Here is a 72,089-nt window from a genome sequence, read left to right on the forward strand (position 1 = left end):
CCTGAACTCTCAGCACTGGAGAAATTGTGCAGTTTATTACTGATCGTGGTATACAGATCATCCATAAAAGGTATATAGTGGCAATATTTTTATGTAAAAAGAAGTTCTTTAAGCGGATGAACTATTTTCATATTACTGGGTTTAGTAACACTTTAATATTGCTTTAACTTTTAACTTTTATTGTGTCAATTATGTCTAAAATAAATGATCTCGGCCCTCAAAAAATCCACCCACCTAATGCACATTAGGCAAGAGGAAATAAGCTGAGGGCGAGTGTGGAACCGCATCGGAGGAGGGGGTGGGGTGGAGCCAGATGGGCAGATGCTAGTAGTGGACAGGGTGGGCACAAGGGTGTACAGCAGTGGTCTCAAAGTACCGGCCCGCGGGCCATATGCGGCCCGCGGACCAGTTATAAATGGCCCTCAGGCAGGGTGGAAGAGGGGGAGGAAAAAAAAAAAAAAAAAATGTTTTTTTTTTTTTTTGAGCTGGGGTGCCATCTGGTGGTGAGCCGTTGGTATTACAAGTTATTACCACCAGATGTGAGCTGGCGCCATCTGGTGGTGGCCGTTGGTATTACAAGTTAAGCATTACAAGTTAAACAGCAATTCTAATGTCATTTTACACTATTTTCACTGCCATATTCTTCCCTCTAATTAGTGGCCACTGGAATGCAATGCATGGTGATCTACAAACTGGAACTATCAAATAGAAGGGGAGATTGGGACAAAATCCTACAACAAAAGGAAGCTAAATGGATATTTCTTTTGGATTGTATGATGCCTAAGGGGTTAAACAGCGACTCATCTTTGCAATGTTTTTTGTAATTCATGCATAACTGATAGAGACACGTCTTTTACTACACTTTGAACACCGATCCTGAAGGTGAGGTGCTGTCTGTGACCATTGCGATCTAATGCTCTATGTACTATATAAGTCTGACTGTGAAATAAAAATCGGAAGACTTGGGGACAGACCATGCGATATGGACAAGCATGGAACATAGAAAAGCCGGAAAGCCGGATGTAAAATGTGATTATTCGATCGGTATTATATGGACGCTTGAGTGTATGTATTATGCGCACACATGTAGTGAGTATGTTGAATGTCATTTTTGTGCGACCACGATCCACTTTTTCAATAAATACTATATGTGAAGAGTATATCGCATGCATATGCATTGTGTAGAATTGATAGTGATACGCCCTATGCTTTTGTAGGGAATATTGATCTACTATGGGATATGATATGCATAGCTATAGAAACTGACCGGGTGTTCCAGTCGCACTGGGTATGTATATACCCCTCACCTCTCTATCTGTGCTCCATCCATATCCCTTTTCTGGTTCCATAGAGATTCCAAGCAGTGTATTGCCTGGTGGTTAAATGCACTTGCCAGAGAATATGGAAAAGAATTTCCTCTGCGATTTGGATATATTTGTGAAATAGGAATCGGATGGTATGTGGATGGATCTTTTTGGATACGATATGTTTCAAATTTTTAAAAAATATTATTTGGACATGTACTATATGGATGCATGGATGCAGTGTGTATGAATGCGTTTTTCCTATTGGGAATAGATTGTATGTGACAGCGCACACCAACATAGGTTTTTTGGCTATGGGTTTCTTTTTAATTGTATATTTAAAATTGATATGTAGAGCACCAGGTAAACCTAATGGTTAAATGAGATAATGGGTTGATTACACCTGATTGACATCTAGGTTAATTATGGATAGCTCTGAATTCCCTTTTTATAGGAGGTAAAGATCAATAGCCCCCCAGTTCTGACGAAGTTCCTAGTTCTAAAGGAACGAAACATGTAAACTCTTGGGGTACAGGGACCCCCCGATGCACATTTTGAACCTCAGTGCCTTTTTTTTTTCTTTTTTTTTTTTTTTCTTTTGGAGCTCGGTAACATAGTTACCTTGAGCCACTAAGCAGCTTAAGGAAAACTATCACATGGAGACATGAACAGTGCAATCTGAACATTACTTGCACGCTCAAATTGGAGAGACTGACCCCATGGAGACCTAATACATTCTTTATTCTCAACTTTGGAGATTGGTATTTGCCTAAACATCATTGAAGACACTGTATAATTGCAGTTTTATACTGGACATTACTATATCATTCACCTATCATTACTGCACTGATGAGGAGTGCTTCAGGCTCTGTGTGCTACACATGGATGGATGGCCCGGCTGCAAATCTCTCTGGCAGCACGTGAGTACAGATTTGATGTGGTAGCTACAACTCTGAGCTACACATAACAGCCCAACAGTGAGTACAACTTCAACCGTTTATTTTCTGTGGAATGCTGATCAATTATCTGCTCACCAACAGTGTATATATCAACACATCCAATATTCGTGTAAGCCTAATTGCCATTAGCAGTTCAACAAGATTTCAATATCTGATGGACATATCTACTTGATATATTAGAATGGACACTACCCATAAGTAATGGGAACCCGTCAATCAACTGTGGCTACATTGTTGCATAGTCCTCTCAAGTGCAGCATAGGTGAACTCTGATACTTAATGATCACTACTACAGTGTCTCAAATATATATTTTTGTTGAATGCCTCCTTATCAGTTACTATCTGATGGAAATTGAATAACTGTTTACGCCAGATGCGGCGACCCATCTGAAGAGCAGAGACATATATATATATATACCACTTTTTTTCTCCAGCCTAGTAGAATTGTCTGTGGTCCCTGGGACTATATCTCTCTCATCTGATTTATCACTTGCCATTTATCTCCAATTGAGCAGTATTACTATACCACTATATAGTGGATCCCTCTCATGTCCCCATTTTTGAGCTTTTTCTTTTTTGCAACTTTTCCCACTTAGACGGTGGTACTTTCACCTGTAGTTACAGGGAACCACCGCATGGTGTGGAAATCTTTAGGATTATTGATAGCAGTGGGGGTTTTATATGTGCTTGGGGTGGGGGGTCTCTTTGTGTTGTGTGGAGGGTGAATGGGTGAGTTATGGACTTAGATCTCCTTATTGGATGATCAAGCTCCAGTTTTCAATTTGTCACTGATTTTTGCCGTCTCGCTTTTGTGAGTGTATTCTCAGGTCACTTCTAGGGTACTATACCATTATTGGTTACCTGTGTGTTTTTAATGCCTTTTATGCTCTATTTTCTGATATTTAATAAAACGTAGTAATAACTCTTAAGGGTGTGCAGCAGTCATTTTTCTTTTTTGTTTTTTTTTCTCTCTTGCTAATTAGAACCCCCAAACATTATATATATTTTTTATCCTAACACCCTAGAGAATAAAATAGCGATCGTTGCAATACTTTCTGTTACGCCGTATTTGCGCAGCGGTCTTACAAGCGCACTTTTTTGGGAAAAAATTACACTTTTTTTAATTAAAAAATAAGACAACAGTAAAGTTATCCCCATTTTTTTTAATATTATGAAAGATAATGTTACGCCGAATAAATTCATACCCAACATGTCACGCTTCAAAATTGTGTCCGCTTGTGGAATGCCGACAAACTTTTTTACCCTTTAAAATCTTCATAGGCGACGTTGAAAAAAATCTACATGTTGCATGTTTTAAGTTACAGAGGAGCTAGAATTATTGCTCTCACTCTACCAATCGCGGCGATACCTCACATGTGTGGTTTGAACACCGTTTACATATGCGGGCGCTGCTCACGTATGTGTTCGCTTCTGCGCGCAAGCTCGTCGGGACGGGGTGCGTTTTCTGGCTCCTAACTTTTTTAGCTGGCTCCTAGATTCCAAGCAAATTTGTCAAACCCTGACTTACACCAGTGCTGGTGGTAATAATGCGCTCGCTGACACCAGTGCTGGGGGTTAATAATGTGTTCGCTGACACCAGTACTGTTGTTTTTGAAGTTTGAAAGTTTGCATGCGGCCCCCCATGGCATATGAAAACTTGTCTTGTGGCCCTCAGGTAATTTGAGTTTGAGACCCCTGGTGTACAGTGTCCCACCTGGGACATTCCACTTGGCTAGGGAAGACGTACGTCACAGCTGGATCCACTCTCTGCCCTGGGCTGGAGTGAGGAGCAGGGACAGTGGAGCAGGTGAGGCTGGGGGTGGTGTGCGCAGTGTTGGAGAGACAGAGGTGATCAAATGATGTTGCCCATCACAGCAGATACCCAACCTGATTACAGTGCAGCTCCTTGGGGAGCAGGACACAGTACTGGGCACTGCCAGCCTATGTCATCAATACTCTACTGGGCACTGCCAGCCAATTATATTGACATTATGCTGGGCACTGCCAAACTTTTATATATATTATACTGGGCGCTACCAACCTATCATCTATACTATACTGGGCACTGCCAACCTTTCAGATACATTATACTAGGCACTGCCAACCTGTTATATGTTATACTGTTTTTGTTACTGCCAGCCATATATATATATATATATATATATATATATATATATATATATATATATATATATATATATATATATATATATATATATATATATATATATATATATATATATATATATATATATTATACTATAAAGAGTACTAGCCTGTTTTATATACTATACTGGGTACTGCCAGCTTATTATATGGCAGCCTGTCGTATAGACGATACAGGACACTGCCTATGACATATAAACTATACTGGGAACCAGCCTGTTATATAATTAGTGTGATACCAGCCTGTCATATGCAATACAGGTATTTCCAGTCTGTCATCTATATTATATGTGGCAATGCCAGCTTTTATATGTACTGTATGGTGCAATGCCAGCCTTTATATGAACTATATGTGGCAATGCCAGCCTTTATATGCACTATATGTGGCAATGCCAGCCTTTATATGTAATATATGTGGCAATGCCAGCCTTTATATGTAATATATGTGGCAATGCCAGCCTTTGTTACATAATATACTAGTAAATTCCAGCCTGTCATAGAAAATATACTGGGCACCGCCAGCCTTTTTTTTATATATATGGTATAATGGTCACTGCCAGCCTGTCTTATTTACAATACAAGTACTGCCAGGAAATATTTACTTAACACGCCAGTAATTATGTGTACAGTGCCTATAGTAGCCAATCATATTTTATTTATCACAGTCAGATCAATTAAATAAAGTTAAAGTTGTTTTTGTTAATATTTGTTTTTGTAACCTAATTTTGCATAAAACATTTAACAGTGTAATTTCATGAGATAATTTACAAGGAGTGCATCGCTCTATTTGTTAAGGAGATAACCTAGCAAGACTCTATAATAAAAAGTAATGAAAATTCTAACAATACAAATGTGACTGTAAAATTATAAACTTATTCTACAATTTTAGCTTCAGTGAGAAACTTGGCATTCACTTTCATTCAAAAAGTAGGGGTCCATAGTAACTAATGCAGAGTGCAGGGGTCAAGAGTAAGCAATGCAAAGTGCAGGGGTCAGAAGTAGTTAATGCAAAGTGAAGGGGTTAGGAGTAAGTAACACAAAGTACAGGGGTCAGAAGTAGGTAACGCAAAGTGCAGGGGTCAGGTTTAAATGCAGTGGTCAGGAGTAATACAGAGTACAGGGGTCATGAGTCTTTAAAGTGGAGGTTCCATCAAAAAAAAAAATTTTGCTTAAAAATGTAGATTACACCTAAAAAAGAAAAAAAAACACTTTTTACCCACCTTGAAAGGCCTGTTGCTATGCGGTCCGGCGAAATCTGCCTTCCTATCCACCGAGGATCCTGACGTCAGCTCCCTCGGCTCTCGTCGCTAATGCTCCTGGGAAATGTAGTCAGATGATGCCGTGCGCCTCCCCTGTGAAACTCAATTGGTTGACGGCGCGGCGCTGCAGGACGGGCGGCGCTTTACTATTCGTCGATCCAGAAATCCAGGAAGTAATTGCTTGTCGGATTCATTATGCCCACAAGCAAAATGACATCCATCGGAACAAGAAAATATAAAGTGTCGTTTGCTGAGGATCTGCGGAACGGGAGGTCATTTAGACATAGTAAGTGACACTATTTATACAGCCACACCGAGTAATGAACGATCGTACTTTTAAAAAATGCAAAATGTAGTGGAAACCCCCGCTTTAATGCAGAGTGCAGGGGTCAGGAGTAATACAGAGTGCAGGGGTCAGGAATAATACAGAGTGCGGGGGTCATGAGTCTTTAATACAGAGTGCAGGGGTCAGGAATAATACAGAGTGCAGGGTCAGGAATAATACAGAGTGCAGGGGTTATGAGTCTTTAATACAGAGTGCAGGGGTCAGGAATAATAAATAGTGCAGGGGTCATGAGTCTTTAATGCAGAGTGCAGGGGTCAGGAGTAATACAGAGTGCAGGGGTCATGAGTCTTTAATGCAGAGTGCAGGGGTCAGTACTGAGTAATGCAGAGTGCAGGGGTCTGCACAGTAAGTCAAGAGTAAGTAACATAGACTACCGGAGTAATTCAGGCCATACATGGAGCAAATTTCTTTCCTGCAACCACGGGTCTGTTTTTTTCTGACATGTTGGTGTTAATTCTTTCACTTGGATGTTATAAGTTGCACTGAGTAAATACATCTGGATGAAACAAAAATTGTGCCTGTCTTCATTTCATGCTGCAAAGGGGGTGATTCTTTTCTATACCCACCTTAAATCCCATATGTCAAACACAAGGCCCGCGGGCTGAATCCGGACTGCCGCCCGGAACGTGGTGGAACTCCATTCCGCCACCTCCGGCTCTCACCCTCTGCTTCCGCTCCACACTGTCACTTGTAAACATAGAAGCCCCCGGTGTTTACAAGGGACAGCTTTGTTCAGCGGTTCACAGATCTAACAGATCCCGGCATATGCTCATCGAGTGGCACCATGGGGACAGATCTCCAGAGAGAGAGACAACGCTCTCCCTGCAAAGCACGTCGCATACACAGGGAGGTACTAAAGCCGGGCCAGGTAGGAGAGTGTTGTGGAAATTTTATATATGTGGACATTTTATTCTAGCATGTGTTTTTCATAGATTGTCATCTGTCTCCCTGTGTCTGATGTTTAATCGAGGATCGCTCTAGCAGAGCGCACTTGGGTTGAATCGAGACCAGCGGTAAAAACAGTCAGTATGAAAACCTTCTTATGGGATTGAAACGTGTTCGCTGTGTGTGTGGGCGTTTGTTGGTTTGTAGATATCAAGCGCAATGCGCTGGACTGCTTGCTTTCCAATGACTATACACATTAGAGAAGTCCACATAACGAGAGAAACCTCTTGCGGACTTCGTTATCCCCTTATGGATACATATCTGTTTGAGAGGACATTGATATCTGCCTTGTCGGTGTACTTGTACCGTATATTGACAACAGCAGTGGCAGTGTCCCCGCAGATTGTCTCAAGCCTGTAAGAACAAGTAGAATGATCTTAATTTAGATATTGTTTTACTTTGAACAATATCCGGGTGGGCTTCATGCTGACTAAGATGGGGTGTGTGCACTTCCTCCCCCTGCCTTTCTTTGAGTGCCCTCCCCTTTTACTGTTTGTCATTTCCTGTCATGTGATTTTGTATTAAGGGAAGTGATTGGCTGTCGGGGCCATCATTTCCTGCTTTGTGATTCTTTTGTTTCCAATGAATAAAAGAACCTGAGTTGCTGTGCTCTGCCCAGAAGCTTGAGATTCCAGTTTGAAGCAGCATCGTTCCTGATTCTACCTGGTGCCATGAAGTACTTCACATTCCTTGTACCAAAGAGCTTGATACAAACGTGCTTTTAAAGTGGAGGTTCACCCTAAAAAACAAGTTTCTACCATGCCATTCAGCATACTAGCGTCAGCTAAAGTATGCCTTTATTATTTTTTTTGCGCCGTACTCACAGTTTAATCCCTTAGTTAAATTTCAGACACCCGCGGGGAATGGGCGTTCCTATTCAGAGGGGAACATGATTGACGGCCGGCTATGGCGCATCACGCTTCCCGAAAATAGCCGGAGTAGGACTCGGCTCTTCACGGCGCTATACGGCGCCTGCGCACAGACTAGGAGCTGACTGCGCAGGCGCCGTGAAGAGCCAAGTCCTATTTCGGCTATTTTCGGGAAGCGTGACGTGCCATAGCCGGCCGTCAATCATGTTCCCCTCTGCCTAGGAACGCCTACGAGTCTGAAACTTAACTAAGGGATTAAACTGTGAGTACGGCGCAAAAAATAAAAATAAAGGCATACTGTAGCTCGCGCTAGTATGCTGGATGGCATGGTAGAAATTTTTTTTTTTTTTTTTAGGGTGAACCCCCGCTTTAAGCACAAAGAATTTCTTTGGTGCTTTGTGTGCATTGTGACACTGGAAGTGCACGTTTTGGCGCGGTGTGGATTTGCGTACAAAGCCCAAGGGAATTCTTCCACCACAGGAGAGATACAAGGAAGCTTCGGAGGGGGTTGTACACAGAACACCCCTGAATTCTGCACTCTGTATATAGCCCTCAACTAAAATGTGCTCTCTGTACACAGCCCTAAACTCTTAATGTAGTACACTCCTAAACCCTGCATCCTGTACACGGTGCACCCCTTTGTAATGCGCTCCTGAACCCTGCACTTCGTTGCGCACTCCAGATACAACCAGTCATCATACTGCCGATGTGACCCACAATTAAATTGAGTTTAACACCCCTGGTATAAATAGATATGGTCCCTCAAATAATCCTGCAAGACAGAGAAATCCTTAGGCTGGTCATACACGGTTTGAGATCCAAACCGTTAATGGGCAATCTAAATGTACCAAGTTGATCAGTCGATCAACTTGGGTAAAATCAGCCTGCTGGATTCTCTTGTGATTATCACTAGCCACAAACTATAATCAGTGGCCCGGATTCAGATAGGAGTTACAACGGCGTATCTCCGGATACGCATAGATTTCCCTAAGATCCGACCGGCGTAAGTCTCTTACACCGTCGTATCTTAGGCTGCATATTTACGCTGGCCGCTAGGTGGCGCTTCCCTAGATTTACGCGAGGAATATGCAAATTAGGTAGATACGCCGATTCAGAAACGTACGTCCGCCCGGCGCATTTTTTTACGTTGTTTACGTAAGGCTTTTTCCGGCGTAAAGTTACCCCTCATAAAGCAGGGGTAAGTCATGTTAGGTATGGACGTCGGAAACGACCGAACAGTGTCGTATTCTACGTCGTTTGCGTAAGTCGTTCGCGAATAGGGCTGTACATAAGTTACGTTCACGTCAAAAGCATTGACAGTTTGCGGCGTAATTTGGAGCATGCGCACTTGGAAACGTTCACGGACGGCGCATGCGCCGTTCCAAAACAGCGTCAATTACGTGGGTTCATGAGAGTTTTACATAAAACACGCCCACTACTAGCCAGAGGTCCCCAGGTCCCCGGATGGCAACCCCCCTTTTTTTTTATAAAAAACATTTTTTTTTTATATTTTATTTCTTTTTTTTTCTTTTTATTTCTTTTATAAATGTTTTTTTATTTTTTATTAAAGGGCTCAGAGGTCCCCAGGGCCCCATGTGGCAAACACCCTTTATTTTTTTTATAAATGTTTATTTTTTTATTTTTGTTTATATATTTTTTTTATTTTTTTTTTATTGAAGGGCCCAGAGGTCCTCAGGGCCCTGGATGGCAACCCCCCCCCCTTTTTTTTTATTATAAATGTTTCTTTTTTATATATTTTTATTTTTTATTAAAGGGCCCAGAGGTCCCGGATGGTAAAAAATTTTTATTAAAGGGCCCAGAGGTCCCCAGGGCCCCAGATGGCAACCCCCTTTTTAAAATATATTTTTTATATATATTTTTTATTTCTTTTTATTAAAGGGCCCAGAGGTCCCCAGGGCCCCGGATGGCTACACCCCTTTTTTTATATATATATTTTTCTTTATTTCTTTCTTTATTTCTTTTTTTGTAAAGGGCCCCCCGCTTCTAAATTCGCGGCAGCCCCCCCCTGCTTCTCAATTTCAGGCGACAGCACCCCCCCATCCCGGTTCTCTGCTCCAGGAGGCCCATGCCTGAAGCTGTGTAAGTGGCCCCGTAATTCCTGATGGCGGCCCTGCCGCCCGTTAAGCCCATGTGCTGCCCACAAATCAGGCTGAAAATCATCAGTGGCACGCAGCCAGTGACAGTACTGCTTCCCTTCCCAGTGTTTTAAAATGTACAGCACCCCTGGCTTCCCTTTAGATGTGCACTTCTCCCTTCCTGCCACTGGGTGCTGCTTGTATATAAAAGTGAATTAGAATGTGATTTTATAACATCCCCAGTTTGCTCTTCCCAAGGCTGACTTCTTCATGTCCTGCTCCTCAAGGTATGTCACTGTTTGCTAATCTATATTGTAAATAGAAGTTTTCTGTAGAGTGTGCCCAAAGTCTTTATAATATTTGATGATTCACTGCAGGTCTGGTCAGTGTTTTAAAAAGTTCCTCTATTTTACACATGGCATGGCATGGGGTCACAGCACCGTCTGTCCATTCTGCTTTAGCACCATGGGACCACATGCCATGCCATGTGTAAATTAACTCTTTAAATCACAGACCAGACCTGCAGTCCAGGCTGAGTAAGGCCTCAGAGCACATTACTGTCTGTATTTAACTGCTTGATGGGCTTATTTTGGGCCTGGCTGGTTCACATGTATGTGTTTTGGCGGCCCACATTTGCGCAAGGCACAGCAGCCCATTCATTTGAATGGGCCGCCATGCCTGCGTTTCCTGCAAAGAAAAGCGCATGCCTCATGTAATAGGCTGCGCACACGGCACGCCTATGCCCATCAAGCACTGAAATACAGCACTGTCTGTCCATTATGCTGGCTGCTGTGACTTATCTGCAGTTCCCGCACTGTCAAACTTGCTGCATTTTTAGACGTTTAGGTCACGCTTTTAAAAACACAGAACTGCAGGTAAGTAGCATGGTGCAAAAGCAGAATGGATTTCAAGGCAACTGTATTTTATAAAATGCTGAATGCACCTTTTTTCTGCAGGAAACAAAGGCATGGCAGCCCATTCAAATCAATGGTCTGCTGTACCTGCACAAATGAGGACCGCCAAAACATACATGTGAACCAGCCAGGCCCAAAATAAGCTGGAGGGGGGCCCAAAAAAAATGTTTGCCCAGGGCCCAAACCATATTAAAGATGGCCCTGGCCGGCGACCTACGGCTGGGTACTAGTACAGGACGTACCTGTACGTGGATGTGCCCAGCTGTGCCATTCTGCCGACGTATATGTGCAGGAGGCGGTCCTTAAGTGGTTAAACTAGGGCTTATTTTGGGGGTAGGGCTTATATTACAGACCTCCTGGAAAATAATGGTAGGTCTTATTTTCGGGGTAGGTCTTATTTTTCGGGGAAATACGGTAGTACACCAAGACTGGGGGGGGTGAGAAAAGCATGTGCATGTATGTACAAATTCTTAGACAGGAAGACCATTGTTTCAAAAATCAAAGTATTTATTGATCCTGGCTTCGTCCAAAGTATGGCATTATATCAAAGGCAAAACAATACTGCAAAGGAGTGAGGAAAATGTGGAGTCCTGAACAAACAACTAGATCTAGACCATTGCGGCATGGTATTGTAAATGAAATCAGAATATTGTAATTGATTGAGCTTTCGATGTTTGAACATTACTGTCACTGTGCAAGTTAGTGGTCCTTTTACACTTTTAAAGTGGACCTATCAGTAACTTTACAGTTCTGCATGACCAAATTCCTGACATGCCACACTAATACAGCAACAGTATGATTTTCCATAAAGCCTCCATCATTAAAACAACCATCCTTGAACTTTTCTTAAGCTGAGATGATGTCATCCGTTTGCTGCAGGCAGGAGGAAACCTTTCCTCAGTCTCCTCTCCCCCATTGATCAGACTGCAACATTGTAACAAGTCATAAGGTGGGTCGATCTTTATATTTGTGGACACAGCTAAGAACTGCACAGGTACCAGGATTTCCATGATTGTGCCGTCACTGAGCAAGCATCTTAGTCCAGGAAGGTGACCCTGGATGATCCCTAAACAAAGATGGAGCCGTCCTTCTGGAAAGAAAAGCAAATGAAGGCATCGTCAGGAGGAGTACTGTGTTGTCTGTGAGAGGCAATAAATACCTGCAAGTGCTTCACTAACATAATACTTAGCATTTACATAACACAAAAATTATAGCTGATGATAATACAATTTGAAATACAATTTCATCAAGATCACAAACGATTTTCTCATTAAAAAAACAGGAATAGAAGTGATGTTGTTGCTCTGAACTAGACATGTGCATTAGTTTTCGTTAGAATGCATTTTCGTCCGAAAATCTGTTTTTTTCGTTATCGTTTGTTACGAAAGTGCAAGAAACGAAAACCGAAAGATCCAACATAAAAAATGCTTTATTTTCGTTTTCGTTGCGGTAAAAATTCGATATAGAGAGATTCGGCATTATAGGGAAAAGATTCGACATCATAGAGAAAAGATTCGACATTATAGAGAAAAGATTCGACACTATAGAAATAATAGATTCGACATTACAGAGAATAGATTTAGATTTATGAGAAAATAGATTCGACATTATAGAGAATAGATTCGACATTATTACTAGTCATACAACATTAGAATTCTTGTAGGCGGAATATTCGAACGGAAATGTACGATTCGACGTAAAGATTCGACGTTCCGGCGAATATTCTTTTGACCATTCGACAGAAACCAAGTATTATTGGATTTTCGGACGAAAGCTATTCCCCAACGAAAAACTAAATAAATCAAAACGATTTTCGGGAGTAACTAAATAAATTTATTTTCAAAACGAAAACGAAGAAACGAAACAAAATATTCCAGTCTGCACATGTCTACTCTGAACAACCAATCAAGTTTTATGTTTTACAAAGGCATCGAATTGGTTGCCAACAGTCCCATTTTTGCAATGATCAGTAAACAGGAAACAATGGGAAGAAAAGACTTGGGACAAAGCAGAACACAGCAGAGAAATTGACCTTAATAGAAGGGACCAGGTCACCTGCAAGTACTAATTACAGGCGGCCTGGAGGTCTGTTCCAGCCCAAGCTGCCTGCGGGATTAACCCATTGCTGTCACATCAGTCTGAAGGTTGAGTCACTGAACCTTTCCTGTAGGCAGTTTTCTTGAATCTTTGTAACGTCTCACAGTCTAAACTTTTATTAAAGCTGAAGCTTAATCTTATATTTCCTTCTTTCCCCTTCATCAACATGCTAATGGCATTTTTAAACAAACATTTCTGTTTTCATGACATACCGTTTATGTCAGTGGTCATCAACCCTGTCCTCAGGGCCCACTAACAGGCCAGGTTTGCAAGATAACTGAACTACTTTACAGGTGATATCATTTGCTGCTCAGTGATTGCAGCATTCTAGTCTGCATCTGCCCAAGGTTAGGGTGACCAGACGTCCCCGGTTTCCCGGAGTGAGGACACTGTCCCTGGACCAAATCTGGACAGGGGCTGGGGCAATTTCAAAGACAGTCAGTGCAGAATTATTAAAAAAAAAATCTGATTTACACCCCCCGCTTCTACTAGCTCAGGGGGGGTCTATTGTTTTCCATTATCTGTGCCCCTTTCTGATGATGCTGGTCGAAGCGGAGGGAATATTTCTTCAGTTTCGGGTGCATGCCCATCCAGCTCCGCTTGCATTTCCTTCTGCCTTGGCTCAAGTCTCGGCCAGCCACCTGCCTGCTTATCTTCTTGTCTTCCCTGGCTGAGTGATCTTCCTCCGCTCCCCACCCAGTAGTAGCCGGGGGCCCGGAGAGTTAGGCCCCTTTCACACGGGGAAGAGCAGTAATGATCTTCCCCGTGAACCTCCGCTTGCTCAGCGGGGATCGCTCCGTTGATCCCCACTAAGCCGTCGGATGACAGGGCGGTCCCGCACACTGTGCAGGGACCGCCCTGTCTTTTCTCCGCTCTCCCCTATGGGGGGATTGGATGAACACGGACCGTCGGTCCGTGTTGACCCGATCCGCCAGACGGATGGAAAAGTAGGTTTTTCCTCTGTCACACTTTGGCGGCTCGGAGCGGGTCAGATGTCAGCGGGCATGTCACCACTGACATCCGCGGCTCCATAGAGGAGCACGGAATGCCCGAATGGGCCGCCCATGTGAAAGAGCCCTTAAGCCTCGTACACACGATCAGTCCATCCAATGAGAACGGTCTGAAGGACCGTTGTCATCGGTTAACCGAAGAAGCTAACTGACCACACACCATTGGTTAAATAACCGATCGTGTCAGAACGCGGTGACGTAAAACACAACGACGTGCTAAAAAAAATTTAGTTCAATGCTTCCAAGCATGCGTCGACTTGATTCTGAGCATGCCTGGATTTTTAACCGATGGTCGTGCCTACTAACGATCGGTTTTGACCTATCAGTTAGGAATCCATCAGTTAAATTTAAAGCAAGTTTGCTTTTTTTTTAACCAATGGTTAAATAACCGATGGCGCCCACACACGATCGGTTTTGACCGATGAAAGCGGTCCATCAGACCGTTGTCCTCTGGTTAACCTATCGTGTGTACGAGGCCTAAGACTTGACAGGCTATGAGGTGGGCGGCGATGGACAGAGAGTCACTGATTGCCACCATTACTAATAAAAAAACAATATGTCCCCGGATTTCATTTAAAAAATCTGGTCACCTTACCCAAGGTAATACATAAAATCTGGCCTGTTAGTGGGCCCTGAGGACAAGGTTGATGACCACTGGTTTATGTCATCACTAGACTCCTGTGCTTTTCTATGCAATGCTGGCAAATCATGTCTGATCAGAGGGGCCAGCAGGGTGCTGTACATAACTTCCCGAAAACATCACAGCACCCTGCCCCAGTGCACCCCTCAAGAGCCCTCAGACACAATGTAAGTTGGCTGGTTCTTGGAAGGAATTATGTAAATATCAAAATGCCTTGATGGGGTGGGTGTTCCTAGACAAGCTATATTAGCATGCAGACCACCTTGTGTAACGCACATGTGATGCTGACCCTCCAAGATTAAAAGAACTAAAATCCAATAAATGAAAAGTTAGGCCAGGTAAAGTTGGGCTTGGATGGAAACAAGACCAGGAAACAAGGTGGGCCCTATCTGACTGGCTGCAGCTTCTAATACACATTGTGAGAATCTCACAGTGTGCAGTGAAATCAATGTAAGCCATTTTAGTACAGGAGATGAGTCTATATCAGCATCTCTGGCGCCATGAATCGTACAACTTGGGTATGCAAAATGTCATTGATTTTCGAAGAAGACACTGGAAAAACCAGACAGCAAAAACATGTATTTGGGTAAGGCAGCCCAATTATTTGAAATGGACAACCCATGCATCAAAACACAGGGTTTAACAGAGTTGCAATTTTTTTTTTGCATGCACCAGAGTGCGTATACCCTGCAGGGTGGTCCATTTCCAGCTACTCTACTTGTCCATTCCAGACCATTTCACCTAAACTCCTCTACTTGGTACACCAATGCACATCTTCTAATCTGACAGCTTCCAATAAGTATGCCCTTGCAGACCCCCCACCTGACCACCTCTAGTAGGTACACTATTCCAGACCCCCCACCTGACCACCTCTAGAAGGTATCCCATTCCAACCCTCCAACCTGACCACCACCAGTAAGTACAACATTGCAGACCCTCTAACCTGACTGTCTTCTGTAGGTTTGCCAGTATAGACCTTCAAATCTGAACATCTCCAGTATGTACCTTGCTCCAGACCCTCCAACTTGACCACCTCCTGCAGTTACCGCATTCCAGACCCTCCAACCTGACTACCTCCAGTAGTTTTGCCACTCCAGGTCTTCCAACCTGACTACCTCCAGTAGGTACCCCATTCCAGACCCTCCAACCTGACCACCTCCAGTAGTTATGCCACTCCAGATCTTCCAACCTGACCACCTCCAGTAGGAACCCAAATCCAAACCCTTCAACCTGACCACCTCCAGTAGGTACCCCATTCCAGACCCTCCAACCTGACCACCTCCAGTAGGTACCCCATTCCAGACCCTCCAACCTGACCACCTCCAGTAGTTATGCCACTCCAGATCTTCCAACCTGACCACCTCCAGTAGGAACCCAATTCCAAACCCTTCAACCTGACCACCTCCCGTAGGAACCCCATTCCAAACCCTCCAACCTGACCACCTCCAGTAGGAACCCAATTCCAAACCCTCCAACCTGACCACCTCCTGCAGGTACCCCATTCCAGACCCTCCAACCTGACCACCTCCAGTAGTTATGCCACTCTAGATCTTCCAACCTGACCACCTCCAGTAGGAACCCAATTCCAAACCCTCCAACCTGACCACCTCCAGTAGGTACCCCATTCCAGACCCTCCAACCTGACCACCTCCAGTAGTTATGCCACTCCAGATCTTCCCACCTGACCACCTCCAGTAGGAACCCAATTCCAAACCCTCCAACCTGACCACCTCCAGTAGGTACCCCATTCCAGACCCTCCAACCTGACCACCTCCAGTAGGTACCCCATTCCAGACCCTCCAACCTGACCATCTCTAGTTGGTATGCCAATCCAGACCCTCAAATCTGACCACGTCCAGCAGGCATACCATTCTGGACCTTCCAACCTGACCTTCAGGAGGCACATCACACTCTACACCTGCACATTTTTCCTCCTTTCTGACTCTACTAACCTGAGCTTAGTCATTGAAGCCTTGTGAAAGGCTTTCCTAAATTTCAGATAAATGTATTTAGAAAAAAAGAGTGATGATCTAAAACGGTGTTCTCCAAACTGCGGCCCCCTTACCTGCCTTTATCTGACACCAATGATTTAGCGCTATTCTTCTCATTTATATCAACAATGGGGCACTATTCCTCCCATTAAAACTCATGAAAGGGTGTTGATACCAGGACATTTTTCACTCCCACTGGCCACAATCTGACCCCCCTAAAGACTGAAGGGCAGTAAACTGGCTCTTTGCTTAGAACATTCCAAGACCCCTGATCTAAAATAATGATACCACACAAAGTGCTGTGTGTTGTGGTAAAGCATACAAGACATTGGTGTCAGCATGATAGGTCAATCTCTTTTTTTCTTGTTCTTCTTCTTCCTTAGATTTTTATTGGTGTCAGCATAATAGGTCAATCTCTTTTTTTATTTTTTTTTCTGCTTCTTCTTCTTCTTCTTAAGATTTTGATCTGTAAATATGATGTGCAGCCTAAAAGACTAATGAGGGAGCTCGGAGGCAAGGCGATCAACAACTTTTCTGGCAAAGTCTAGATTTACACGTACTGTAAACCAATCTGAACAGTAAAGATATATAGCCAGATTCAGAGAGGTTTACGCCGGCGTATCAGTAGATACGCCGTCGTAACTCTGAATCTGCGCCGTCGTACATTTAAGTGTATTCTCAAATTGAGATACACTTAAATGTAGCTAAGATACGACAGCCTGCGCTGTTGTGTCTTAGCTGTCTAGTTCCGCCGGCCGCTAGGGTCGTGAACGCTGATTTACACCTAGAATGCGTAAATCAGCGAGATACGCCTATTCACGAACGTACACTTGCCCGTCGCAGTAAAGATACGCCGTTTACGTATGGCGTTTTCAGGCGTAAAGTTATTCCGCCAAAAAGCTGGCCTAGCCAATGTTAAGTATGGACGTCGTTCCCCCGTCGAATTTTGAAAATTTTACGTTGTTTGCGTAAGTCGTCCGTGAATGGGGCTGGACGTAATTTACGTTCACGTTGAAACCAATAAGTCCTTGCGGCATACTTTGGAGCAATGCACACTGGGATATGTCCACGGACGGCGCATGCGCCGTTCGTGAAAAACGTCAATCACGTTGGGCCATGATTCATTAACATAAAACACGCCCCCCTGTTCCTCATTTAAATTAGGCGCGCTTAGGCTGGCACATTTACGCTACGCCACCATAACTTAGGAACGCAAGTGCCTCTCTAACTTACGGCGGCGTAGCGTAAATACAATACGCTACGCCGGCTGAAACATGCGCCGCCCTACGTGAATCCAGCTATTAGATTACTCCAGTCCTGGGATTCTCTTTATTTTTTCTGATTTAAACCACCTGGCAGTATAACAGACTCTTTGTAATGCCGCATGCACACGACCGTTTTTCGGGTTGTAAAAAATTACGTTTTTTTTATGTCATTAAAAACGATTGTGTGTGGGCTTCAGAGCATTTTTCACGATGTAAAAAATGGGCATTAAGAATTTAGAACATGCTCTAATTTTTCACGTCGTTTTTAACATCGTAAAAAATGGTCGTGTGTGGGCTTTAACGACGTGAAAAAAACGCGAGTTATGAGATGGGAGCACTCGTTCTGGTAAAACTAACTTTGTAATGGAGTAAGCACATTCTTCAGTTTTACCGTGATTTGGCCCGAGATTTAAGAGACATCTGTGCAGGGTTCAATGTAAATCGCGGCCCGAAATCGCAAAGAGTAGTACAGGAACTACTTTTTGAAATCGGTGCAGCGCCGCAGATTTCAAAAAGTAGGTTTTTCCTCCGTCACACTTTGGCGGGTCGGATGTCTACGCTGACATCCGCGGTGGAGGATCACGGAGCGCCCGTACAGGTCCGCAAAAAAAACTGACAGGCGGACCTGTATTTTCACCGCCGCTTCCGGGTATGTCTTCTGCGGGACTGGGTGTTCCTAATTGATTGACAGGCTTCCGACCGTCGCATACTGCGCGTCACGAGTTGCCGAAAGAAGCCGAACGTCGATGCGCAGGTGCCGTATAGAGCTGACTCGCAGTCCGGCTTCTTTCGGCAACTCGTGACGCGCTGTATGCGACGGTCGGAAGCCTGTCAATCAATTTGGAACACCCAGTCCCGCAGAAGACATACCCGGAAGCGGCAGTGAAAATAAAAAAAAAACAGCCGATTGTCATTAGGACAACTCGGCTAAATGTAATGTTAAAACATTTTTTTTGGGTGAACCCCCGCTTTAAGTCTGAGCACTTTACATGACAGAAGGGGTAACAATATTATTATTTCCGCCTGTGTAAGCTCTAAAACTAGCTGATTCCAGATATTTTGTGACGTGGCGGGGGAGCGCTGTGAAGGTGAGTATAAGGTGGTCAGGCTTTAAAGAGAGGGCAAGGTGACAGGGTCTCTTTAATGTTCAAAGTGGATCTCCTTTACTTAAATTACACACAAATAACTGCTTTTCCTGATTTTTTTTTTTTTTCCACAAACATTAGAAAATATTCAGAATATTCTAAAGACACTGTAAGCGATTTCCTGTTAAAAACCGAAGATGCATTATAATAAAAAAAAGCACTTTGGCCAATTTCCTCCTATGACAGCTTGGGATGCATCTGATATCCTGAGTATCACAAATGGCGCCGCCCAGACTCTTCGTCTTCCAGCTGAGGATCGTTCCTCACCCTAAATCCTCCCCATTAGGATCATTAGGCAAAATGATACAATAATCCGCTTCTAAAGAAAGACTTTTTATCCATTTGTGTCATTTCTGAATGGGTGGATGTGAAGAATGAGAGATGGTCCTGTGTAGTAAAATGTTCTAAAACGTCCTCTACAATGAGATCAGGCGGGCTCCGTCCCTTTCCAAGGGTTGTTTACAAAGCAATTGTTGGCCAATCAGAAACGGCTATTAAAGTGGATGTACAAAGAAACTCCAAGGCAGATAGAATAGATACAAATTTAATTTGTATTCGTTAATACATCAAAAATGTTTTTTTTTTAATGATGGCAAACACTGTAAGTACCTACATACAGTGCCGATCCTGACTTCCCTGGGGCCCCAAGCAAAATTACATCTCACATTAAAGTTGAGAAGCGTGTACCTTGACATCTTAACATCGCGGAAATTACATCTTACATTAAAGTGAGAGGCGGGGGTGTGCTGACTTCTCAACTGGCTGGCTGCATGGGAGAAGAGGTAAGAGGCGGGGTGAGGGGCTGAAAATTACTTCTCACCAAGTGGGGCCTCTAGTAATTTGGGGGGCCCTCTGCAGCTTTGCGGGGCCCTAAGCGGCTTGCATAGTGAGCCTATAGGGTGGATCGGCCCTGCCTACATATGACCTGCTATCAGCCATTTGGAGTTCCTACACAGCAGGGCAGGAGTGTGAGAGGAAGAAGCAGCACAAGGAGCCAATCAGTTCATGCGCTGACAAGGCACATGCCGATAGGAGGAGAGAGCAGAGTGTTGGTGAGATCAGCTCATCACTGTGCTGTTTCTGTGTTCACAGTCTAGCCACAAGCTGGGGGCTGGTCCGGTGATCTGACGATATGGTTCCCGGCTATCGAGATGGTTCCTGTAAGGATTGCGCAGGCGCAATCCTTGCCGACAGAAATTACCAAACCTCCAGGGCGACGTGGAATTTGAGGTAAGTGGCCAGTCGGCCTTGCTTCACTCGGAAGTAGGGTTGCCACCTCATCCCTTTAAAACCGAACACATTAATTACACAGGTTCTCTGGCTGATTAAGGTGCTAATTAAACTCACTTGGTCCCTTATCGACATTAAATTAGCCCCAGAACCTGTGTAATTACTATGTGTTCGGGTTTAAAGGGATGAGGTGGCAACCCTACGACGGCTCACTCGGCCTTTTGGCTCTTTTTTTAACATCCTCCAATCCACGGGGATGTAAGGAATGAGCCTGGATGCCGGCCGAGGTTCGGAGATTTCCGTCGGCAAGGATTGCGCCTGCGCAGTCCTTACAGGCACCATCTCGATAGGGGAACCATACCGACAAGTCACCGGGACAACCTGGGTTCACAGGAAGTGGATTGAATGATGCTGGCCATCAGGCTGAGGACATCTAATGGCAGAAAAAAGTACTGCGGGGGGTAATCTTTGGATTGAGGGGAAAGCTGGCTTTGTGGTTTTTATGTTTTAGATGGCTATTCATTTTTTTTTTTTTTTGCTGGAGTTATAACTTATTTCATTTGCTCCCCTTTGGTCTGTTCCGTATACAGCGAAAAGATTTTTGTTATATCGGTTCAAAAAGTGCAAACGAAATTACACCTGCTCATGCTGCCAGAAATGCAGTGAGCTGATACCTTCCAGCAGAAAGCTGACAATGAATGAACACTCAGCGCAGTTACCCTCTAAATCACCAATGTGTACAGTGACGGCACTGACCCTGATTCATCAAGGTACAATAGCATTGAAGGCCCCCTGGCCTCTCAGACTTTACTGTTGTGTGACATTGAATGCCCTACGTGGGATTTAAAGTGGTAGTAAACCACAAAAGAAAAAAAAATCTTCCCCCCTGCAAGTTAATGTCATAATGTGCTAGTATGCACATACTAGCGCATTATGAAAGACTTATGGCTGCGGCACAGCTCTCTAAATGGACGGCATGTGAGAGAGCGCAGTGCGCATGCGCCAGTGACATCACCTGCGCTGCTTAATTAAATATCTCCTAAACTGTACACGTGGTATAACGGCACTAAAAATAGCGGCGCTATACCGTCGGAATTGCCGCGGGATTCGGCCGCTAGCGGTGCGGTATTAACCCTTTATCGGCCGCTAGCAGGGGTTAATACCGCACCGCTAGCGGCCGAATCCCTCTGCATTGCGGGCGGTATCCCATTGTTTTAAATGGGAAGGAGCGGTGAAGGAGCGGTATGCCTACCACTCCTCTCACTGCTTCAAAGATGCTGCTTGCAGGAGATTTTTTTCTCTCTCCTGCCAGCGCATCGCCTCGGGCTTTCACATTGAGAAGGCTGGGCAGGAGTTTTTCAGGCGGCATTTAGGCGCTATTTTTAGCGTTGTACCGCCTGAAAAACTCCCCAGTGTGAAAGGGGTCTTACTGATAATTGCGCGGTCGTGCGGCGCTGTACCCAAATAAAATGTATGTCCTTTTTTTCTCACAAATGGAGCTTTCTTTTGGCGGTATTTGATCACCTCTGCGCGCTTTATTTTGTTTGCGCTATAAACAAAGAACGACCCAAAAACAAAACAATATTTTTTATATTCTGCTATAAAACACATCCAATACATAAAAAAAACATTCTTCATCAATTTCGGCCAATATGTATTCTGCCACATATTTTTGGTTAAAAAAAAATCCCAATAAGCGGATATTGATTGGTTTGCGCAAAAGTTATAACTTCTACGAACTATGGTATGTTTAAGAAAAATAAATAAAAAATAAAATAAATAAAAATAAATATGTTATATATTCCTGCTCTGTGTAATAGTTTTGCAAAGAGAAGCCCTGATTCGCCTCTTCTCGGGTCCCCTGCCAGTGCTGTGGGCTCCTCCCCCCTTGCTGAGTGCCTGAGCTGCTTGCTATGGGGGCACCTCGTGTGTGCTCGCTCCTAAACCCTGCTCTGTGTGTCCACTGACACACAGGGCTGGACTGGGACAGAAATTTGGCCCTGGACTTCATCCAGACTGGCCCACTTTGACAGGTCTCTCCCATGGCGGCCGGACAACTCCCGCACCCCCCCCCCCAGCCACCCAAGCCCCCTCTCATCCTTCACTAGCCACTAGCCGTTCTACTTTATTAGAGTAGAAGGGCTGGTACTGGTACTCTTATAGGCAGTACCAGTGGGGAAGCTAGACATTATTTCACCCGGGGCAAAGAATCAGTTCAGTCCTTCTCCTTATGGGACAAGATTAGGCAGAAGTGAGAAACTCCCAGGCCATAGCTGTTGAGTCAGCTGCCTGTCCCCTCCCCCCATGCTCCTCTGTCGTCCCCCCTGCTTCTTTGTTCCCCCCAGGTAAGCGCTGCGGGGAGGGAGAGACAGAGGAGCGGAGGGGGGCGGCAGGCTGCTGTCACTGAAGCCGGCCCACTGAGCCATCGGCCCACCGGGAAATTCCCTGTAGTCCCAATGGCCAGTCCATCCCTGCTGACACACACAACAGGGCTCAGCCTGCCCCCTGCTTCCTCCTCACTGGCTGTGATTGACAGCAGCAAGAGCCAATGGCTTCATCCAATGAGAAGGGAGAGAGCCAGGAGAACAGATGCTCTTGTGTATATTGCTGGATCGAGATGGGGTTCAGGTAAGTAAAAGGGGAGGGGGGCTGGGGGGGGTGAGTTGCACACAGAATAAACTAAAAAAAAAAAACCTTAGCCTTTAGAACAGGGGATCTCAAATGGTGGCCATCCAGCTGCTTGCAGAACTACAAGTACCATCATGCCTCTGCGAGTCAAGCCAGTTTGAGACCCCTGCAAGTTAGAACCACTTAAGGACCGCCTCCTGCACATTTACGTCGGCAGAATGGCACGGCTGGGCACATGCACATACAGGTACATCCTGTGCTAGTACCCAGTCGCGGGCGCAGCTTCCCCGTTCTTCACTGTGGCGGCGTCATCGATACACAATCGATGATGTCACACCTACAGCCACACCCCCCTACAGTTGTAAACACACATGAGGTCACACATAACCCCATCAGCGCCCCCTTGTGGTTAACTCCCAAACTGCAATTGTCATTTTCACAGTAAACAATGCATTTTAAATGCATTTTTTGCTGTGAAAAGGACAATGGTCCCAAAAATGTGTCAAAAGTGTCCGCCATAATGTCGCAGTCACGAAAAAAAAACACTGATCGCCGCCATTAGTAGTAAAAAAATTTTTTTTTATAAAAATGCAAATAAAACTATCCCCTATTTTGTAAACGCTATAAATTTTGCGCAAACCAACCGATAAACGCTTATTGTGATTTTTTTTTACCAAAAATAGGTAGAAGAATACGTATCGGCCTAAACTGAGGGGAAATTTATTATAGCAAAAAGTTAAAAATATTGAATTTTTTTCAAAATTGTCGCTCTATTTTTGTTTATAGCGCAAAAAATAAAAACCGCGGAGGTGATCAAATACCACCAAAAGAAAGCTCTATTTGTGGGAAAAAAAGGACGCCAATTTTGTTTGGGAGCCACGTCGCACGACCGCGCAATTGTCTGTTTAAGCGACGCAGTGCCGAATTGCAAATCCTGGCCTGGTCCTTTAGCTGCATTTTGGTCCGGGTCTTAAGTGGTTAAGCTGCATCATATTAAAATGTTGTACCTGGGTTTATGTTCATCATAAGTGGATGGTTACTATAAACATTATGTGGGTGCGTGTAGAAACCCCGATCAGTCATCACTTCCCTGTGATAAGCTCAAGCAAACCTTTAGGGCCTATTCACACTTGTGCGTTGTGGCAACACTCGCATTAACGTCAGTTGCCATAACACATGATGATGCAGCCGGTCTATGTGCAATACGTCACAATGCCAATCACTGGTAATGGAATCCTAATGCACTATACAGACAACACAATGCACATTCCATACATTATGATCTGGTGCATTACTTAAAAAAAAAAGTTTGGCATGCATTTTTAAATGGTGACGTGTACCATAACGCATGTTAACGCACTGCAATAGATCGCTTAAAAGCGAAGTCCAGCATTTTATTTTTATTTTTTTAAGAATCCTACTTACCTAGGTGGATGCAGCATCTGTCCTCCGCCCGCTCGAACACTGAGAACTGAGCAATCAATCGCTAATCTCTGCTCTGCACCCCCCCCCCCCACCCCCACGCTCACTGGAACGCTGGGCTGTGTAAGGCTGCATTCACATCTAGCCGGACGAAATCGCGGCGTTTTGTCGCCGCAAATCGCGCTAAAAATGGCGGCGTTTTGTACCGCGATTTGCGGCGACAAAACGCCGGTATTGTCCGCCTAGATGTGCCCCAAGATGACCCCCTCTATGGAGATGATTCCCATCTCCTAGCCGAACGCTCGAAGACGCCTGAAAAAGAGGTCCGGGACCTTTTTTCACGCGGCAGGCGACAGGCGTCCGGCGTGGAGATGTGAACCATCTCCATAGAGGGACATCTGTTTTCAGCCCTCTGGCGGCAGCGGCGTAGCGCTACAGGCGTAAAAACGCCTAGGTGTGAATGCAGCCTAAGGGGTGAGAGCGCTGGCTCAGGCTCTCAGTGGATTGGTGAGAGGCAGAGGCGGAGGCAGGTGCCAGTCCAGGGTTGTGGGCAGATCCTGTCCATATTGACGCGATCTTGCCCCAGCTTAGACTGGCTTTGTGACGTCAGCCGACAGCAGACTTCAGCCCGTTGTCTGCTGAAAACTTTGTTCTGCTGTATGAGCTTTGGCTGTAGTTCTCCTTTAAATGTAAATGGGATTTAATGGTTTGGTAGCCATCAATTCCCTTCTGAAGATGCTGTCTGGTTGGTACACTTGCCAACTTGGCCACCAGTAAGGTTTGAGTCACCAACCTGCCTATCTGTAAAGTCATATTGAAGTCAGACATCTTTATTCGTATGCTTGATCCAGCCAGGAAAAATGATCAGAATTACAAATAACAATGGCAGTAGGGTGACCATATTTCTAAAACTACCATTCAGGGACACCCTCCCTTCCTAAAAGTCAGTTTGTGCTGTAACGAATCGCAGCACAGTGATTGGACACGAGAGGCGGGATTTATGATTTCTCCAATCACAAGCAGGGGGGCGGGATTGTGCTCCTCCAGGCATTTCCGGCCAGGACAAGTACTGTCAGTGAGTAAAGCGGTGATGTGACGGCCTTTTTAGGGGGCATCAGATTGGCCCGGGGAGGGGGGGTGTGTGTCAGTTTCATTCTGGGACACTGTATTGTCCTGGAATAAATGTGCCCGGGACAGACCTGCAAAATGCGGGACTGTCCCGGGCAATCGGGGACACGTGGTCACCCTAAATGGCAGCCACTGAGAGAATGGCCCTGGTACTGGTATTTTTACTGGCTTCTTGCGGACTCCAGACCCCAACTAAAGCAGAGACATTCTCTAACAATGGCTACTGGGCAGTACACCATTGTAGCCATTATTGTGATAATCCATGAAAAACTAAAATATCAGTTAGTGTGGAGCTGAGACAGTAAGGAATTAAAGCGATATTAAATCCAATAACAAATATTTATTATATTGAAGTTTACCAATGCTTAGATGTGGTGGCTGCATTGGTTTTCTTTTTTTTCCTTGGCTTTCTTTCCTTTGTTTTCATCTGGTGATCCGGACAGTAAGGCTACTTTCACACTGGGGCATTGCGCCGCCGGTGGTAAAATGCCGCTATTTTTACTGGCACTTCACAGTAGTTTTTGTGGCACTATTCGGCCGCTAGCGGGACACTTTTAACCCCCCCGTTTTTGAGCATCCTGCCAGTGAGAGGAGCCGATCTTTCAGGGCACTATGCAGGCGCTATTTTTAGCTCAATAGCGCCTGCAAAGCGCCTCAGTGTGAAAGGAGCCTAATGGCGCGTACACATGATCGGAAATTCCGAAATGAAAACTGTGGATTTTTTCTCATGGAAAGTTGGCTCAAACTTGTGTTGCGTACACGCGGTCACACTAAAATCCGACCGTCAAGAACGCGGTGACGTAAAACACTACGACGAGCCAAGAGAATTAGGTTCTATGCTTCAGAGCATGCGTCAAATTGTTTCCGAGCATGCGTGGTGTTTATTCCATCGGAAAAGCATACAGATGATCGGAATTTCCGGTCAAATTTTTTTCCAACGGAAAAATTGAGAACATGTACTCTATCTAATTCCGTCGGAAAAAGTCAGACGGGGCATACACATGGACGGAATATCCAATGAAAAGCTCCCGTCTGACTTTTTTCGTCGGGAATTTCGCTCGTGTGTACAAGCAGCTCCCAGCAGGAGTCTGGTGCGTCGCCATTCACCTTTTCAGATCCGATTTCAGCCTGAATTTTAGGTTGAATTCGGACCTGAAAAGGACCAAAAGAAGCACAGGTCTCCCATGCAAATCACACCGGTGCCGCTGCGGGGATGTGTGTACCGGCTGAAATGGGGCCCAATGACACCCAATGATGGGGCACTATTCCTCTTAATGGGACCAACAATGGGGCATTTCTCCCAATGAAATCAATGAAGGGGCGCAATTCCTCCCATTGGGACACAATTTTTCCCAATGACACCAACAATGGGGCCCTATTCCTCTCAATGGGACCAACAATGGGGCCCAATGACATCAACAATGGGGCACAATTCCCCCCATTGACACCAATGATGAGGCACAATTGCTTTCACTGAAACAAATGATGGGGCACTATTTTTTTTCTTCACTGACCTCAGGACCTTCTCTACTCCCAATTTCCACAGTCCGGCCCACCTAAAGTCTGAAAGACGGTAAGCTGGCCCTTTGTTTAGAAAGTTTGGAAAGTATTAAATTACTCTAGCCACTAGAATGCATTTACACGCATTTACGTAAAAAAATCGAAATTACACTTCTCTGGGAAGGAGATTTTGGGGCCTAAACGCTTGCATGTGAATGGGTACATTTGCTAACACGCAGCTATGCAGCCTCTAAGAGGATGAAAGAAGTGCGGAGGATGAGAATAACTGAATGAAATCTGTCTTTATATCGTATTCCCGCAACCCCCTGAAGAGTGGAGGATTTTGTGCGGTGAGCCAACCAGGCTTCATGGCATTGCACAGTACTGGTATGTTTTTAGGCACTGGGAGCTGGAGGAAAGGAGGCCTAGGCAGCCGAAAAGAGGGTGAAGGAACGGTACGAGGATCGGAGGATACTCTTTCATAGCCCACAAATCAGGCAGGGGCTGCTGTTAGAAATCATGGGACCAGTACAGCCTTTCCGGATAAGCCCCGCCCCCTCCAGCACTGACTTTACACACCTACGCCCCAGGAAATGAAAAAAAGGTCCCTCCTCTGCTCCCACCTCCTGGGCCCCTCTGTTGACATGATGGGGCCCAGGGAAATGTAATTTAAGTCCTGGTAAACAAGTAGGAGCGGGGGTGTGGTCTTGTAAAATCAATGTATTAATTTAGGCAGAAATTAACAATATAGCTGCCCGGGCCCCTCTCTCATTAAGGTTGCCAACTTTTCTTCAAGTCAAACCCGAACAATTTAGCTGCTCACAGCAATTTTATTTTTAAGGGGGAACTCTGTGGACTCTGGTGTAAAGGGGAACTCTGATGTAAAGGAGTTACTGCTCACCAAACCTCCAACCCACATCAGAGTTTCCAGCATTCCCCCTTAAATTAGGGTCCTTAAAGCCCCCTTTACATCAGAGTCCACAGGGCACCCCTTACCTTAGTGTACTCACTTACTTGGAGGCAGGAGAGAGAAGGGACGGAGACTTCAGTTACAGACATTGGATGGTGAGCTCACTCACCCGAGGATGAAGGCTCAGGCATCGATACCTTCCATCCACCATGTATCTGAGCTGAGTTGCTGAGCTTCAAACTTCCAGCCCACACATCCCTTTCCTGAGGCACAGAACATGGGGGATTGTGGGTGGGCAGACAGAGGGGTAGGGGTGGGAGGAGGAGGAGCAGATGAAGCCCTCTCTCCTGTCCGTGTATGGGGGTGGGGCCTGTGTGCTCACCTGTGCACTTGACATTTGTGGTACTTGATTACTTGGGGAGCCATAGTCCATTCAGATGGTTTGGAACCTGGAGACACAATTCAAAACCCGAACTGTCCGGGTGAATCCCGGACAGGTGGCAACCCTACCTCCCCTGTTTAGCTGATGAGGCCTGGGCCCAATACAACAAGACCAGTTGTGCCTTATTAGCTTCCCTGAACAGCAGTGTCTCCTTCTGTATGCGTAGTGTGGCAGGGGGTTGGAAATCACAAGACTGGACAGAGTTACAAATATTTTGTCAGGTAAAATACTTTCGATTTCGATTTTTGCCTATAAGACTCCGTTCACATCTAGGCGTACGGGGGTAACAATCGTGGTAAAATCTTGCGAATAGAATCGCGGGATGCCGTCGCCCAAAAGAAGCTCATGTACTAGCTCTTTTGGGCGACGGGCGTTGCAAGATTCTGTTTGCGTGTTTTTACCGCTATTGTCGCCCGAATCTTAGGAAAAATCGCCCTGCGTTTGGGGCGCTAAAGAAATCGACAGTCACCACTGTGAACGCAAGGGTGATTTTGCGCTACTGCGAATCGCTTGCAGAATCGCCGCGATTTGGAATGCGGAGGTGTGAACGGAGCCTAAAGGAAAATACCAGTATCGTGTCCAAACAGTAAACCAGCAAACACACAATGTAAGCACACTCAACACCGCACCCTCCACAGTCCAAAAAAAGAAAGTTGGTGCCATTCAGTGAAATCTTAGCACCGAGAACTTTATTGATCTGGACAAACAGACAAGGAGTCCTCCGCTTGGGACCTCCTCCTCTGATATGATCCACCCACGAGACTTGTAGAGGTCACCTATGATTTTGAACGTGCCACCTTCTCAGTGATTCTTAGAGCCCTTTCACACCAAAAACGCCTATAGCGGAGCGTTCAAATAGCGGTAAAACACTGCGATTTTACCACGTTTTACCGCGTTTTTACAGCGTTTTCAATTCATTTCAATGGAGAGGGGTGTTTTTGGAGCGTTTTAATAGCGCTATTTTTACCGCAAAAACGCAACAGTGTGAAAGGGCTCTAACACTGGGCGGAGTTCTTCTTTAACAATAACAGCAGGGGCCCATTGCAAGTAACCAGTCAGAAGTTGGCTTTTGTATCAGGTTCGAGCAGATTACACCATACATAGAGAGAGGCTTCGGACTCGCCATAAATGTACATCCGTGGCTTCTTCCTCTTTAAAAGATGGCTGCCACGGCCGCACCTATGGTAAAAGTGTTTTCCTATTTTCTACAAACTAAACAGCACTATTGGCTACAGGCTGCGGAGAAATGAAATTTGGCCATAAAGGTTACAATCTTTGTACAATGTGCAAGAGGCCTTAGACCCAAATACAGAGGATACAAGTCTACAAATACCTTGGTTAACGAGTAACGCGGTTAACTAGCGTTTTGAAAGATGAGAAACTTTTTTTAATTTTTTTATTCTGACTCAGGTTGCGAGTGTTGTCTCGCGAAACTAGCAGAATTCAAGCTAATGGGGTGTGCAGTACCGCATTTAGCCAGAGGTGCGGGGGCGCCGGTGACACTCGGAATGGTTCAGAGCCGTTCGGAAATACTCGGAAACACCTGGAAATACTCTGTTCCTGAGTGTTTCCAAGCCTTTCCGATGGTTCCCAAGTTCAGCCGAGCTGCCCCCAAGTATTTCCGAGGCTCTCTGGGAAGTCAATGCGGAACGAATTATCTTCGGTCCATTGACTTCTTTGGGGAAACTCGCTTTGATAGGCAAGTGCTTTGGATTACAAGCATTCTCCTGGAACGGATTATGCTCGTAATTCAAGGTTCCACTGTATTTACAGCTGAAATTTCATTTTGCCTTCCCTGGTCCTCCTTTCCCCTTAATCAACATGTAAATGAAATGTTTTAATAAAAATGTTCTGTTTTCATTACATATCATATTTTAGATCCTGTAATATCATCAATGGGTCTCTATGCAATGTAGGCAGATCATGGCTGGTTGGGGGGGCGGCAGGGTTCTGTATATAGATTTCTGAACACATCACAGAGCCCTGAAGAGCTCTCAGTCCTGATGTAAACTGTGGGTCAGCTCTTGGGAGGATTTATTTAAAGTGGATGTAAACCCCAAAAAAAATGTCACAATGTAGAGAATAAGATTTCCTATCATCTGTGCCCAGTCTTGCCACACAGAGTTAATCCAGCTCTGAGCAATCCTCTTTTAATGTTCAGTGAAAATTAACAGAATTCCAGATAAAAATTTGCCAAATTATAAAGTCTGTTTCTCTGTTCTTGCTTTGTGTTACAGGTTATTTACATATCCTGGTAATATACAATGAACTTGGGATCACCTCATATTATGATAAACATAACATAACATGATAAACATGTCCAAGCTCTAGATATGTAAATAACCTGTAACACAAAGCAAGAACAGAGAAACGGACTTTATAATTTGGCAAGTTTTTATCTGGAATTCTGTTAATTTTCACTGAACATTAAAAGAGGATTGCTCAGCGCTGGATTAACTCTGTGTGGCAAGACTGGGCACAGATGATAGGGAATCTTATACTCTACATTGTGACATCAAACAAATTTTTTTTATTTTTTTGGGTTTACATCCACTTTAAATCTAAAAATGCATTGATAGGTGCAGCAGGCATTCCTAGACCGGCAGTTTTTGCACAGCCTGGGTAACAGACTGGGGAGAAAAGTGCTAGATGATGCTGGATGTCCTCCAGCCAGAAAATAAGATGGGATCTGATTTAGTGCAGCTTCTAATGTACACTCTGAGAAATTCAGTGTGCAGTAGAATCAAAGTATGCGATATCAGTAGAGGGGAGGAGTCCATACAACTGTGCAAGACTGAAGGTAAGGAGGAGGTCAGCTTGATAAATTGCTTCACTATCTGATTGACGTTCAATTGCAAATCGGTCGGGGAAGATGGAAAACACTTGTGTTTGAAGGAAACGTAGTGGAAAACACCCTGTGCAATGACGGTATCTGTCACTGTATACAGTCACTGTGCAAACAACTGAAGAGCCCTCAGTATGAAACAAACAGACAAATGTTCCCTCCAATACACAGCTGAACCCAACTGTATTGTTTAGCAGGGGGCCACAAATGCAGTTGGAATCCATATATTTGAGTTTACCTAACAAAGGATTAGTAATCCAGTACAGCCAGTCTCGTGGCCCAGCCAGATCTAAGACCTCACTTTTCTCTATGGCAGTTAGGCAATACAGCCTGGTCCAGGACACGCCCCCTCGGGCCCCCTTCTGCAAGGTGTTGACTGTAAAGTGGAGGAGCAGCAGCACACAGTGCAAAGCAAACAGGGCCCTCCTTATCTTACAGAGCCATTCCTCATGGGATTTCATAAAGCTAAAGAGGGATCACTCATTGTTTTTTTATAAATACATAATACATAATTGAAATATATATATATATATATATATATATATATATATATATATATATATATATATATATATATATATATATATATATATATATATATATATATACTATATATTGTGTATTTATTGTCAAAAATTAAATGAACCCCTAACATTTTCTAATATCTCTTGGTGAAATAGTTTCTTCCTTCTTCTTGGTTCTCAGGTCTGCCCACCTGCTGTGCCCATTATAAGTGGTTCCCACATCCCTGCGCTGAGTTCCTGGGCCAATACACCTACTGTACCCATTATGAGGGGTTCCCGCCATCCCTATTCCAAGTTCCTGGACCAGTACACCTACTGTACCCATTATGAGGGGTTCCCACCATCCCTATTCCAAGTTCCTGGACCAGTACACCTACTGTACCCATTATGAGGGGTTCCCACCATCCCTATTCCAAGTTCCTGGACCAGTACATCTACTGTACCCATTATGAGGGGTTCCCACCATCCCTATGCCAAGTTCCTGGACCAGTATACCTACTGTACCCATTATGAGGGGTTCCCACCATCCCTATGCTAAGTTCCTGGACCAGTACACCTACTGTACCCATTATGAGGGGTTCCCACCATCCCTATGCTACGTTCCTGGACCAGTACACCTACTGTACCCATTATGAGGGGTTCCCGCCATCCCTATTCCAAGTTCCTGGACCAGTACACCTACTGTACCCATTATGAGGGGTTCCCGCCATCCCTGCACTAGGTTCCCAAGTGTGTACACCTGCTGTGCCCATTATTAAAGGATCCCACCATCCCTGCATGGAGTCCCTGGGGTTACACCCCTGCTGTGCCAATTAGAAGTTCCCACCATCCCTGTGCGAGTTCACAGGTCTGTACACCTGCTGTGCTCATTATGAGGGGTTCCCATCTGCACTGAGTCCCTGAGTCTAAACACCTGTTGTGTCCATTATGAGGGGTTACCATCATCCCTGTACTGAGTTCCCAGATCTGCACACCTGCTGTGCCCATTATGAGGGGCTCCCACCATCCCTGTGCGGAGTTCCCAGGTCTGTACACCTGCTGTACCCATTACGAGGGGTTCTCACCATCCCTGTGCTGAGTTCCAAGGTCTGTACACCTGCTATGCCCATTACGAGGGGTTCCCACCATCCCTGTGCTGAGTTCCTGTGTCTGCACCCCACCTGTGCCCATCATTAGGGGTTCCCACCATCCCTGCACCACCTCCATGTCTGCGCACAATAGGCTGCCTTGTCTGAATTTAAAGCTTTCAATGAGTTTCACATCAATAGTGAGGTCAGGCATAGTCCTCCCCCCTGTCATGAATTCAATAATACAGGCTACAGTTGTTTGACAGCCATCCCTTGCCACTGTGTCAAAGATGCTAGCGGAGTAAGTGATCTATTATGCAACATAGCTGCGTTTCAAGTGGAAATGCATGGCTGTGTAGTAGAAGCCAGGCACAGCTGAGAGGGGGGGGGGGGGGACGCTTTAGAATCCTGATTACCAGTCCCTCCCTCCAGCACGAGAACGGTTAAAGAGCAGAGCTAGCCTGCTGCGTACATACACCAGCCACTGTGCAGCGCCAGGGTTAACCCCTTCAGTAGTTGTTCTGCGCAATAAGGTAGAAGCCTTTACAAAAATTTGATGTTTGGGTTAACATCAAGTGGTACCTTTTGATCGATTTAGATTTTATATCTCTGCTCTGTTGGGAAATTAGAAAAATTCTTTCATAGGGGGTGAGCATTTTATATCCAACCCCCCAATGATGATATGAAAGACCGCACAAATCTCATAAATACCAGAAAACATTCCCCACTGTCATACATTGAGGCTGACTTACTGATGGAGTTCAGAATCTTCACATAATACATTGAGTAAAGATTCGCCACAATTATCCAATCACGTGAAAAGCAAATAAATATTTCATCTGCATGTGAATGTCTTCAAAACAAACGCAGCTACAAATTATTGGGTGAAGATTCTCAACTCCTTTAGTAAATCAAATAAATAATATTGTGTGCTGGTGCCTTATAATGTCATGCCTCCATCCCCTACTTGCATATACAAAGAACTAAAAACATTTTTCATGGGACTTTAAATGAGGCACAGCATTTGCATAAAAAAAGATTTATTAAGAAATAGATTAAAATATTTTACATAAATAAGAAAACATTTAAGAAAATCTTGAAATAAATCTTTTTTATGTAAATGTTGTTTAAAGCTCCATGAATTTTTTTTATAATCTTTTAGTAAATCATTCCCAAAGTCTCCTAGTTTCCACAACTACAAGAGGGTGACCATTGACCAGTGAGCACCCCATTTTTACAAGTGATTTGGTGTACCCCCATCTTGGAGGACCTGGGACTCCTTTGGGAAAAGGACCTCAACTCCTCTAGTAAATTATCCCCTGAAGTACACCTGGGTGGCAATGACTTGCATCCCCAAAGTCTCCTTGCTTCCACAAACAAGAACCAGAGGGTTCCCAGTAAGCACCTTCAAAATCAAAGCCCCATTTTTACAAGTGATTTGGTGTACCCCCATCTTGGAGGACCTGGGACTCCTTTGGTAAAGGACCTCAACTCCTCTAGTAAATTATCCCCAAATTCTCCTAGCTTCCACAAACAAGAACCAAAGGGTTCCTAGTGAGCACCTTCAAAATTAAAGCCCCATTTTTCCAGGTGCTTTGGTGTACCCCCATCTTGGAGGACCTGGGACTCCTTTGGTAAAGGACCTCAACTCCTCTAGTAAGTTATCCCCAAAGTCTCCTAGCTTCCACAAACAAGAACCAGAGGTTCCAAGTGAGCACCTTCAAAATTAAAGCCCCATTTTTACAAGTGATTTGGTGTACCCCCATCTTGGAGGGCCCAGGACTCTTTTCCTAAAGGACCTCGACTTCTCTAGTAAATCATCCCCAAAGTCTCCTAATTTCCACAAGCAAGTACCAGAGGGTTCCCAATAAGCACCTTCAATCAAAACCCCATTTTTACAAGTGATTTGGTGTACCCCCATCTTGGAGGACCTGGGACTCCTATAGTAAAGGTCTTCAACTCCTCTAGTAAATTATCCCCTGAAGTACACCTGGGTGGCAATGACTTGCATCCCCAAAGTCTCCTAGCTTCCACAAACAAGAACCAGAGGGTTCCCAGTAAGCACCTTCAAAATCAAAGCCCCATTTTTACAAGTGATTTAGTGTACCCCCATCTTGGAGGGCCCAGGACTCTTTTCGTAAAGGACCTCAACTCCTCTAGTAAATCATCCCCAAAGTCTCCTAGTTTCCACAAACAAGTACCAGAGGGTTCCCAATAAGCACCTTCAATCAAAGCCCCATTTTTACAAGTGATTTGGTGTACCCCCATCTTGGAGGACCTGGGACTCCTATAGTAAAGGTCTTCAACTCCTCTAGTAAATTATCCCCAAAGCCTCCTAGCTTCTACAAACAAGAACCAGAGGGTTCCATGTGAGCACCTTCAAAATCAAAGCCCCATTTTCCCAGGTGCCTTGGTGTACCCCCATGTTGGAGGGCCCAGGACTCTTTTCGTAAAGGTATAGTTAGCAAATAGTAAATCATCCCCAAATTCTCCTAGTACCAGAGGGTGACCAGTGAGCACCTCTACCCTAGGGTCGCCACCTCATCCCTTTAAACCCGAACACATATGAATTACACAGGTTCTGAGGCTAATTTAATGCAGGTAAGGCACCAAGTGAGTTTAATTACCACCTTAATCAGCCACAGAACCTGTGTAATTATTATGTGTTCAGGTTTAAAGGGATGAGGTGGCAACCGTACTCTACCCCTTCAAATCAAAACCCATTTTGTTACAAGTGATTTGCTGTATCCCCATCCTGGAGGACCTGGGACCAAACGCCCGTTTGCCACTTCATAAAAAATTTCAATGGCACAATGCCCCCCCCCCCCCCCCCCCATGGCAGAAAACAGATTTGTCTTAAAAGCCCTTTTTGCAAATTCTGGAGGAAAACAAAACATGATGGGTTAACACAACAGTGAAGCTAACGATTCTGACTCACAACAACATAAACAGGCTCGTTTTATGGCCACCGGAGAAAATAAAAACTGCAGCTGTTGTTCCTAGCAACCAACCAAAACCCCTGCCTTTTGGTTTTAGTGATGCAGGTTCAAAAAAAAATAACAGATCAAATCTGAATGGTTGCAAGGAACAATAGCGATGGCAGATTTTAACCCTTTAAATACAACTAAAATTACAAAGATAAAACAAAATACATTAAGAAGCAGATACCTGGCAAGAACGATGCAGAATGATGAATTTAGTAGTAAAATATATTTATAATTAAGCATTCATAGGTTCACTTACAGCTGCATGCCTTGCAAAAAAAGGAAAGGCACACTGCTTGAACTAAGTGCACAGTTTTCTCTTACTGAATAACACAAGAGATAAGATGAAGGGTCGTTGGAGGAAATGGGGGAGCCCCTAGAGTAAGAGGCGTCCTTCATTTTAGGGGATTAGTTTGTGTTTTTTTTTCTTTAAGGGGTGCTGTTAGTGGGGAATCACACAATCCTTTTCCTCTCCCCCTTGCACAGAATCTTTTTGAACGATCTCCTGAAGTCATGGTTGAAGATGGTGTAGATAACCGGGTTTAGGGAGCTGTTGCAATACCCAAACCAGAAGAAAAATTTGAAGAGTTTCTCAGGAACGGCGCAGCTCTTGTTGCAGATTGCAATGAGGGAGTAGGTGAAAAAGAATGGGAACCAGCACACTACAAATACTCCAATGACCACGGCTAGGACAAAGGTGAACCTTTTCTCCCTATTCTGCCTGCCCCTCCAACGGGAGGCTTTGGCGCTTCCATCATCATCTCTTGGAGGCAAGCTGTCCCCTGGTTTGATCTGGCTTAATTTGGTCTTCCCTTTGTTCCTGGATGACTTGTCTGACCTTTTCTTGGAGGAATACTGCTGTTTGTCTTCGGGATGATCGGAAGAGGAAGAGTCCTCCAGGTCCTCCACACCATTGGCCTCTGGCTCCCGACGATCGTCCCCTCCTGATCCCCCGGCTTTCTCCCCGTTGAGTTTCACTGGCAAGTCCTTGTCGGCGTAGCCATTGTGCCTCTTCTCGGCAGCTTCACCGTTGTTCCTTTTGTTGGGAGGGACCCTGGTTCTCTTTTTTGCTATCTGGTAGATCCTGATGTAGACCAGGATCATGATGACGCAAGGGGCAAAGAAGGAGCCGATGCAGGAGGAGATGATGTACCACTTCTCCTCATTGATCTTGCACTTTGGCTCTTCTATTTTGCCACTCTCCTTCTCGATGGTGATGAGCGGAGGGAAGGAAATCACAGCTGAGATCACCCACACAATGACAATGATGCATTTGATCCGGCGGGGGGTCCTCTTGAGGTTGTACTCGATGGCTTGGGTGATGGACCAGTAGCGGTCCAAACTGATGGCACACAGGTGCACGATGGAGGAGGTGCAAAAGAGAACATCCAAAGCCAAGTAAATCTCACACCACACCTTGCCAAAGTACCAGTAGCCCATCACCTCATTGGCCAAAGAGAAGGGCATGACCAGGGTGGCCACTAAAATGTCTGCTGAGGCCAGAGAGACCAAGAATAAGTTCTGTGGAGCTTTGAGAGCTCTGCTTGTAAACACTGCGATGACCACCAGGACATTGCCAAACACTGTGAAGAGCATGAGAATACCCACCAGGGATATGAGTGCCAATGTCACCTGCAGGGAGTATGGGGGTGACGCTTCCTCAGTATTAGTCTCATTGTTCAGGGTGCTGTTGGCACAGTCCCCCAGGCACTCCATGGCAGAGATGCCCCCCCTTGCCACTAGCGGGTTCTCAAAATTAATCATGAAATATCAATATGTCTTCCCCTGGGCTCAGCAGACCTGGGTGTGACATTGAACCAGGCACAGGCAAGAGTTCTTAGCAGCAGCCTGGGTTGGTCATGTCTACCTCCTCCTCTGCACACCAGCTCCCTGCTCCTACTACTCCACACAGGTGTGACACAGTGTTCCCTGCACCTCTCTCTCAGTCTTTGTTCTCCTCCCCCCACCTCTAGTTGTTGAGTAACGTAGTCCAGATTCTTACCTGCCTGGACATCTGGATGAGTTGCACAACATGCTTGTGGCATCAAGGGTTAAAGGAAGGTCTTAGGAAACATAATGGGTCACCTGAGGGAGATACTTTAATAGGAGTCATCTGGATCCCCAGCGTGATCACTCTAGTGTCTAGACAGACGATTCAAGTTATCTTGAAGTAGGTAGCGGCAAGTCTTGTGTGAGTGTGGAAGAGAATTCAAGTTCTGTGTACAGGTAGAGGTGTCAGGAAAAAAAAAATCTATGTTCCAGTAAAGTCTTGTGCCCAGGTGTTAGCTGGGTGTTGCTTTCTCAACAGAGCACCTAGATGCTGTCCTTGAATCAAGCTATACAATGCTTGGGTCCTGTATCTGCCCACAGCTCAGCAGTGCAATAGTTGGGTGCTGTCTCTGCTCAGCCTGGGAGCTGTCACAGCTTGTGATATATGATGGGTGGCTGGGTGCTGTCTTCAGTTGCAGCTAGCAAGAACTGGGTGCTGTCTCAGCTCGCTGTTGGATCAGGCATCGATCTAATGTGCTGTTTCGTCTTGATGTTGGTTTAGAACGCGGATCTTGGTGCTGTCTCTGCTTGAATTTGGTTTAGATCTCGGTGCTGTCTCTGCTTGAATTTGGTTTAGATCTCGGTGCTGTCTCTGCTTGAATTTGGTTTAGATCTCAGTGATGTCTCTGCTTGAATTTGGGTTAGATCTCGGTGCTGTCTCTGCTTGCATTTGGGTTAGATCTTGGTGCTGTCTCTGCTTGCATTTGGGTTAGATCTTGGTGCTGTCTCTGCTTGCATTTGGGTTAGATCTTGGCGCTGTCTCTGCTTGCATTTGGGTTAGATCTTGGTGCTGTCTCTGCTTGCATTTGGGTTAGATCTTGGTGCTGTCTCTGCTTGCATTTGGGTTAGATCTTGGTGCTGTCTCTGCTTGCATTTGGGTTAGATCTTGGTGCTGTCTCTGCTTGCATTTGGGTTAGAACACTGATCTTGGTGCTGTCTCTGCTTGCATTTGGGTTAGAACACTGATCTGGATGCTGTCTCTGCTTGCATTTGGGTTAGAACACTGATCTGGATGCTGTCTCTGCTTGCATTTAGTTTAGAAATTGGATCTTGGTGCTGTCTCTGCTTGCATTTGGGTTAGAACACTGATCTGGATGCTGTCTCTGCTTGCATTCGGGTTAGAAGAGTAAACTGGGTTCTTCTTCTTCTTGTCGTTGGTTCAGAACACTTATCTAGGTGCTGTTTCAAGTCTTGTTGTTCGGTCAAAACAATGATCTCGGTGCTGTCTCTGTTTGCATTTGGGTCAGAACATTGGTCTGGGTGCTGCTTCCTCTTACAGCTGGGTCGGAACACTAATCTGGATACTGTTTCTTTTTGCTGTTGGGTCAGAAGTGTGATCTTGTTGCTGTCTCTGTTCGCAGTTGGGTTAGAAGACTGCTCTGGGTGCTGTTTTTCTTCTTGCAGTTGGGTCAGAACAGTGATTTGGATACTGTCTCTGTAAGATGAGCAGTATGTGGCTCCTGTGTCTGGCTGCAACTGTCCAGTGCAATCCCTGTTGGCAGACAGAAGCCGATGACTGTGCTGTGTGAACAGATTCAGCTGTATGAGCTCCCAGCACTGGACTCCTATATAGCAGCACATTCAGTGCTAGAGCAGAGAACAGGCAACGTCACCCCCACGTGGGTATTTACCATCCCTACACCCTGCACACACCCTCAGCCTTCCACACTGTTACAGCTGCAGCCAGGAGACTGTGCATACCTCCCCTGGTCACAGGCAAACCATACTCCTTTCCAGGGACAGTCCTGATAGCTTTAAAAAAAAATTCTGGAAGAAAATGTATTTTATTGTATACTAGATTAGTATATAGATATGGATATTATGTTATACATGATGTTGGTAAAGTGTATGCCTTTCTTTCTTTCTTTCAAATAAATAAAATATTAAATATGAAAAAAAAAAAAAAAGCCCCTGAAATTGTGAAATTCATAGTAAAAAACAGAATACTGTCCGTGATACTTTTTTTTATTTGCAGTAACATTTACAGCTTTCCTATTTTTGGTCTCAAGCAGTACATTTCAAAAGCTTGTCGTAAAAGTTTTAATTTATTGCAATTAATATTTAAATTATCACAGTCATTTGACTTTGTTGCAAGTGCACTACAATCACACAATAAATAAACAGTACCGTTTTTTTTTATTGTTATTTTATGCCTAATTTACTGATAATTCTAAGTACAATAGCTCTGTATAATTTGTTTGTTTCTTATTTTTCTTTACAAATTTTTGCTATTATTTTTTTTAAAATGGAGCTTCACCCTAAAAACGAATTTTTAACATTAGAGCCGGCATAGTAAGGGCATATACTTTCGGCAGGTTTTTATTTTTATTTTCTCCGTACTTACCTTTTATATTTTGATTTGGTCCAGGGCTTCCGCGTTCTGATGACTCCGGGACTGGGCGTTCCTATCCCTGCCTCAGGGTTCCGATGCTTGCGGGACTGGGCGTTCCTATCCTTCGGTTCGATGATTGACGGTTTGTGAAACAGGTCCCCTGTCGCACAACGCGCATCACCAGATTTCCGGAAATAGCCGAGCTGCGAGTCAGCACTATACGGCACCTGCTCCCGCCGTGTAGAGCTGACTGCGCAGGCGCCCTATAGTGCCGACTCGCAGCTCGGCTCTTTCCCAACATCTGGTGACGCGCGTTGTGCGACAGGTCACCTGTTTCACAAGTCGTCCATCATTGAACGGAAGGATAGGAACGCCCAGTCCCGCAGTCATCATAACCCAGAAGCTCTGGACAAAAACAGAATATAAAGGTATGTACGGAGAAAAGAAAAAAAAAACGCCGAAAGTAAATGTCCTTAGTATGCTGGCTCTGCTAGATGTAATATTAAAAACATTTTTTTTGGGTGAACCCCTGCTTTAATATCTCCTTTACACTCATTTTTACTACAAATTATTGTTGCTTTTTTTTTGTTATTGTCTACTATGTTATTATTCTTGCATTACTATTTTTTTCCTCTTTTTATATATTTTTTCAATATCTTTTCTAATTCCCATTTTTACTGCTAGGTCCAAAAAAGCTGCACTTTTTTGGACATAATGGATTTTGAACTGTTGATTTATCACATGGTTTAGCCACTGCTGTCACTTTTATATAATTTTTTATTTAATATAATTTTTATATAATTTTTTTATTTAATATAATTTTTATATAATTTTACATTTTTACTGCTAACTCTCATTAATTGTTTTAATATGTATTTTTTATGTGTTTACTACTTTTTTTGTTTACTATTTTGCTATATGTTATATTAGACCAGGGGTGTCAAACTCAATTTCATTGTGGGCCGCATCAGTATTATGATTGCCCTCAAAAGGGCCGGTTGTATCTGTGAGATTAGGGGGCAGATTCACATACCTCCGTGTATCTTTCCGCCGGGCGCAGCGTATCTAAGATACACTACGCCGCCGTAACTTAGTTTTTTTTTTTCAAATCCTCAAAGAATGAGCGCCGTAAGTTACGGCGGCGTGGTGTATCTTTGGCGGCGTAAGGGTGCGGAATTCAAATGGCTGTGATGGGGGCGTGTTTTATGTAAATACGTTGTGACCTGACGCAAACAACGTTTTTTTTTTTAACGACGCATGCGCCGTCCGTGGGGGTATTCCAGTGCGCATGCTCGAAATTAAACCGGAAAAAGCCAATGCTTCCGACGGTGACGTCATTCTACGCAAATCCCTATTCGCGAACGACTTACACAAACAACGTAAAAAATTCAAATTTCGACGCGGGAACGACGGCCATACTTAACATTGAGTACGCCACCATATAGCAGCTTTAACTATACGCCGGAAAAAGCTGAACGCAAACGACGTAAAAAAATGCGCCGGCCGGACGTACGTTCGTGGATCGGCGTAACAAGCTAATTTGCATACTCGACGTGGAATTCGACGGAAATGCCACCTAGCGGCCGCCGAAAAAATGCACCTAAGATCCGACGGCGTACTAAGACGTACGCCTGTCGGATCGATCCGAGATGCAGTCGTATCTTGTTTTGTAGATACAAAACAAAGATACGACGCGCAAAATTTGAAATTATGCGGCGTATCAATACGCCGGCGTAATTCTTTTGTGGATCTGCCCCTATCTGTTTTATTTATTGATTATCTGTTTATACAATATATGTTTTCATGGACATGAATGTGTTTTGTGCACAGTTTATTAGCAAATAGGCATTAATAACATATACACTGACCATTTGTTTTAGTCTGGGTTCACACATAAGCAGCTGCGGTTTGCAGTCCGGGGTCCGGAGCATTTTTGTTCACCGGTTCAGATGCAAATTTTTACCTGAATTCGCCCCCGAACTAGACCCCAAAATGCACAGGACCTGTTTCAAAACCGCAGCACGGCCGCCCCGCACATGTGTGAACCGGCTCCATTGAAAGCTGGTCACATTCACATGTTATGCGAATTAGATTTGCTTAAAAATGCATCCAATTCGCATATGTGTGAACCCAGCCTTACTGATTGATCATCACCATACATTGCTTGGGATAAGGATTTATACTTATATTTATTATTTATGAAGTGCGCAGGCTTTATTTATTGATCTGTTTATATCTGTATTATTAATTTTTTCAACATTTCTTTTACATTTTTATAAAGTAGAAAAACGCATCTTGCGGGAACGTAAGATGCTTTACTTTGAATGGTCTGCACCTTCAGCATTTTTGGCAATGCATTGTTCAGTATGCTGATTTAGTGAATGTGTATTGCACAGATAGGTCCTCAGAGATTCTTTCAGGAGTAAAGGTCCCTCTGTCCCTGGAAGTCACTTTAAAGCACCTAACCTTCTTGGGAAAATTCTTGTTGATTGGCTTTTATGCTGACAGAAAAAAAAGTCTGAAGTTCTTATCTGCATACTTGTCAATGATTCAAGTAGTGAAGAAAAAGATTTAACAATATAATATAGCCCCCTTGAAAGAAAAGCAGCTAAGGCTGCACTACTCACCTTCAATCTGGAGCTGTTCCAGCAATACTTATTCCTGGCCATAAGATGTCCTCGGTTTTCTGTGTTTAATGATGCCAAATGTCACTCAACCTTAAAGACTCTGGGCCAGATTCTTAGAGGAGATACAACGGCGTATCTCCAGATACGCCGTCGTATCTCTGAGTTGCGCCATCGTATCTATGCGCCTGATTCAAAGAATCAGTTACGCATAGATTTCCCTTAGATCCGACAGGCGTAAGTCTCTTACGCTGTCGGATCGTAACTGCATATTTACGCTGGCCGCTAGGGGCGTGTACGCTGATTTACGCGTCAAAATATGTAAATGAGCCAGATACGCGAATTCACGAACGTACGCTCGGCCGACGCAGTACAGTTACGCCGTTTACTTTAGGCTTTTCCCGGCGTATAGTTACCCCTGCTATATGGTGGCGTATGTGCAGCGTACCAATGTTAAGTATGGCCTTCGTTCCCTCGTCGAAATTTGAAAAAGTTACGTTGTTTGCGTAAGTCGTCCGTGAATGGGGCTGGACGTCATTTACGTTCACGTCGAAACCAATGACGTCCTTGCGGCGTATTAGGAGCAATGCACACTGGGAAATTCCACGGACGGACGCCGTTCGGGAAAACCGTCAATCACGGCGGGTCACAGAACATTAACATAAAACACGCCCCCCTGTCCCACATTTGAATTAGGCCGGGCTTACGCCGGCCGGTTTAGGCTACGCCGCCGCAACTTACGGAGCAAGTGCTTTGAGAATACAGCACTTGCCCGTCTAAGTTGCGGAGGCGTAACGTAAATCGGATACGTTCCGTCGCCGCAAAGATACGCGGATCTACGTGAATCTACCCCTAAGGGCCCATTCATACCAGCCTGGTCCTCTGTGTTAAATGCATAAGTGTTAACATGCATTGTGTCGCATTTTCAGGTGCACTGAATGGGCTGCCCAATGTACCAGTTGCAGTGCACTGTAACACATGTACATTGACAAGGTGCTTTGGCTATGAGGGGTCTCAGGTGGACTGTGGGGTAGTAAGATGCAGTCTCTGGTATAACTGGCAGCCACAGTGTTTGCTCCCCCAACTCACCCCCCCCCCCCCCGCTCTAGCCTGTCGCAGTGCCCCCCCCCCCCCACTAGGAGAAGAGATAGGAATAGGAAGGAGAAAGAGATGGGGAGAAGGAGAGAAATGGAAGAAGCGGAGAGATGGAAGGGGGTGAGGGAGAGAGAGAGGGGCTCCCTTATCCCTCCATACTATACCGGGGAACTTTCCCACCCCCCCTCCCAAAAAAAAAAAGACACCGAACTCTCACCTTCCTGCAGCCTGCCAGCTCCTTTTTACCAGCTGTGTGTAGCGAGGCTGCCGAGGCACGATCACAGCCCGAGACTTTTGTGATCGGAGCCTGCAGCCACCACCGCCTCATGCTTCGCTCCCCTGTCACTGAACGGTCAGTTGACGGCCATCCCTGGTGTCACCCCTCTGGCAGGTCTCACCCGGGTTGGGGCCAAACCCCCCGCACCCTTGTAGCAACTGTTGAATGGGGAAAAGGACATTTTTAACATGTGTCATATGTTATGTCAATAGTCTCCTTCCCAGGCGCTTCATTCCCAATATTCAAGACTCAGGTTTTCTTCCAAAGCACAAAGTTTATTCTTCAAGAAGGACAAGCAAAACGACAATGCTTACATATAGTTACAGCTGATAACACATTGCAAGATGGTAATTCAGAAGGTTTCAGAAGGAGGAAATAGATGTTATGATGGTACGTCTTTCTGCTCGGCTTCCATAGAGAAAGCTTCCTGCTGGGTGGGCTTCCTACCCCCATCTCCCTGTAGGGTCAGGTGACCCCAGAGTTTTCTAGCTAGCTACTCACACCACATGGATTCGTATACTGTTTTAAAAGCCAAGCTAAGCATAATTTCTTTTAGAATAGCTCCAAGAAAGTTGGTGGTGCTCCTGTCACAAACGTAACACCTACTTGTATATATTAAGTAACATATCTCCACCCATTGTCTTGACGTAGAACTCCAAAAATACATGTAACCTACACAGCAACTGACCTTTTTTTTTTCCTCATTAACCTTCAAAATTACCATGTTTAAATATTGATTCTCAGAAACCCTTATCACATAAAATAGTAATAAATTCAAAATCTAACAGCAACGCCACTGGTTCTCTGCAGTCCTTGAAGTGTCCCTTCTGCCTGGGGGGGGGGGGGGGCTGCCCCCCTGATAATTGCCACCCAAGGCCAACCCCTTGTTTGCCTTGTGGTAAATACGCCCCTGATTGTGGCACCTTGCAGTAATGTGCGCATTAATGCAACGCCATAGTGTGAAAGAGCACTGAAGACTCTACTGGAAATGCAAGCCATCATTGTCCTGCTCCCTGAGTGGGCATAACTACGGCGGCTTTCATTCATAGTCTGTTAGTGCAGAGAACAATACTGACATAAGGATCGTCAGGTCTGGAGAAGAGGAAGAGGGGAAGAGGACCCTGTGGCATCATGTGACCAGCCTGAGTACTTTAGAAATAGCAAGGAATAAAAAAAACTTAAAATATTGCATGGGGACTCTCAAAGGAGGGATGGGTGATATTTTTTTTTTTTTTAACATGGATTGATGGCAATTAAAGAAGAGACATCTCTGCACACAGTGTAGTGCATTGGGAAGCCATTCTAAGGCCTCGTACACACGATAGGTTAAACAGAGGACAACGGTATGATGGACCGTTTTCATCAGTCAAAACCGATCGTGTGTGGGCCCCATAGGTTATTTAACCATCGGTTAAAAAAAAGCCAACTTGCTTTAAATTTAACTGATGGATTCCTAACCGATAGGTCAAAACCGATCGTTAGTAGGCACAACCATCGGTTAAAAATCCACGCATGTTCAGAATCAAGTCGACGCATGCTTGGAAGCATTTTTTCAGCACGTCGTTGTGTTTTACGTCACCGCGTTCTGACACGATCGTTTTTTTAACCGATAATGTGTAGGTACGACGGACCATCAGTCAGCTTCATCGGTTAACCGATGAATTTAAATAGGAAATCAATGCGAGCGGAAGATGCGTCGCACCTAAATATGAACCCGTTAGGCTGGCGTAGAAAATTTGCGTCGGTCGGAGGAAGCCTATTTTCAGGCGTATCTTGTTCTGTGGGTACGGAATAAAAGCGCGCCGGCGCATATTTACACTTACGCCCCGTATCTGTAGATAAGTCGGCCTAACTCTTTCTGAATCTAGCTAATAGAGCCTTTTTTTCCAATGCTACGCTATACCTACCATCTCATCATACTTACTTTTACAATCATGATTCATTATTGACATTTTTATATTACTTAGAGAGGTCTAGGTTACCAACTAACACCACCCACGCCATGGTGGTGCAGAAATATATATGTATATATTGTGACGCTATGCGAGGTGCGATACATGATCATAGGTACATTTCACCTCGCATACGTTCTATCATGAGAGACTGAACCGGAATCCATTCCGGGTTTTACAGCCTCTGTGCCTGGCTAGGATTCCGGTCCGGATGTTTGGGTCCACTGGAGTCCACAATCAGCTGGACTTTAAATGTCCAGGAAGAGAGCACAACAGGGCTCTGGCTTGAAACTCAGGAAGGGACCTGAGTGAGGGGAGCGCTGAGTGCTGGACTGAAAAGGTTTGCTTTACTACATGTTTTGTGGGTGTCAGGGACTAGCCCCACACTGTATAGAGAGGAGATCCTGTTTGTTTAGTTTAGCGCCGGACGGCAAGGATTTAATTTATTGTTTTGTTTATTTTAATTTGCAAACCGTTTATAAATAAAATCTGGCATCCGCCAGACTTAAAAGAAAGTGCCTGCTTACAGACTGTGATTTCAGAAAAGGTGATCCCCACGAGCTAATCCCTCACACGTGGTGGATTCAGCGGGCACTTTTCTGAAAATGGAAGAAATGTTAAAGGCCCTGCTACAGAACACTGCAGCCCAAATGGTGGACCTAGTGGAGAGGTACAGTGCTACCGAGGACTTAATAAACCCACCCACGCCCCACTTCGGAGTGTCTCGGGGTGCAAGATCTCCCAACGGTTCGGGTAAGACTGTTCCAGGGTTCAAGAGTTTGGGGAGAGTGGATAAGACTGTTGTTACAGCAGATGAGACTGTAGGTCCTAGACCTGGAGACTGGCCAAAAAAGCCAGGAAGGTTTTTGGGACCGGTAAGAGGACTGGGGGTAGGGCAAATACGGTGTTTTCGTTGCCATGCATTAGGCCATATTGCTGCAAACTGCCCTCTAAATGATGAACCTATGCAATGTGATTATGTTGATAGGGTAAGACGCCTTTCTCTGTTTGCACAGGTCGCATGTGTTGCGACAGGTCAGCGTCGCCTGGAAAAACAAATGTGCGTTATTTCAGTAGATGGCAAGCCTCTTACAGCCCTGCTAGACTCTGGTAGTGTGGTGACCTTAGTCAGGAGTGTGTGTGTAGACGCCGCAAAACTACACCCCAGTTGTATTGGGGTAATATGCATCCATGGGGACACTCGGGACTACCAGACAGCGGTGGTTGAGGTTGATACCCCCTGGGGCTGTGTAACACATTCAGTGGGGGTGGTACCTTCACTGCTCCATGAAGCCTTAGTGGGAAGGGACTTTCCTCATTTTTGGAAGTTATGGGAGAGTGAAGGGAGGCCCGTAGATAGCGCTCCCCCTCCTGGGGAAACTCGAGAACTCTCACCAGACCCGTTTTGCCATAGGGAAGGGCATGCTGTTGGTGGGATCGAGGAGGCCGGAGATCCTCCACCATTCCCTGCCATGGCTGGGGAACCGGAGGACTTAGAAGCTAGCACCCAGCCTGAGGGTAACGAACAGGAAACCTCGCCTGACCCTGACATGGAGAGTAGCCAAAATGTGGTACCCGACTTGGAGGTCAGGAGGGAGGATTTCTGTACCGAGCAGCTGCGAGAGCCCACCCTCATAAATGCCAGGGAAAATGTTAAGGTGTTGGATGGGGAACCGGTGGATCCTAATTGGGTGGTGTCCTTTCCCTACATGGCAATTAAAAACCATTTGTTATATCGGGTGATAAAACATGGAGAGGAAGAGGTAGAACAGCTACTGGTTCCCAAACCCTTTCGCAGGGTGGTGCTAGACCTGGCTCATGGTCACGTAATGGGGGGACATCTCGGGGTCGAAAAAACCAGGGAGAGAATCACCCAAAGATTCTTCTGGCCCGGTTTGCATGCAGAGGTCAAGGAGTACTGTGAATCGTGCCCCGAGTGCCAAATGTCAGCACCATCGCCCCATTTTCGCAGCCCCCTTGTTCCTCTACCAATAATTGAGGTCCCCTTTGAAAGGATTGGCATGGACCTGGTGGGGCCGGTCGTGAAATCTGCCCGAGGTCACCAGCATATTCTGGTGATCCTGGACTATGCGACTCGCTATCCTGAGGCCATACCCTTGCGTAACACCTCCGCCAAGGTTATTGCCAAGGAATTAGTCCAGGTGTTTAGTCGAGTAGGGATCCCAAAAGAGATCTTGACCGATCAAGGCACCCCTTTTATGTCAAGGGTTACCAAGGAATTGTGTAGATTGTACAAAATCTCCCATCTCCGTACTTCTGTCTACCACCCCCAGACAGATGGTCTGGTCGAAAGGTTTAATAAAACCTTGAAGAGTATGTTGAAAAAGGTGGTCGACAAGGATGGGAGAGACTGGGATTTTTTGCTACCATATCTCATGTTTGCCATACGAGAGGTTCCACAGGCCTCCACAGGCTATTCCCCCTTTGAGCTCTTGTATGGTAGGCATCCCAGGGGCCTGCTAGATATTGCTAAAGAAACGTGGGAAGGAGAGGTCAGCCCATATAGGAGCATCATAGAGCATGTCTCCTTGATGCAGGACCGAATCGCAGCCGTTCTGCCCCTGGTACGGGAACATATGGAGCGAGCCCAGGAGGCCCAAAGGAGGGTCTATAACCGGGGTGCCAAGGTCCGTACTTTCAACCCGGGGGACAGAGTGTTGGTACTGGTTCCCACGGTAGAAAGCAAGTTTTTAGCCAAGTGGCAGGGTCCCTTTGAGGTTGTCCAAAGGGTGGGGGAGGTAAACTACAAAGTCCACCAGCCAGGGAAAAGGAAACCACACCAAATTTACCATGTAAATCTCTTAAAGCCCTGGAAGGACCGAGAGACTTTACTGGCCACGTCCCCACTTCCAACAGACCGGATACCCGTGATACCTGACGTTCCCATCACGGATTCCCTGTCTGTAGCACAGCAAAGTGACGTTAGGGCATTCGTGCAGAAAAATAGAGACTTTTTCTCCCCCTTACCCGGACTGACCAACACGATCCAACATGACATAGTGACGGAACCAGGGGTTCGGGTAAATGTAAAACCATATAGAATTCCAGAGGCCCGGCGAGAGGCAGTTGCGGAAGAAATAAAAAATATGTTAGAGTTGGATGTGATCGAGGAGTCTCACAGTGAGTGGTCAAGTCCCATAGTGCTGGTCCCAAAACCTGATGGCAGTATTAGGTTTTGTAATGATTTTAGAAAACTTAACAGTGTGTCCAAATTTGACGCCTACCCGATGCCCCGGGTCGACGAACTTGTGGACAGGTTGGGACAGGCTCGCTACATAACGACCCTAGACCTAACGAAAGGTTATTGGCAGATACCGCTTACTGAATCGGCCAAGGAGAAGACTGCCTTTTCCACTCCTGAGGGCTCGTTTCAGTATAAGCGGATGCCGTTTGGTCTGCACGGAGCCCCTGCATCATTCCAGCGAATGATGGACAAAATTTTGAGACCACATCGCTCGTATGCAGCGGCGTACTTGGACGATGTGGTCATCCACAGCCCAGATTGGGAATCGCACCTGCTCCGTGTACAAGCGGTCGTAGATTCCCTTAGGGAAGCACATCTCACGGCCAATCCAAAGAAATGTGCCATAGGCCTGGAGGAGGCCAAATACCTTGGGTACATTATTGGCCGGGGAATGGTCAAGCCGCAGACCAATAAGATTGAGGCAATTCAAAAATGGCCCCAACCAGTCAATAAAAAACAAGTGAGGGCCTTCCTGGGCATTACGGGGTATTACAGGCGTTTTATACCCAATTTTGCCACCATTGCCGCCCCCTTGACCGATCTAACGAAGGGTAAGGGGTCGGTCATGGTCAAATGGAACCCCGAAGCCGAGGGGGCATTTCAGAAGTTAAAACAGGCTCTTTGTATGGTACCCGTACTAGTAACCCCGGATTTTAGCCAGGAGTTTGTTATACAGACGGATGCCTCTGAGGTGGGACTAGGGGCCGTACTGTCACAGATCAGGGATGGTGAGGAGCACCCAGTGGTATACCTGAGCAGGAAGCTGAACAAGCACGAGAAAAATTATGCCATCGTAGAAAAGGAGTGTCTCGCCATTAAGTGGGCCTTAGACTCCCTGAGGTATTACCTACTGGGGAGGTCATTTAAGCTGGTCACAGACCATGCTCCCCTGAAGTGGATGTGTGATAACAGGGAGAAAAATGCTCGTGTGACAAGGTGGTTCCTGGCTCTACAGCCTTTTAAATTTGCGGTGGAGCACAGGCCAGGGAAGCTCCAAAATAATGCAGATGCCCTCTCCCGTGTGCACTGTATGGTTGGGTCAAGTGCTCAGCCGCAGGGGCTTGAGCAGAGGGGGAGGATATGTGACGCTATGCGAGGTGCGATACATGATCATAGGTACATTTCACCTCGCATACGTTCTATCATGAGAGACTGAACCGGAATCCATTCCGGGTTTTACAGCCTCTGTGCCTGGCTAGGATTCCGGTCCGGATGTTTGGGTCCACTGGAGTCCACAATCAGCTGGACTTTAAATGTCCAGGAAGAGAGCACAACAGGGCTCTGGCTTGAAACTCAGGAAGGGACCTGAGTGAGGGGAGCGCTGAGTGCTGGACTGAAAAGGTTTGCTTTACTACATGTTTTGTGGGTGTCAGGGACTAGCCCCACACTGTATAGAGAGGAGATCCTGTTTGTTTAGTTTAGCGCCGGACGGCAAGGATTTAATTTATTGTTTTGTTTATTTTAATCTGCAAACCGTTTATAAATAAAATCTGGCATCCGCCAGACTTAAAAGAAAGTGCCTGCTTACAGACTGTGATTTCAGAAAAGGTGATCCCCACGAGCTAATCCCTCACAATATATATATATATGTATCATGTGTAACTAATGAGCAATACTATTTATTTATTCATTGTATTTTGTTATGACTCAACGTGTGTACAGTTCCTAGGAAAAGTATTCACTTTAAATGAAACACATGGCTGATGGAAATCTATATATAATATCATGTGTATTGGTACATATACAGTGGCTTGAAAAAATATTCATATCCCTTGAAATTTTCCACATTTTGTCATGGTACAACCAAAAACGTAAATGTATTTTATTGGGATTTTATGTGATAGACCAACACAAAGTGACACATAATTGTGAAGTGGAAGGAAAATGATAAATGGTTTTCAAATATTTTTACAAATAAATATGTGAAAAGTGTGGGGTACATTTGTATTCAGACCCCCTGAGTCAATACTTTGTAGAATCACCTTTCACTGCAATTACAGCTGCAAGTCTTTTTTGGGGATGTCTCTACCAGCTTTGCACATCTAGAGAGTGAAATTTTTGTCCATTCTTCTTTGCAAAATAGCTCAAACTCTGTCAGATTGGATGGAGAGCGTCTGTGAACAGCGATTTTCAAGTCTTGCCACAGATTCTCAATTGGATTTATGTCTGAACTTTGACTGGGCCATTCTAACACATGAATATGCTTTGAACTCAACAATTTCATTGTAGCTCTGGCTGTATGTTTAGGGTCGTTGTCCTGCTGGAAAGAGGACCTCCACCCCAGTCTCAAGTCTTTTGCAGACTAACAGGTTTTCTTCTAAGATTGTTGCCCTGCATTTGGCTCTATCCATCTTCCCATGAACTCTGACCAGCTTCCCTGTCCCTGCTGAAGAAAATTATCACCAAAATATGTTGCTGCCACCACCATGTTTCACGGTGGGGATAGTGTGTTCAGGGTGATGTGCAGTGTTAGTTTTCCACTACACATAGCGTTTTCCTTCTAGGCCAAAAAGTCTCATCTGACCAGAGAACCCTCTTTTACATGGCTTCTTGCAAACTGTAAATGGACTTCTTATTGTCTTCTTTTAACAATGGCTTTCTTCTTGCCACTCTTCCATAAAGGTCAGATTTGTGGAGCGCACAACTAATAGTTGTCCTGTGGACAGATTCTCCCACCTGAGCTGTGGATCTCTGCAGCTCCTCCAGAGTTACCATGGACCTCTTGGCTGCTTTTCTGATTAATGTTCTCCTTGCCTGGCCAGTCAGTTTAGGTGGACGGCCATGTCTTGGTAGGTTTGCAGTCTTGCCATACTCCCATTTTCTGATGATGGATTGAACAATGCTCCACGAGAAGTTCAAAGCTTGGGATATTTTTTTTTTTATAACCTAACCCTGCTTTAAACTTCTCCACAATTTTATCACTGACCTGTCTGATGTTTTCCTTGGCCCTAATGATGCCGTTTGTTCACTAAAGTTCTCTAAAAAATCTGAGGGCTTCACAGAACAGCTGTATTTCTACTGAGATTAAATTACACAAAGGTGTATTTACTGGCTTCTGAAGGCAATTGGTTCCACTAGATTTTAGTTAGGGGTATCAGAATAAAGGGAGCTGAATATAAATGCATGCCACACTTTATGGATATTTATTTGTAAAAAAAATTGAAAGCCATTTATCATTTTCTTTCCACTTCACAATTATGTGCCACTTTGTGTTGGTCTATCACAAAAAAAATCCCAATTAAATAAAATGTTATGTATTATGTTACATTTTTGGTTGTAACATAACAAAATGTGGAAAATTTCAAGGGGTATGAATACTTTTTCAAGGCAGTGTATATGTACCAATAAACATGATAATGCATGGGAGAGTGCATGAACTCATCGCATAGCCATGTGCTTCATTTAAAGTCCCAAACGTCCTCTTTTTTTTCAATATTGAACCCTACGGACAAAGACTGGGATGCTATTAAAGTTCATATGTGTGTAAAGGCAATATTTTTGACAATATATAATATATGTTCAGAGACTATGGGTCAATGACAAGAGATGGTCAGAGACATGGAACAGGAGATGGTCAGAGACTATGGGTCTATGACAAGAGATGGTCAGAGACATGGAACAGGAGATGGTCAGAGACTATGGGTCTATGACAAGAGATGGTCAGAGAAATGGAACAGGAGATGGTCAGAGACTATGGGTCTATGACAAGAGATGGTCAGAGACATGGAACAGGCGATGGTCAGAGACTCTGGCCCGGATTCAGAAAGGACTTAGGACGGCGTAAGATCTCCAGATACGCCATCGTAAGTCCAAATGTGCGCGTATTCTGGAAATCAGATACGCCTGAATTTGGCCAAGATACGACGACGTAAGTCTCCTACACCGTCGTTTCTTGGGTGCATATTTACGCTGGCCGCAAGGGGTGCTTCCGTAGATTTACGAGTCGAATATGCAAATGACCTAGATCCGCCGATTCATGAACATACTTGCGCCCGTCGCATTAAGCTACGCCGTTTACGTAAGGCGTACGTCCGGCGTAAAGTTACCCCTGCTATATGAGGCGCAGGTAATGCAAAGTATGGACGTCGGAACAAGCGTAGATTTTTACGTCGTTTACGTAAGTCGTACGTGAATGGGGCTGGGCGTAGGCTACGTTCACGTCACAGGCATTGAGCCGGCGTATCTTAGGGAGTAAATTCGACGTGATTCTGAGCATGCGCGCGCATGCGCCGTTCGTTCGGCCATGCATTTACATGGGTCACGGTTAATTTAAATACAACACGCCCACGCCCTTGCTTCTTTGAATTAGGCGGGCCTACGCCGGCCATTTTACGTTACGCCGGCGTAAGAAAGGGAACAAGTGCTTTGTGAATACAGTACGAGCCACTCTATGTTACGTCGGCGTAGCACATATCAGATGCGCTACGCCGCACTAAAGATATGCCAATCTCTCTGAATCCGGGCCTATGGGTCTATGACAAGAGATGGTCAGAGACATGGAACAGGAGATGGTCAGAGACTATGGGTCTATGACAAGAGATGGTCAGAGACATGGAACAGGAGATGGTCAGAGACTATGGGTCTATGACAAGAGATGGTCAGAGACATGGAACAGGAGATGGTCAGAGACTATGGGTCTATGACAAGAGATGGTCAGAGACTATGGGTCTATGACAAGAGATGGTCAGAGACTATGGGTCTATGACAAGAGATGGTCAGAGACTATGGGTCTATGACTAGAGATGGTCAGAGACATGGAACCGGAGATGATCAGAGACTATGGGTCTATGACAAGAGATGGTCAGAGACATGGAACCGGAGATGATCAGAGACTATGGGTCTATGACAAGAGATGGTCAGAGACATGGAACCGGAGATGATCAGAGACTATGGGTCTATGACAAGAGATGGTCAGAGACATGGAACCGGAGATGATCAGAGACTATGGGTCTATGACAAGAGATGGTCAGAGACATGGAACAGAAAATGGTCAGAGACTATGGGTCTATGACAAGAGATGGTCAGAGACATGGAACAGGAGATGGTCAGAGACTATGGGTCTATGACAAGAGATGGTCAGAGACATGGAACCGGAGTTGGCCAGAGATTTTAGACATGCAACTGGTGTTCTAACCCTTCCATACTGAAAACTTTATGTGTATACTTCAACCGCTTTTAAACTCCAAATATATGGATTAACCATACGTTTGCAGGACATAACCATTTCCTGGCCCCTGACAGTGTCCCTGGTCCAGAGTCTGGCTCTGTGTGAACGCTCCCTGTGTGTTTTTAGTAAACCGGAATTTCTTGTTATGGATCAATGCTCCTCGTTGCACAATGCTTGTCACAACACTGTTATTAATATCTCATTTAGATTATTAATAAACCTTTACCAGCTCAAAATAAGTGTCACGTTTAAAGGATCACAGCACCCATAATTCTCCTGAGTGGATGTTGGCATCAGTCTCCCACATCTGCCAGGGACTCGGGTGGTGGGATCTCTGCACTTGGATTCCCAGCCCCGCCCACCCTCTGACACCAATATAAGAGGGTCCAAATGTTACTGCTGGGCCTTTCAATGGATTTGGCTATGAAGGATGAAGCTGGAATCCAATGGGGAAATATTATTTCTGCAGTCACAGTGATGTCACTTCTCTACATTATGACATAAAGAAGAAGAATGAGAGCAGTTATGTTGCCCCTGCATAATATTACTTGTATCTGGAGAGTGGTGATGTCACTTCTGTATAATATAACTTATATCTGGAAAGCAGTGATGTCACTCCTGTATTATTATATATAACTTATGTCTAGAGCGCAGTGATGTCATTCCTGTATAATATAACATTTCTGGACAGTGTTGAAGTCACTCCTGTATAATATAACTTATATCTGGAGAGCAGTGGTATCACTTTAGTATATTATAACTTTTATCTGGAGAGCGATGATGTCATTCCTGTATATTATAACTTCTATCTGGAAAAGCGGTGATGTCACTCCTAAATTATATAACTTACACTTGGAATGCGGTGATGTCACTCCTGTATAATATAACTTATATCTGGAGAGTGGTGATCTCACTCCGGTATAATATAACGTATCTGGAGAGCGATAATGTCACTTCTGTATGACTAAGATCTGGTGCGCAGTGATGTCACTCTTGTATAATATAACTTGTATCTGGAGAGTGGTGATGTCACTCCTGTATAATATAACTTTTATCCGTAGTGTGGGGATGTCAATCCTGTATAATATAACATATCTGGAGAGTGGTGATGTCACTCCTGTTTAATATAAATTAGACTTGGAATGTGGTGATGTCACTCAGGTATAATATAACTTATATCTGGAGAGTGGTGATGTCACTCCAGTATAATATAACTTATCTGGAGAGCGGTGATGTCACTCCTGTATAATATAACTTATACTTGGAATGCGGTGATGTCACTCCTGTATAATATAACTTCTATCTGGAGAGCGGTGATGTCCCTCCTGTATTATTATATATAACTTATATCTGGAGAGCGGTGATGTCACTCCGGTATAATATAACTTCTATCTAGAGCGCAGTGATGTCATTCCTGTATAATATAACATATCTGGACAGTGTTGAAGTCACTCCTGTATAATATAACTTATATCTGGAGAGCAGTGATATCACTTTAGTATATTATAACTTTTATCTGGAGAGCGATGATGTCATTCCGGTATAATGTAACTTATATCTGGAGAGTGGTGATGTCACTCCGGTATAATATAACTTATATCTTCAGAGTGGTGATGTCTCTCCGGTATAATATAACTTATACTTGGAATGCGGTGATGTCACTCCGTTATAATATAACTTCTATCTGGGGAGCGGTGATGTCAGAGAGCGCGGTCTGCGTCATCATGTGTAATATATAGATGATTTCTAAGGATCGTAGAGCAGGGAGAAGTAATTTCTGTAATATTCCAACTAGAACAGGAGTTAGTATTTGTTTACTCAATACTTCTTGTTATTAGTGACGGATATCATCCACCTTATAATTAGGCAGACTGATAGAGAAGAGGCGTAGAGGAAAAACATGTTGTGGTGAGTCCAGCGGTTGTTGGCGTCCATCTGAGCGGTAATTGGTCGGTGTTTTGCTGACCTGCTGTTTGGCTATTGTGCTGTGGTCAGTATTGCACACAGAACTCCCAGGAAATATTCAATGACTTGGAAACAATATCTATTCATTGAGTGTTACAATGTGACTCCAAGAACACTGCATGGCCTTATGCCGCGTACACACCATCACTTTATGTGATGAAAAAAAATGACGTTTTTAAAAACGTCACTTTAATTCACTGTGTGTGGGGGAAAACATCGTTTTATGTCTTCTAAAAAACGACCAAAAAAAATTGAAGCATGCTTCAATTTTATGTGTCGTTTTTCAAAAGTGCACTTTTTACTTCACAGAAATTGACCGTGTGTAGCAAAAAACGTCGTTTTCTAAGACGTTTTTTCATCCGCGCATGCCCAGAAGCTACTTATGAAGCGAGCTTCAATGGAAAAACGTGGTGAACGTAACCTCACTTTGCAAGATCATTGTGAGAAAACGATGGTGTGTAGGCAACTTCGTCTTTGAAAATTGAAGTTTCAAAAACGTCATTTTTTACTTCACAGAAAGTGTCGTTTTTTTTCATCACATAAAGTGATGGTGTGTACGCGGCATTAAAGGGAGCCTGTACTGAAGTACATAGGAAGGCTGCCATTACTTACCTCCTTCTTCAAATACCAGCTGCCTGGCTGTCTCTGACTTCAGTGTTTTATCACTGACCTGAAACAAGCATCCAGATTATAAAGTCAGACTTTTTTTGTTTGCATACCTATTCCATGTATAAGCATTAATAGCTAGATTCAGAGAGGTTTACGCCGGCGTATCAGTAGATACACCATCGTAACTCTGAATCTGCGCCGTCGTACATTTAAGTGTATTCTCAAATTGAGTTACACTTAAATGTAGCTAAGATACGAGGGCCTGCGCCGTCGTATCTTAGCTGTCTAGTTCCGCCAGCCGCTAGGGGTGTGAACGCTGATTTACGCCTAGATTGCGTAAATTAGCGAGATACGCCGATTTACGAACGTATGCTGGCCCGTCGCAGTAAAGATACGCCATTTACGTAAGGCGTTTTCAGGCGTAAAGTTAGTCGAACAAATAGCTGGCCTAGCCAATGTTAAGTATGGACGTCGTTCCCGCGTCGATTTTTTTAAATTTTACGTCGTTTGCGTAGGTCGTCCGTGAATAGGGGTAGACGTAATTTACGTTCACGTTGAAACCAATACGTCCTTGCCGCGTACTTTGGAGCAATGCACATGGGGATATGTCCACGGACGGCGCATGCGCCGTTCGTTAAAAACGTCAATCACGTCAGGTCACGAATCATTTACATAAAACACGCCCCCCTGTTCCTCACTTGAATTAGGTGCGCTTAGGCCGGCCCATTTGCGCTACGCCGCCGTAACTTAGGAGGCAAGTGCTTTGTGAATACAGCACTTGCCTCTCTGACTTATGCGATACGCTACGCCGGCCTTAAAGTTAAGCCAGTCTTTCTGAATCTGGCTATAAAGCATCAGTGCTGAAACAAAGGACCAGAGGACCAGCAGGGCCCTTTATTGGCTCTCAACATCAGTCCCTTAAAGCCCAACCTTAGGAATTAAAAAAAAGTGATCTACTGGTGCCACGCTCCATAATCTTACCTCCTCAAATAATGCAACGTTATAATACACTTATACTCAGGACTTCTTTCAACGGGAACGCGGGGGAACGCAGTTCCGGTGCCTCTAGCACTGAATGTATGTGATGTCAAGGGCTGCTGGGTTGTGCTACGGTGGCTATTGCCTGCTGGGGGATCTAGTGTTGCTGGAAGGGATCTATTTTTGCAGGGGGGGGTCTATTGTTGCTGAGGAGGTATAAGCTCCAGGTCCCATAATTACATCATCACCTATAAAGCAGAACCAATGGCCCTGCACTGTCTGGGAGGATGGTGAGGAACCCCCCTACAAGCCACAGCAGAAGAGAGCCTTCCAGGGTGAGGAAAAAGGTAAGTATCCATCCCTGAGGCCGAGTTCCCACCTATAATTCGCATAGCAGGAGAATGTGACTGGCTCCCTATGGAGCCGGTTCACATATCTCCACAGCGGGTTCGGTGCGGTGTGCCAGAAAAACGTGTGCCTTTTTTTGAGGCGTTTGAGGTTCGATTTCAGCCCAAAATTCGGGCTGAAATCGGACCTGAACCGGTGAACCAGCAAGCACCGGACCCCTGCTGTGCGCCGCTTGCTGGCGGCGGCTGTGTACAAAGCCAGCCTGACACTTTGTAGAGGATGCTGGGCTATCTATTAGGCAAGCCAAGCATGCCACATGCTTCAAGTTACCTATACAGTATATGTAGGGAATTAAAGTCCAACTCCAACCCAATTAATAAAATTTCTGATAAACTTCAACATGTTAATTTCATTTCAATAATCATTTATAATATTTTCAAATCTGCAGGTTTCATTAAAAAAATCCTAGTGATCCTGCCACAAAGTTCCTTGTTACGGGCACTTCCTGCCCTAGGGTGACAACACTTCATCCCTGTCTCCCAATTGTACTCTTGTGTGGTCAGCCTTCTGATGGAGGCAGTGTTTTCTGGGAGGCAGACTCCGTGTTGGAAGCGTTATTCACCATGAGGCATCCTGACACAGACCCCATGTTTGTTGTGTAAGCTGCCCAGCCTGAGTCAGCTTTAGGTAAAATAATCTCTGCCATAAAGATCCTTATTTAGGCACTTCCTGTTCTAGGGTGACAATGTTCTGTCCCTTTCTCCCAATTGTTCCCTCCTATTGTCACCTTGTCACATGAGCTTCTGATAGAGAAAACTTTCTGTCCCTTTCTCCCAATTGTTCCCTCATTTTATCACCTTGTCACACAAGCTTCTGATAGAGAAAACTTTCTGTCCCTTTCTCCCAATGGTTTTCTCCTGTTGTCACATTGTCACATGAGCTTCTGATAGAGACGACATCGCTCTGTCCCTTTCTCCCAATTGTTCTCTTGTGTTGTCACCTTGTCACACGAGCATCTGATAGAATCTACAACGCTCTGTCCCTTTCTCCCAATTGTTCTCTTATTGTCACCTTGTCACACGAGGTTCTGATAGAGATGACAACGCTTCTGATAGAGACGACATCGCTCTGTCCCTTTCTCCCAATTGTTCCCTCCTATTGTCACCTTGTCACATGGGCTTCTAATAGAGACGACATCGCTTTTTCCCTTTCTCCCAATTGTTCTCTTGTGTTGTCACCTTCTCACATGAGCTTCTGATAGAGACAACAAATCTCTGTCCCTTTCTCCCTATAGTTCCCTCTTATTATCTCCTTCACATGAGCTTCTGATAGAGACGACACCGCTCTGTCCCTTTCTCCCAATTGTTCCCTCCTATTGTCACCTTGTCATATGAGCTTTTGATAGAGACGACATCGCTCTGTCCCTTTATCCCAATTGTTCCCTCCTGTTGTCACCTTGTCACATGAGCTTCTGATAGAGACGACAACGCTCTGTCCCTTTCTCCCAATTGTTCCCTCCTATTGTCACCTTGTCACATGGGCTTCTAATAGAGACGACAACGCTCTGTCCCTTTCTCCCAATTGTTCCCTCCTATTGTCACCTTGTCACATGAGCTTCTGATAGAGACGACAAATCTCTGTCCCTTTCTCCCAATAGTTCCCTCTTATTATCTCCTTCACATGAGCTTCTGATAGAGATGACAACGCTCTGTCCCTTTCTCCCAATTGTTCCCTCCTATTGTCACATGAGCTTCTGATAGAGACGACATCTCTCTGTCCCTTTCTCCCAATTGTTCCCTCCTATTGTCACCTTGTCACATGAGCTTCTGATAGAGACAATAATGCTCTGTCCCTTTCTCCCAACTGTTCTCCCGTTTTATAATCGTGTCAAACAAGCTTCTGATAGAGACAACATCACTCTGTCCCTTTCTCCCAATTGTTCCCTCCTATTATCTCCTATTGTCACCTTGTCACATGGGCTTCTGATAGAGATGACATCACTCTGTCCCTTTCTCCCAATTGTTCCCTCTTATTATCTCCTTGTCACATGAGCTTCTGATAGAGATGACAACGCTCTGTCCCTTTCTCCCAATTGTTCCCTCTTATTATCTCCTTGTCACATGAGCTTCTGATAGAGATGACAACGCTCTGTCCCTTTCTCCCAATTGTTCCCTCTTATTATCTCCTTGTCACATGAGCTTCTGATAGAGATGACAACGCTCTGTCCCTTTCTCCCAATTGTTCCCTCTTATTATCTCCTTCACATGAGCTTCTGATAGAGATGACATCACTCTGTCCCTTTCTCCCAATTGTTCCCTCCTATTATCTCCTATTGTCACCTTGTCACATGAGCTTCTGATAGAGATGACATCACTCTGTCCCTTTCTCACAATTGTTCCCTCTTATTATCTCCTTGTCACATGAGCTTCTGATGGAGACTACAAGTTGCTGTTTTAACGCACGTTACACAGACATGGTCTACTGTTCTCACCACCAGGAAACCCGCCCTGAGAAATGCCTTGCAGCCAATGCTGGAGTGCATGTAGACAGGAAGTGACTGCAAAGAAGCTGCAGGAGATCAGCAGCTCTAAAAATGCAAAACAGATAAAAAACAAGTTTATTATTTTAAAGAAAATCACGGTTGTTTATAATACACAGAACAAACTGAATGTCATTCAGTTCGAGTTTACATCCACTTTAAGCTGAGTAAGACATATCACTCCGGGTAACAGAGAAGAGCAAAGTCTGACTGTTCGCCGCTGATAACGGCCCATAAATCTCTCTCTCAGAGAACACACAGGTAACAGCTGTGTGGGAGACAAATGAGGCCTGTTGTTTATTGTGTACTATGCTGTGTCCCTTCCCTCTTCCTTACTGATTTGTAGATTGCATATAAGCATTGCTATAATGTATCAGCTATGGGGTAGATATACAGTGAGGGGAAAGAAGTATTTGACCCCTTCTGATTTTGTACATTTGCCCACGACAAAGTAATGATCAATCTATAATTTTAATGGCAGGTTTATTTTAACAGTGAGAGACAGAATAACAACAAAAATATCCAGAAAAACGCATTTCAAAAAAATTATAAATTGATTAGCATTTTAATGAGTCAAATAAGGAATTGACCCCTTCGCAAGCATGACTTGGTACTTGGTGGCACAGCCCTTGTTGGCAATCATAGAGGTCAGACGTTTTTTTGTAGTTGACCACCAAGTTTGCACACATCTCAGGAGGGATTTTTTCTCACTCCTCTTTGCCAATTCTCTCCAAGTCGTTACGTTTTTGAGGCTGGCGTTTGGAAACTCGAACCTTCAGCTCCCTCCACATATTTTCTATGGGATTAAGGTCTGGAGACTGGCTGGGCCACTTCAGGATCTTAATGTGCTTCTTCTTGAGCCACTCCTTTTTTTCCTTGGCTGTGTATTTTGGGTCACTGTCATACTGGAATACCCATACATTACCCATTTTTAATGTCCTGGCTGAGGGAAGGAGGTTCTCACCTACGATTTGACGGTGCATGGCCCCGGCCATCGTTCCTTTGATGCAACAAAGTTGTCCTGTCCCCTTAGCACAGTGGTTGTCGGGACCCCCTCGGGGGTCGAATGACAATTTGCCAGGGGTCACCGAAACCTGGGCTGTTTCTGAAACCCGCACTGCTCTCCCAGCCTTTTCGTGGCCACCCAGCAGGGCTGTCCCTGGAGCATGTTGCCGCCTAGCTGGGCTGTTCCTGAAGCCCACGACCGCCCACTCAGCCTCTTTGCAGCCACCCATATAGTTCACGGCATGGGTGGGGGCAGAGGCTAGAGGTCAGCTGACTGGTGGGGAATGTGAAGTGGGAGGGGCTGAAGGAGACCCTATCTGAAGCTGGAGACACATTGAGTAACACTACCTATGAATATGGTTTCTATTAAAATTCCCCACTACAGTTCTCAGATCAGCAGAAGACCTTGATCAAGAGCACCTACGTTGGCTGATCAGAACTCCCCCCAGCATTGCCACTGATCTCAACTCCCCGCCAGCACTGTCACTGATCCCATTCCCCCCACCGAGGAGTAGGAGAAGGAATAAAAATAGAGAATACATGTAAGGGAGATGAAAAGTGGGGGAGGAACAAAGAAAAAGGGAGAGAAAGAATAAGAGAAAGAACAAAAAAGACGGCTATAGAGGGATGGGGGAAAAAAAGAAATTAGGAGAGAGATAAAAGGGAAAGAAAGGAGAAAAAAAGAAAGAATAGAGAAAAAAAAATCATATTTACATTTAGGTTGCGCTGCACTGCTTTTATTGTTCTATAGAGCAGGAGCAGATGAAACAGGATAATGTAGTTTGTTAAACCCCTTGTTAAAATAAATGAATAAATAAAAAAAAGGAAGCACATTTTTCTTTCCATCTACAAAGGGGGAGTTACAGTTTTGCTGTATGGCATTTCTCAGGTTGGCTTTCCTGATGGTGACAACAGTGGACCATGCCTGCAACTGCGTCAAACCTGTAGTCTCCATCTGAAGCTCCTGAGACAGAATGACAATGTAAGAGCACAATTGTGATACAGGGATAGAGCGTTGTCACCCTAGAACAGGAAGTGACAACCAAAGGATATTTTATTGAAAGCTGACTCAGCCTGGAAAGCTTACACAGCAAGGGAAACCCAGGGGTGAGGTTTGCGTCAGGATGCCTTATGGTGAACAACACTTCTAACCACGACTCTGCCTCCCAGAAAACATTGCCCCCATCAAAAGCTTGTGAGACAGGGTGACAACACAAGGGCACAACTGGGAGATAGGAATGTAGCGTTGTCACCCTAGAACAGGAAGTGCCTGTAACAAGGAACTTCATGGCATGATCACCAAGAATTTGTTTATGAAGTTTGCGGATTTGAAAATATAAAAAATGTCTATTAAAATGAAATTAACATGTTAAAGCTTATGGAAGATTTTAATGATTGGGTTTACTTATAAAAATATAGCAAATAAAAAAAAATCACTATGGTAAAAAGCATTCTGTACACAGTTGGTGTGCAGAACTTCCCCACAAATGTGATATCCTGCGTATGTGAAGAACTCTGCACTAAGATACAAGTCAGGCTTTAGGCATCCTCTGTAACATTTTTGGTGAAATACACCTAAAGGGTTAATTGGTTCTAAATAGATGCAGACACTGCAACTTTTCTCATCAGAACCATTAAAGTGCACTAGCCTATTCAAATTAATTAGTTACTGCCATTCAGAACAGTATCAAGGACACAAAGTGGAACAAACTGATTTTTCTTCAGAGCATAAAAAAGTAAGAATTTGCAACTACCGTATTTTCCGGCGTGTAAGACGAACCCCCTAATTTTCCAGGAAAAATTTTGGTTTTGGGATATACTCACTGTATAAGACTACCCCCTTCTTACTAGTCTTTCTGGAAGCTGAGGGGTAGCCAGAACCGCTGACAGAAACAGGCTTTTTCAAATTTCACTGCACTGTGCCATTACATTACATTCCTCACTGTGCCATTACATCACTTGCCCCCACTGTGCCATCACTTTCCCCCACTGTGCCATCACTTCCCCCCACTGTGCCATCACTGTACCATCACTTGCCCCTCACTTGCCCCTCACTGTGTCATCACTTGCCCCTCTCTGTGCCATCACTTGCCCCTCTCTGTGCCATCACTTGCCCCTCTCTGTGCCATCACTTGCCCCTCACTGTGTCATCACTTGCCCCTCACTGTGCCATCACTTGCCCCTCACTGTACCATCACTTGCCCCTCACTGTGTCATCACTTGCCCCTCACTGTGCCATCACTTGCCCCTCACTGTGTCATCACTTGCCCCTCTCTGTGCCATCACTTGCCCCCACTGTGCCTGAACTTGTTGCCCCCCAGTGCAATCACCGCAAACACTCACTTTTTTTGCCGGCGGTGACAGTGTCTGTACTGCGAGCGCGAGCGTCAATGATTTGAAAGCTGCGCCTTCTCTTCAGAGTGTTCTGTGATAGGCGGAACACAAATTTTCCCAGCAGCGCCTCTGTTCTGTGTTCCGCCTATCACGGACATCTTCTCATCTCGTCCGAGGATGAGAAGGCATCTGTGATAGGAGGAACACAGAACAGAGGCGCTGCTGGGAAGATTTGTGTTCCTCCTATCACAGAACACTCTAAAGGGGAAGGAGCGTCTTTTAAATCATTGACGCTCGCAGCACGGAGACTGTCACCGCCGGCAAAATAGTGAGCACGGAGACCGTACCCGGCGTATAAGACGACCCCCGACATTGGATGCATGTTTTTGCATCCAGAAAGTCTTATACGCTGGAAAATATGGTAAGTTTGTTAAAATTCTTGCAATGTACATAGATCACACAAAGGGGGTTGTGGTGTTTTTTTTTTTACAAGAGTGGGGGTAGTTTTTTAAAGAGAAGTATGGCCAAACCTTATTTGGCTATACTTCTCTTCTGGGTCACACGAGTGCACTTATTGTTGTTCCCCTGACCCATTGTCAATTTATAGCGGGCTAAAGACAGCTCAGTCAGCTGATGTCAGAGAGTCGCTCCAGGCTCTGGAAGGATCCCAACCATATTGTTGGGATCCACCCAGCTGCCTGATTGACAACTGACTCCAGATGTCACTGTGCGACTGGGAGCCGAAGCCAGCTGCGTCTGCCCCTTCTCCAATTTGGCATTCCAGTGAGTGCTGGAGGAACAGAGCAGAGAGCGATGACTGATAGTCACTGCTCTCCACTTAGAACTGAGTGATCAGTGGTCATGAGATCACTAATTTCTTGAGTTTAGAGCTGATGGTGGACAGTTTGGAGGTGTGTGTATAGATGTTTTAATATACCTGTACTTCTCCCTTTTGTAGGTATTATTCTTTCCTTTTGGTTTCCTATGACTTTATACAAATGTTATGTTTTATTGCGTTATAATTAAAGTGATTTTAAAGGCAGAAGGTTTTTTAAAAAACACCTTGCAGTGTCCGGCCTCCCCCATTTTACTTACCTGAGCACCGAATTTTGGTGGGCGCGATCCTGCATCACTCTCTCCACGGCTTCTCGGCTGTTCATTGGATAGATTGATAGCAGCACAGCCATTGGCTCCCGCTGCTGTCAATCAAATCCAATGACGTGGGCCCAGTCATACATTTGGCGGCTATGGAATGTCGAGTGTATGACACGGGAGCGCGTCCTCAAGGTAACCCCCCCTCGGGAAAGCGCTTCCCAGAGGGGGTTATCTAATGCGGGGAGGAGCCAAGATAGCCGCCGTGGGACCCCAGAACAGGAGGATTGGGGCCACTCTGTGCAAAACTAACTGCACAGTGGAGGTAAGTATGACATGTTTGTTATTTCATTTTTTTAAACTGGAACCTTTACAACCACTTCAATGCATTCTATGTATTAAGATTAAAAGTTTTCTGTGTGCAGCAGCCCCCTTAATACTTACCTGAGCCCCTCTCTGTCCAGCGATGTTGGAGGAGTGTCCTAGACTCTTCCTCTTCATGGGCTGAGTCAGTGAGAAGAGAGGGGGGGCAGGGCCAAGGCTCTGTGTCTGAATGGAAATAGGGAGCTGCGGCTCAGCTTGGGTGCCCCCATAGCAATTTGCTTGCTGTGGGGGCACTCGGCACTCGGGAGGGGCCAGGAGCACCGAAGGGGGACCTGAGAAAAGGAGGATCTGGGCTGCTCTGTGCAAAACCATTTCACAGAGCAGGTAAGTATAACATTTTTGTTATTTTTAACAAAAAAAGGAGACTTTACAATCACTTTAAGCACTGTTATCTACGTTAACATTTTTATCTTCTGGTGCTTGCTGTGTTGTATGTGCTTTTATTTGATGATCACTACAATAAAGATTTTGGCATCCTTCCGGAGTATGCAGCCATTCATCAGTTTTTTTTTTTCCCTGCTTAAAGGGAACCTGCCACAATGGTTATGATCTGCCAAAGTCAAGGCTTCCAAATGCTGGAGGATGTCTAACTCCCAGAAGATGTGGCCATACCAGGGCAGAGCACACCTCAGCAGCATCGTAAACAGAGATTGATGCAACGTCGCCAGAATTGGTGCCGCTTGCAGTTGGGCAGTGGCAGCCTCAGCTGTGACCGGTGAGAACTGCACTGACAGGTTCCTGTTAATGAAAAACCTGATCTTTATCCTACAATATGCACACTAATTAATGATGGCTTGCTCTTAGCGCTGTAGAGCCTGGTAACGCAGAAGCCTGGACAGAACAATGAACTGTCGCCATCTGCTGGAAGCTTCTGCTTACTGCACTTACTTCAGATGACAATTGGCTAGATACTGTACGTTAGACGGGGATACTAAGATCACTGATTGTCGGAGATCATAGATTAGAGTTAGAGAAATATGTACAGTATTTTCTACCCAGCATTCTAACTATCAACAGTTACTGAGAACGATCTTAAAGTAGATGTACACCCAATCGCTATTATCTCATACCTGCTTTAACATCTTATTTGTCATTTCAAATGTTGTTTTCAATCTCTTTATATCTGCAGCTTTCAATAAAATAGTTTTAACCTCCCAGGTCCTTGTTCAAGGACGTATGGGGTAACAACGCTCTGTCCCTGTCTCCTGCATTGGCAGATTATATAGCAGGCATTCAGAGAGAAAACTATTAAATATATATGTAAACCCTAAATGGGTGATGTCTACTTTGCTTTGTGCAGTTATGTATCTTAAAGGGGTTGTAAAGGTACATTTTTTTTTCTTCCTAAATAGCTTCCTTTACCTTAGGGCTCTTTCACACGGTCCGCCTGCCAGTTTTTTAGGCGGACCTGAACGGGCACATGCTGCTCCTCTATGGAGCAGCGGATGTCAGCGGTGACATGCCCGCTGACATCTGACCCCCTCCGATCCGCCAAAGTGTGAAGGAGGAAAAACCTACTTTTCCATCCGTCTGGTGGATCGGATTGGGTGAACACGGACAGACGGTCCGTGTTCATCCGATCCCCCCATAGGGGAGAGCGGAGAAAAGACAGGGCGGTCCCTGCACAGTGTGCAGGGACCGCCCTGTCATCCGCCGGCTCAGCAGGGATCAACGGAGCGATCCCCGCTGAGCAAGCGGAGGCTCATTACTGATCCGCCCCGTGTGAAAGGGGACTTAGTGCAGTCCTCCTTCACTTACCTCATCCTTCGATTTTGCTTTTAAATGTCCTTATTTCTTCTGAGAAATCCTCACTTCCTGTTCTTCTGTCTGTAACTCCACACAGTAATGCAAGGCTTTCTCCCTGGTGTGGAGTGTCGTGCTCGCCCCCTCCCTTGGACTACAGGAGAGTCAAGACGCTCTCTCCATTGCAGATAGAGAATGGAGCAGTGTGTTTGTGGGCATCCTGACTTTATTGTAGTTGGCTGATTGCCGCTATTACTAGTAAAAAAAAAAATATGTCCCCGGATTTCATTTTCATAAAAATCTGGTCACCTTATATTAGACGGCCCCCATAGATCACTGCTCACAATGGAGTCTTCACAACACCTAACTTTGGATGAACTCTAACTTGGAAGGAACTCTCCTCCCCCTAGAGCTTTCTATTGGCTAAAGAAAAATGCCTGAAGCTGTAAAACGCTTGTAATACACTTCTAAAATGCTTTAACTGCTTGCTGACCAGCGCAATATATACGTCGACAGCATGGCACGAACAGGCAGAAGGCTGTATATATACGTCCTCTTTAAGAAGCCGGCATTGTGGGCGCGCGCGCGCCCGCCAGGAGCTCCGTGACTCTGACCATGGGTCCCACAGACTCGATGTCCGTGGGCATACCCACGATTGTGTCACAGTGAGGAAGAAGGGGGAAATGCTTATGTAAACAAGCATTTCCCAAGTCGTCCTAGTGACAGGACAGTGTACACAGCTTCCTGTAATCGGAAGCTGTGATCACTGTCCTGTCACAGTAAGCCCAGCCCCCCTACAGTTAGACCACATCCCTAGGCACATTTAACCCCTTCAGCGCCCCCTACATACTATAACTTTTGCGCAAACTGATCAATAAACGCTTATTGCAATATTTTTTTACCAAAAATATGTAGAAGAATACGTATCGGCCTAAACTGAGGGAATTTTTTTTTTATATATATATTTTTGGGGGATATTTATTATAGCAAAAAGTAAAAAATATAAAAAAAAATCAAAATTGTCACTCTATTTTGGTTTATCGCGCAAAAAATAAAAACCGCAAAGGTGATCAAATACCACCAAAAGAAAGCTCTATTTGTGGGAAAACAAGGACATAAATTTTGTCTGGGAGCCACCTCGCACGACCGCGCAATTGTCAGTTAAATCGACACAGTGTCGAATCACAAAAAGTGGCATTGACCAGCAAAATGGTCCGGGGCTTAAGTGGTAAAAAAAGCTTGTAAAAAGCTGCAAAAAACGCCCAAAAAAACACCAATACATGGATATGCTCAGGTGTGAATGGAGCCTAAAGCCAGACTTTGCTGTAGTCCTGTGCTGTAGCTTTGCCCTGTTATTACCAATTACGGTATATATCATATTCCCAGTTCTGCCTGCTGTCCCTATCCTTGCATTGGCCAGCAGTGCTCACACTGCGACTGGGGAGAAGATGATCGCCGAACATGTTCTCCCATGTGTGTCCTATCATTTCTGTACAGAAATCATTTACTGTTTTGTCCCATCCCGTTTTTTTGTTTTTTTTTTAGAACTTGGAAAAGCTTTACCGGTAATGGATTTCATCACTATAAATCTTCTTGACTTCTACAATTTAAATGGAAATACATTTTAAGCTGTGTGGTGCCCCTGTCTGTAACGGCATAAAATGACAAAAAAACTCCAGCATTTCACAGGTGCACCATAATGATCTTGTTGCCGGTGCAGACAAATCGCTCCTACCCTCACAGCAGTGCGCCTAAGTGGCACGACAAACAGATTTCGCGATAGCTGCGGATGTGTTTTGCCTATTGCTAACAGCCGACATTCAACAAAAACATACTGTGCCCGAGATCAGCTTGCCAAGGACGCCGCGCAATTACCCGATTGCTGAGGCAGACAATTATTAGTGAAAATGTGTTTTGTGACACAGATGTGAAGTGATTATACATTTCTGGGTACAGCGCTCAGGTGTGTGCATTCACTGAAATAATACGATTTACTCAATGCATACTGATTGCTGTATAAATGTACAGCTTTGTTAGGACAAATGATTGTCTTTTGTGATTCAGATATATATCATTTTGCTTGTGAATATCTTTACCTTGCTTACATGATAATTGGGTTTTTATTGTGTCAAGTGGTCGGTCATGTTGGAGGTGTAGTGTTCTATGTACAGACATACGCCACTTTTAAATACACAATGGGACCAGAGCATGTATGTAAAAGGAAAATGTACTTACAGTGAAGCAGGGGCGTTGCTAGGTGCCAAAAAGACCAGGGGCTTCAGCCCGAAGACAAGCCGACCTACCTGATACACATACCCTGACCTACGTGAGTGTGTGTGTTAGTACAGACACACACACACACTGACATAACCTGCATACACTAACACTGACATGACCTGACCTGCATTCACTGACCCGACCTGACTACACTGACTTGACCACACTGACCTGACCTACATACACTGACCTGACCACACTGACCTGACCTGAACTGCATTCACTGACCTGACTACACTGACCTGACCTGACTACACTGACCTGACCACACTGACCTGACTACACTGACCTGACCTGACTACACTGACCTGACCTGCATACACTAACCTGACTACACTGACCTGACCTGCATACACTGACCTGACTACACTGACCTGACCTGACCACACTGACCTGACTACACTGACCTGTCCTGACTACACTGACCTGACCACACTGACCTGACCACAACATAATAAATACACTGTAAAAAATTACAACGTTGTATTCTAAAAGTGGGGGTATGATGAAATCCCACTTGACCAAAGTATAATTATTAACCCCTAGATATCTGGACATATAACATCAAAAGTAACAGTGATGGCAATGACCCTGAGGGTGAGCACTGGAAATGCTGATGAAATGCAGATCTTATACTGGGGCTATGTATTAAATGCTTCCACTAGGGAGTATAAATAACCTGCAAACAATGTTCCAATAGGCCAATATAGCACCAGGCAGAATGGAGAGCACAGAGATCACTGTAAAGGTTAATCAATAGATCAGTCCATCAATTCCAGTGATAGTGGTAACGCTCTTATTCAAAAGATAAACCACATAATTGCAAAGTCAATCCAGTGTATAGAACTCAAAGCCAACTTTGAGTAGTTGCTGTCAATCGAAAAGTAAATAGCACCTCAATACTCCGGCCATCTGTCTTGGTCCCTGGGTGGAGAACAGATATATAGGAGCCGTGGATAACAGTCAAAGTTTTTTGAGGGAATTGCTTACCCGTCAGGGGCCCCGTACTGGTGTATATAGCACCCTTGAAATGTCCAGCGCATATAGCGCACCACGGGGAAGAGCCGCTGAACCGAGAGACATGGCGCGTGGGGCAGCATTGTTATTCCCACCTGCAGCACCTATGATGGACGTCACATGTGCCACGGTCCCGGATTGGACCAGTGGGACGTCCATCATAGGCGCTTCAGGTTCCAGAAGGCGGGACCTGCTGTGTCTTCGGGCACACTCGGAAAAGTTATGGTCTCTGCTCGGCGGCGCTCGGGGCTACTAATTGAGTTTGGCATGCCCGAGACTCGGGGCTTTTCGGCTGCCCATTCGGGGGTCCATCCTCCTCAGCCCACCCCTAATGACGCCCCTGCAGTGAAGCAATACATTTTTTCACTTCTAGGCTGTAGTAGGGGTGCCAGAGGCTGTAGTGTGGGTGCCAGGGTCTGTAGTGGGGGTGTCAGGGAAACACTCACATGTAAATAAGCTCATCGGATGCAAGTGGGGGCGCTCCAATCCATCCCCCGGACATTGTGATGTCACCGGAGGTAGGGAGGCGGCCAGGATACAGGAAGCGCACACTGGAACAGGGCAGGCTACGTCCTCAGAGCTTCAGTTCCATCTAGTGCATGGCGCAGGAATATTTGTACTTGTGAGGCACTTTACGTACACTCGCGGGTAAGTCCGAGTGTACGTAAAGTAAGTGTCCGTAAAGCGGGGTATGCCTGTATAGAATTTAATAGAATTGTATTATGATCATGTCCAGTGGTCAGTCATGTTGGAGGTGTAGTGTTCTGTGTATAGAATGTAATAGAATTGTATTATGATCATGTGCAGTGGTCGGTCATGTGGGAGGTGTAGTGTTCTATGTATAGAGTGTAATAGAATTGTAATATGATGATGTCCAGTGGTTGATCATGTTGGATGTGTAGTGTTCTATGTATAGAGTGTAATAGAATTGTATTATGATGGTGTCCAGTGGTCGGTTATGTTGGAGGTGTAGTGTTCTATGCATAAAATGAACTAGAATTGTTTTATGATCATGTCCAGTGGCCGGTTATGTTTGGGATGTAGTGTTCTACCCTGTTTCCCCAAAAATGGGTATGTATAAAATGTAATAGAATAGTATTATGATCATGTCCAGTGGTCGGTCATGTTGGAGGTGTAGTGTTCTATGTATAGAGTGTAATTGAATGATATTGTGGTGATTTCCAGTGGTTGGTCATGTTGGAGTTCTAGTGCTCTATGTATAAGGTGCAATCGAAGTGTATTATGATCGTGTCCAGTGGTCGGTCACATTGGATGTGTAGTGTTCTATGTATAGAATGTAATAGAATTGTATTATGGTGATGTCCAGTGGTCGGTCACATTGGATGTGTAG

The 72,089-nt window shown here is 44.9% G+C and overlaps 1 protein-coding gene across 3 annotated transcripts; it reads right to left on the bottom strand.

Annotated features, from left to right (window-relative positions):
* Positions 1-11,344: 11,344 nt before the first annotated feature.
* Positions 11,345-38,755, bottom strand: ADRA2A (adrenoceptor alpha 2A). 3 transcript variants are annotated; one of them, XR_005750792.1, is made up of 2 exons: positions 37,689-38,755; positions 11,345-11,948 (listed from the first exon to the last, which is right to left on the bottom strand). XR_005750792.1 is itself a non-coding variant. In XM_040361631.1 (2 exons), the coding sequence occupies exon 1, from the start codon at positions 37,448-37,450 to the stop codon at positions 36,140-36,142; it is 1,311 nt and encodes a 436-aa protein (XP_040217565.1). In that variant the 5' UTR covers positions 37,451-38,753; the 3' UTR covers positions 11,345-11,948; positions 35,946-36,139. The 3 variants fall into 3 exon arrangements, 2 of the variants coding, with proteins under 2 accessions (XP_040217565.1, XP_040217564.1); XM_040361631.1 differs by having other exon boundaries at positions 35,946-38,753; XM_040361630.1 differs by having other exon boundaries at positions 35,871-38,753.
* Positions 38,756-72,089: the final 33,334 nt, after the last annotated feature.

This window comes from Rana temporaria, chromosome 8 (genome assembly GCF_905171775.1).
Source record: "Rana temporaria chromosome 8, aRanTem1.1, whole genome shotgun sequence".
In the NCBI taxonomy this organism is placed as follows: domain Eukaryota; kingdom Metazoa; phylum Chordata; class Amphibia; order Anura; family Ranidae; genus Rana; species Rana temporaria.

Coding starts and splice junctions, on each gene's coding strand:
- ADRA2A (XM_040361631.1), bottom strand. CDS start 37,450: ATGATTAATTTTGAGAACCCGCTAGTGGCAAGGGGGGGCATCTCTGCC.